Source organism: Nicotiana tabacum, chromosome 3, assembly GCF_000715075.1.
Source record: "Nicotiana tabacum cultivar K326 chromosome 3, ASM71507v2, whole genome shotgun sequence".
Lineage (NCBI taxonomy): Eukaryota > Viridiplantae > Streptophyta > Magnoliopsida > Solanales > Solanaceae > Nicotiana > Nicotiana tabacum.
The window spans coordinates 120,574,222-120,629,491 of NC_134082.1; the positions used below are offsets into that span (position 1 = coordinate 120,574,222).

The 55,270-nt window shown below is 38.5% G+C and overlaps 3 protein-coding genes across 13 annotated transcripts; 2 read left to right on the forward strand and 1 right to left on the reverse strand.

Moving 5' to 3' along the window:
• Positions 1–5,713: 5,713 nt before the first annotated feature.
• Positions 5,714–10,301, forward strand: LOC107764216 (uncharacterized protein At4g37920). Its single transcript, XM_016582768.2, has 6 exons — positions 5,714–6,003; positions 6,093–6,370; positions 6,540–6,705; positions 7,549–7,793; positions 9,571–9,758; positions 9,885–10,301. Exons 1-6 carry the CDS (start codon positions 5,808–5,810, stop codon positions 10,090–10,092), a joined length of 1,281 nt encoding a protein of 426 aa, XP_016438254.1. The 5' UTR covers positions 5,714–5,807; the 3' UTR covers positions 10,093–10,301.
• An 822-nt stretch (positions 10,302–11,123) lies between these two features.
• Positions 11,124–21,605, forward strand: LOC107764218 (glycine-rich domain-containing protein 2). 11 transcript variants are annotated; one of them, XR_012707790.1, is made up of 11 exons: positions 11,124–11,335; positions 11,500–11,675; positions 12,027–12,144; positions 12,241–12,495; positions 13,227–13,682; positions 14,233–14,771; positions 15,240–15,441; positions 15,996–16,151; positions 16,247–17,786; positions 18,043–18,095; positions 20,263–21,605. XR_012707790.1 is itself a non-coding variant. In XM_016582769.2 (9 exons), exons 2-9 carry the CDS (start codon positions 11,518–11,520, stop codon positions 16,400–16,402), a joined length of 2,040 nt encoding a protein of 679 aa, XP_016438255.1. In that variant the 5' UTR covers positions 11,124–11,335; positions 11,500–11,517; the 3' UTR covers positions 16,403–21,605. The 11 variants fall into 11 exon arrangements, 1 of the variants encoding a protein (XP_016438255.1); XR_012707791.1 differs by having other exon boundaries at positions 20,293–21,605; XR_012707792.1 differs by having other exon boundaries at positions 16,247–17,577.
• Positions 21,449–25,030, reverse strand: LOC107764219 (transcription factor GTE7). Its single transcript, XM_016582770.2, has 3 exons — positions 22,332–25,030; positions 22,036–22,237; positions 21,449–21,951 (listed from the first exon to the last, which is right to left on the reverse strand). Exons 1-3 carry the CDS (start codon positions 23,838–23,840, stop codon positions 21,869–21,871), a joined length of 1,794 nt encoding a protein of 597 aa, XP_016438256.1. The 5' UTR covers positions 23,841–25,030; the 3' UTR covers positions 21,449–21,868.
• Positions 25,031–55,270: the final 30,240 nt, after the last annotated feature.

Here is a 55,270-nt window from a genome sequence, read left to right on the forward strand (position 1 = left end):
ACAAAACATCATTCAGTGGACTCAACTCAAGACAATTTGGGGAGTGTGCACAAGAACCAAATTAGGAACCTGATCCCTTGGTACTCCCTTAACAGAAGTACAAGTCAACTATACAGTTGGAACACAACTACAGAAAGTGACTGCTCGCAATTGTACAAAGAGGAACACAACAGAGACCTGGTCCCTTAGGGTTCTCTGACAGAAGTACAAGTCAACTACAGCTGGAAAGCAACTGCAGAAAGTAACTGCCTGCAACAATGTAGTAGATAGTGCAACAGTCACTTTCCACTGAGATTGGACATCACCATTGTGAATTGATATCACTAAGGTAATGTCTTGTGTAGTATAAACCTCATGCAAGGAACAAAATTCAGGTTCAACACTTGTAAATACAAAAAACGAAAATTCTCTCAAGTGCTCAAGAACCTCTCTCAAGAATAAAGCTGCTGCAACCTCAAGGACCTGATCCAAGATTGATGATATCTTAAGTCCTTAGAGTTGTTGAGTCTTTGTTATGTGTTCTTCATTGTAACTCCTATCCGGCTTTCTTAGAAGCGTTGATTAGGAAACCTTTGTAAATCCGTACACTCCCTGAGTTTATGTTGTCGCTAGGTTTAGTCATAAGCAAAAACCTTTGTAACCGTAGTGTGACAAAGTGGCTTGTGGTGGAAACATCATAAGTTAGTCAAAGCCTTTTTAACTAGGATAGTTATAGAGTGGCTTGTGATGAGAGCATCATAAGTTAGTTGAAGTCTTTGCAATAGGGTTATTGTAAAGTGGCTTGTAATAGGGAGATTGCAAGTTAGTGAAGTTAAAAGCCTACAAGTGTAGGTCATGGTTTTTTGATCCCTTGTGTGGGAATTTTCCACGTAAAAATCCTCTGCCTTATTTACATTTAGCTTTACTAGCATTCATAACAGAACCCCATAAAGAACCAGGTACTCTACTATTTGGTGGACTCACACAAACTTAGAACTGTACCAAACTGATATAGGACCAAATCGCTATACAGTTTTGTTCATCAGTATTTTCAGCGGAAACGCATAGAGAACCCGGATCTCTATTCTAGTCTGGTAGACGCACAGTCTTTAACATACCCCATTGTCATTCATTCCAAAATTCAATAAGAATTACCGCTCTCTTTTCCTTGCAATATTATTCCTTTCTTTATTGTTTTATTTCACGTTATCAGCACGAGACTCTACTGTCTCAAGAAGCTCTTTGAGAAGATTAAGGTTACAAAAACATGCATTGTTACAATTGTTTCCTCAAAGCACTGTTCGTAAATCCAATTCCTTCTGTGTGTTTTTTTACTATGCAAGACTATTAAGGAATTCAATGTAATGTATAATTACATTATTTTTAGCTACATAATTCTTCGTATTATAATCAGAGTTTGCTCGAAATTGCATTAAAATGTCATTATTGAATCATTGATTTAACTTTGTTTCTTTTTCCTTTTATCTGAAAATACTAATGTTTATTCGTATATTTCTTTTGTATGTCAAACAATGGGAAGCAAATATGGATATCTCACAAAACAAACTTGGATCAAAGTTTAATTGTAAAAATATTTGTTTAGTTGATTCATGTACGACACATACAATATTTAAAGAGAAGAAATATTTCTCTCATTTAAGTATGTATAAGGCAGAAGTTACTACAATTTCTGGTAGTAGTAATATAATTGAAGGCTCTGGAAGAGCTACTATAACTCTGCCTAAGGGAACAATACTTATCATAGAGTATGGAATGTTCTCCTCCAAGTCCAAGAGGGACTTGTTGAGATTTAAAGATATCTGCCGAAATGGATATTATATTGAGACAATAGATGAGAATAATCTTGAATATCTCATCATTAGCAAGAATGTCTCTGGCCAGAAAAAGGTTATTGAGAAATTCTCATCTTTATCTTGTGACCTATATTGGACAAGAATTAGTGCAATTGAGGCACATTCTATCTTAAACCAAAAGGTTACTGATTTCAACACTTTTGTATTTTGGCATGATCGATTAGGACATCCTGAATCAATTATGATGAGACGAATTATAGAAAACTCAAATGGGCATCCATTAAAGAATTTAAAGATTCTTTTAAATAATGAATTTTCTTGCACTTCTTGTTATCAAGGAAAGTTAATTATTAGACTATCACTAACAAAAGTTGGGATTGACTCCCCTGTATTTTTGGAATGTATAAACGGGGACATTTGTGGACTATTCACCCACCTAGTGGGTCATTTAGATATTTTATGGTCTTAATAGATGCATCTTCTAGATGGTCTCATGTGTGCCTATTATTATCTCGCAACCTCGCGTTTGAAAAATTAATGGCACAAATAATCCGATTACGGGCACAATTTTCCGATTATTCAATTAAGTGTATTTGACTTGATAATGCTGTTGAGTTTTCATACCTAGCATTTAATGATTATTACTTATCAATTGGGATAAAGTGGGACATCTTGTAGCTCATGTTCATACTTAAAATGGCCTTGCAGAGTCTTTAGTTGAACGTCTGCAATTGATAACAAGGCAGCTACTCCTGAAAACGAGGTTTCCCACTTCTGTTTGGGGTCACTCCTGTATGCAGCAATGCTAGTTCGTCTCAAACCGATAAATTATCATAAATATTCCAGGTTACAATTAGTTTTGGGTCATGAACATAATATATCCCATTTAAGAATTTTTTGATGCGTAGTATATGTGCCTGCAACACTGCTATATCGCACTAAAATGGGTCCTTAAAGAAGGTTATGAATATATGTTGGGTTTAAATCGTCCTCCATTATTCGCTACCTCAAAACATTAACGAGGGATTTATTCACTGCACAATTTATAGACTGTTGATTCGATGAAACACTTTTCCTAAAATTAGGGGGAGAAATAGGTGAAACCAAACGGGAAATTTTGTGAAAAAATTCATCATTGTCTCATCTTGATCCACGTGCCTCTATTTGTGAAAAAGAGGTACAAAAGATCATTCACTTGCAGAAAATAGCAAATCAAATGCCAGATGTATTTACGGATTTGAAAAGGATAACAAAATCACATATCACTGCATAGAATGTTCCAATCCGTATTGATATCCTTGTTGGACAATCTTCTAGTATCATAACCAATGAGTCAAAAGTACGCCTAAAACATGGCAAACCATTGGGTTCTAATGATCGAAATCCTAGAAAAAGAAAAATAAATCCTCAAGATGACACTACGAAAGAGCCTCATGAAGAAATCCACGATTTAACCAATTCTGAGATTTATGAGGAAATCAATGAGCCTGAGACTCATGAAAATAAGGAACTATCAATAAACCCAATCGATATTGAGACAAATTTGAATCGTGTGGATATAATAGTGGATTATGTCTTTGTATATAATGTTGCATCTAGCATTATGCAAGATAGTGAGGATCTTGAACCTCAATCAGTTGGAGAATGCCGGCAAAGACGTGATTGGCCAAAATGGCAAGAAGCAATCTAATCAGAGTTAAATTCACTTGCAAAGCGTGAAGTTTTTGGGCCTGTAGTCCAAACGCCTAATGGTGTTAAGTCTGTTGGCTATAAATGAGTCTTTGTACGTAAGAGAAATGAGAAAAATAAGGTACAAAGATATAAGGCACGCCTTGTTGCACAAGAATTTTCACAAAGGCCTGGTGTCGATTATGAAGAGATATATTCACCTGTTATGGATGCAATAACATTTTGTTATCTTATTAGTTTTGTTGTCCATGAAAAACTTGATATGCATTTAATGGATGTGGTTACAACTTACCTTTATAGCACTTGATAATGAGATATACATAAAAATTCCCGAGGGATTTAAAATGCTCGGCGCACATAATTCAAAGTCTCGGAAAATATTTTCAATCAAATTGCAAAGATCTTTGTATGGTCTAAAGCAATCAGGACGAATGTGGTATAACCGTCTTAGTGAGTATTTATTAAAGGAAGGTTATATAAATTATGCCATTTGTCCATGTGTTTTTATAAAGAAAACAACACTGGAATTTGTTGTACTTGCCTTATATATTAATGACATAAAACTTATTGGAACTCCTATAGAACTCCAAAAGGCAATTGATTATTTAAAGAAATAATTTGAGATGAAAGATCTCGGAAGATAAAATTATGTTTCGGTTTGCAAATTGAACATTTGGCAAATGAGATTTTTGTTTATCAATCCGCCTACACAGAAAAGGTATTAAAATAGTTTTATATTGATGGAGCACATCCATCAAGTACTCCGATGATTGTTCGATCACTTGATATGAATAAGGATCCGCTCCGACCTCAAGAAAAGAATGAAGAGTTACTTGGTCCTAAAGTACCATATCTTAATGCAATTGGTACACTAATGTATCTTGCTAATACAACAAGGCCTGGCACAACTTTTTCAGTCAATGTATTAGCAAGATATAGCTATGCTCCTACAAGAAGACTTTGGAATGGAGTCAAACACATATTGCGGTATCTAAAATGGACTACTGATATGGGCTTATTTTATGGCAACAATTACAGTCTCGATCTTGTTGGTTATGCCGATGCTGAGTATTTATCCGACCCACACAAAGCTCGATCTCAAACAAGTTATGTGTTTACATGTGGAGGCACTGCCATATCTTGACGATCGACTAAGCAATCAATCATGGCTACTTCATCTAATCATGCTAAGATAATTGCTATTCATGAAGCAAGTCAAGAATGTGTGAGGTTAAGGTCTATAATACATCTTATTCGAGACAAATGTGAATTGAAATGTGACAAAATACCCACAATTTTGTACGAAGACAATGCAGCATACATAGCCCAATTGAAGAGAGGATTCATAAAAAGAGATAGAACAAAACACATTTCACCGAAGTTATTTTTCACACATTAGCTTCAAAAGAATGGTGATATCAATGTGCAACAGATTCGTTCAAGTGATAATATGGCTGATTTGTTCACCAAATCTCTACTGACATCAACCTTCAAGAAGTTGGTGTACAAGATTGGGATGCGAAGGCTCAAAGATGTGAATTGATGCACTTATCAGGGGAGTTAATACGTGTTGTACTCTTTTTCCCTTACAAGGTTTTGTCCCATCGGGTTTTCCTTGCAAGGTTTTTAACAAAGCAACTAAAAGATATTTTTCTAAACATGTGTACTCTTTTTCCTTCACTGGAATTTTTTTCCACTGAATTTTATTTTAGTTAAGGTTTTAACAAGGCACATTATTTATTGGATAGACATTCAAGGGGTAGTGTTATGAATAGAATTGTACTTAGAGTGAATGCCTATCTTTTAGAGAGTTTGTTACTTTGTGACTAAGTCATTTTTCCCTATAAATAAAGGGGCCTCATACCATTATAATTTATCCCAAAATTCAATAAGAATTACCTCTCTATTTTCCTTGCAATATTATTCCTTTCTTTATTGTTTTATTTCATTTTCTCCTTTATAAGAAATTTCACAAGTAAAACAATGCGGATTAGTAATTTGATACAGTATTTAGTTTCCATTTAAAAACTTACAAATTTCATTTTAAGTAATCATTCCAAAAGTCATAAATATAATTAAGTAATCATTCCAAAAGTTGATTATTTGCATTAACGAAAATACAAATAAAAAAGAAATAAAAAATTAAAAATAAAGGGCCTTAAAAGGCAAAGAAAACACCAAAGGGGTTTTAGATGGGTTTTAGCAAGTGCAAGGTAATACGGCGTCGCAGAAGCATGACTTATCTAGTCTAGAGACAAGAAAGGGAAATCAGAAACCAGGAATTAGCCATTGTTGGAGTTTTGTCTCAGCTCCCAATAGTGAAGCATGACCCATTTTCTCAGCTTGGATACATCAATTTCCGCCACCACAAATCTCTCAATCTTTCACACCCCCTTTTCACCTTCCAATGCAGTAATATTACCCTTAGTTTCTCCCAAATCTCTGGCTTTGCCCTCAGAGAATTCCAAGAAATCAGCATCAAGAACACCAACTAGAACTAGTACTAAAACCCCATTAACCAGTAACTACTTTTTCATCTTTTCTTTTATTGTTATCTTTTTTTTTTTTTCACTTTTCTTGATTTATAATTTTTTTATGATTCCTTTTTAGAGGTATTGGCCAGTGGTGTAGCTGCTACTTCAGTGGAGGGAGAAGCTGAGGTTGAAGTTGCTCAGGGATATACAATTACTCAGTTTTGTGATAAAATGATTGATTTATTCCTAAATGAAAAACCCAAGTCAAAAGAATGGAGAAAGTACTTGGTTTTCAGAGAAGAATGGAAAAATTACAGGGATAGATTTTACAGTAGGTGTCAAACTCGAACTGATGCAGAAGCTGATTCTCAAATGAAGGATAAATTAATTAGCTTGGCTAGAAAAGTTAGGAAGGTATGTTGAATTTCTTCTAATGGATAGTTCATTTGATGGTTGAAAATGAGAAGTCAGTGTTTTACTTTGAATAGGCTTTGGCTTTGGATATTTATGTGGATTTAGTTCGGTAAAGGCTTTAGCTTTGGATACTCTGAAATTGTCCTTGATCAGGAATGTGGCATTGCAGATTGATGATGAACTGGAGAGGCATTCTGAACTTCTCAAAGAGATACAAGATAACCCGAGGGATTTGAATGCAATCGTTACTAAGAGGCGCAAGGACTTCACTGGTGAATTCTTTCGTCATTTGACTCTGCTTTCAGAAGTTTATGATAGCTTGGAGGAGCGGGATGGTAAAGTGTCTTTCACTTAAGGCATTAATTTTATTTTAGATTTCTTGTCTTAGTTATAGGTTGTTGTTGGCAATTCAAGGTAACCAAAATCATTTGGCAGCATGCTGTAATCTGAACTTTTCTGCTGGAAAATGAAATTGGACTATTTTTTTTATGGCATGTGATTTCAAGCTAAAGCAGCCAGGCTTGCAAAGAATTATTTTCAGGGGTGCTTAAGCCCTGAAGCTTAGTGCAGCACTGGCTGTTCATTCACCTAACTGGTGCTTTAGTGCACAGTTGCACACACTAAGTTATTAAGATGTGCCTTTATGCGGACAGGATTTGTTCTAAAGAGGGTAAAGACTAAAGATAAGTATAGCTACCGAAATGAAATATCAATTGTTAAGAAAATATTATGGACGAATATGTCAGTGAATACGAACTGAGATAGGAAGTTAGAAAGTTAGAATAAGATAGACATTCACTGATCTAAATTATAAACCTAAACTTTATTCTTTGCATTAGAGTTATAAATTAAGACAGGTTTTGAATTTGATTAAATCATATTTACTTTATGTAGGTCACTTAATTGCAGATTCTTACTTCGCTTTCTTGGATTCTGCATAACATTAATTTTTTCCCCTCATTTGCGCCTTTCTTCACTAAAGAGCTCGTTTTAATTCACTTTGGGCTTAAAGCCCCAATAGGCACTTGGAGTTGACAAAACTGATCAGCCTGTATAAGTTCTTTTTCCCTTTCCTCTTACGTTGAAGTTTTGTCTGTTCTAGGAGGTATCTTATGAGCATGTCATTTGTTTAGTGGTTATTTCACGTTGTCATATTTTGTGAATTTTTGGTTGAGCAGCAATTGCCAGACTTGGGACTAGATGCTTGTCTGCAGTCAGTGCTTATGATAACACATTGGAGATTGTGGGAACACTAGATACCGCCCAAGCCAAATTTGATGACATCTTGAACTCTCCATCAATTGATGCAGCATGTGAGAAGATTAAAAGCCTTGCCAAGTCTAAAGAACTTGACTCTTCTTTGGTCCTTCTGATAAACGGTGCTTGGGCTTCAGCAAAAGAATCCTCTACCATGAGAAATGAGGTATGGGCTTTTGTAGTCTACTCCATTTTATTCACAAACACAGAGATTTCTTTGTTGATCTATTTTTTTGAAGAGAAATGCTGAATTTCATCATATGTTCAGGAACTTATAATTAGTCCAAACAATGTTCTGGATTAGACATTATTGTGATGTTGATGATGTTCCATAAACTGTTCTTGATTTGCATCATGTCTTAAACTTGTCAAGAAGATGGACTCTTTCATATTGTACGTGTATAAAAGATTTTCGTACTTCATTTTTTCTCACATCCATTAATGTGTCGCACTTGTCAAATTTGGATGTGCACTGTTAAGTTGTAACTAATTTAACTGCCCTAACCATATTACAGTATAGTCGTTCTAAGCAGATTGAGATTGTTTTTCCCGTTATTGTGATGTTGAAATAGCTTTACATCATTGTTTGTGATGTTGGAATCTATGGAGTGGAGTATACCCTTCTGGACTAGGGTGTTCAAACTTAAGTTGGGCCATGTTACGTTTGTCGACTCAACTCGTTTTAACTCCAAATCTGACGAGATCCAAACTATGTTTGATTCATGAATTGTGACAATCCAAAAGTTGAGCAGGACAAGCTAGATTATGATTAGTTTCTTAACCCATTTTGATCCAAGCAAACATTGGGTGTGTTGGTCATGACCTGATTATTAACTCTACCCTTTTTAATGCGCCCTAACTTTAGCCAATCCATCTATTTGACACCCCTATTTTGGATCTTTCAATTAGTAGTTCTCCTTTTCCCTTTTTTCCTTAAAAAACAAAATTAAAATATGACTGCTTTTCTTTTATGGAGACTTGAGGATTGATGGAATGAATGTACGGTTGTAGATGTTCTTTTATGTTGAATAGTAATACTCCTATTCTGATTTATGATTTATGACACACTTCCAATGTACTATATTCTAAAACATTGACACCAATATGATGTACATGTCAAAACTTTGTGCCAGTGAAATTGTCACGTGACATGCTGCGTGGGGATTAGATGGTTTATTAGAACTTGTAGCTCATCTACAAGAAAAACATTAGTAGCATGTCAACAGCAACGACGAATACTACTAAACAGTTTAGAAAGTTTAGAACTTCATCCCTGAAGCTACTCATAATTCCAGGGCCATTTGATGCCATTGGTTCCAATTAAGTAAAATTAACTGTGTTTCAATTGTCTTAAATTAAATTCCGAGTCCTGATGCTTTCTTCTTATTCTTTTTGGAGGGTGTGAAAGGGAGGACTTCAATAAAAAGGACAACCCGGTGCACTAAGCTCTCGCTATGCGTGGGGTCCAGGGAAGGGCCAGACCGCAAGGATCTATTGTACACAGCCTTACCCTGCATTTATGCAAGAGGTTGTTTCCACAACTCGAACCCGTGATCTCCTGGTCACATGACAGCAACTTTACCAGTTGCGCCAAGGCTCCCCTTCAATATAATTATAAAATATGGAAGTCTCTTATTTTGTAATGAGACAGAGATTCAGATGAAAATAGGTTTCAACTAACATCTGTTGGTCGTGTTTGCACAAGTAATTTGCAGAGTCATCTTATCCATTTAGCCTGGAAATGTTAGCAGTAGCCTTATCCTAGATGGTCTTCTGGTTTCCTCTTCTTTATAGGCCATTTCGACTTCAGTAATGTAAACCATATCTGTCCCAAATGTTTATTATGTTCCATGTTTTACTCGAGTTTCCCTCTGATGGCAATCTTTTATTCAATTGAAGTCCCATATAATTTTATTAGAGCTGATGCTGATGTATGGGTGTAGGTAAAGGAGATAATGCACCGTGTATACAAGGCTACACAGAGTAGTCTAAGGAGTATGGCGCCGAAAGAAATAAATCTGCTTAAGTACTTACTGAACATCACAGATCCTGAAGAGCGATTCTCAGCTTTGGCGACAGCTTTCAGTCCTGGTCATGAACATGATGCTAAGGATCCTAATGCTATTTACACGTAAGATCATAGTGCTTTCCTGTCCTGAAGAATTCATGATATTCTTTTAGATAATCTAGGAAGTAGTTGGTACTTGCATGGTTTATGACAGACCTCAAATCTTATTTCCTTTGTTGTGTGGAGCAGAACTCCAAAAGAGCTACACAAGTGGATTAAGATCATGCTTGACGCGTACAACCTGAATAAAGAAGAGACTGAAATTAGGGAAGCAAAGCAGATAAATCAACCTGTTGTTATTCAGAGACTTTTCATTCTGAAGGAGACAATTGAAGCAGAATATTTGGAAAAAGAAGCTACTAAAGAAAAAGATTCAAATACAGAAGTAGTGATATGAGTAACTAGTCCACCAATATATCTGTTGCTTACGACCATTTATTGTTATTGCTAGCTGCTAGTTCCACTGCTTCAAAATTTGTAATAATAGGCAATGTCTTTGGTGATTTATGTATCTTCTTCAGCATGCAGATTTGCATGTGGTGCAATAGTGAAGGCATTATATATAGTTGGTTTTGTAGAAATAGCAAAAAGTTGTTTGCTCCCCTATATGTTACTGATCGCTTGTTGGAATTTTCTCTCTTCTGAAAGACTGAGAGAGAGCTTTATATACTTAAACTTGCCCCAAGTTCTGCGATTTGGTTTCAAAGATATAGAGGATTCATGTTCCTATGATATCGAGATTCTTGCAAGTTGCATGGCCTCAAGGACACAAGGAGAAAAGGTGCTTTTGAGTAGAAATAGAAACAATTTTTAAGTAGTAGAAAAAGAGGTTCTCGCCAAAAGTACTTTTGAGAAAAATACACTTAGAAATACTTTTTAAAAGTTTGGCCAAACATTAATTATTGCTCAAAAGTGCTTTTCATATCAAGTAGCTAAACATAAAATGCTTCTCACCAAAAAATATTTTTTTTGAAAAGTACTTCTCAAAATAAGTTGAGTTTTAGAAGCTTGGCCTAACATGCTAGAAAATTGATTATTCATGAATCAAGGATACAATTTATTGTTAGTAAATCGTCTCGTATTTTTACAGTCATTAAAAAAACTCTAGCGTGAAATGGATGGATTTCATATGTCAAAATATTTGAGGAAAGAAGGTCTAAATTTTCTTTCCTATCTTTGATTATAGTTTAAAATTACAGAGATTTTTTTCCTAAACATGGTTAATATTAGACCCAAAGTATATATTAGCAATAAAAAAAAAAAAGATCCAAAGTATATCCTTATCAAAATAAAATAAAGTAAAAAGTAGTTCCAAAGTATATGGTGGGTAAATTTGACCCTTTTCCGAAATAAAAAAAAAACATGTTATCAGTGGGTAGTTTTGTCATAAGAAAAGCACGGTGGACTTGATGATCAAGTCTCTAACTCGTCGTATGATAGTACTACTCTTATACTCGGCTTCGTCTAATCTATAAATATTGATTGATGTTCAAACTCGAAGCTTTCGTTGAAATTACTCGGCAAAATCTACTTATATTTGGAGTCAGGAAGACTGAAAACCTCAAACTCCTACACTATATAAAAAAGAGTCGCTATCTCCATAGAGTTCTCCTGCGATCATCGTTTCTTTCGTTTTCACTGTAAGTTGAACAAGCAAATTACTAATTGTGCATTTTTCCTTCTGTGCGATTCTCAATTAACTTTCTCCAAAGTGTTGATTTGCCTTGACTTTTCTATACCCAATCTAGTTAAAATATATAGAATATCATTCTGCAATTTACCAATTGTGTTGTCAACCCAATAGCTTGTGGTCGAAGAAGGCATGGAGATGGAGCTGCAGTTGGAGTGGAATGAAGCACAGAAGATTGTGATAAACGTAGACCTTGTGTCTGCAGCCAAACTGCATCTTGAGTTTCTTGCTACCCTTGACAGGAACCGTTGGCTCTATGAGGGCCCTGGTCTGGATATGGCGATTTATAGGTAATCCCCAATTTTGAAATGGTCAGTCTGTTGCAATTGTTCACTAAGCTATGGTATTTTTTATTATAATGATGGTGTCCCGTCAGCTTGCACGCACCTTGACTATTCTGTTGGATACCTGCTACATCCTACCCCACACAAGTTTTCTGTTCACCAATAGTCCGTGCTAGATACTGATTTAGATTTTATGTTCTTTCGCTTCTGGCTCATGTTTTGTATTATAACTATTATGTTTTGTGATCCTTGAAAAGGACTTGACGTCTGTTTCTGTTATCTAGGGAATTTGATTTTGATTCATGTATTTCAGTTTTCTTTATTTGGAAAACTTGCTAATGCAAATCCCCATTTCAGGTACTATTCGTGTTGGTTACCGTTATTGGCAAAACTCTCTGAGTCCCCCTTCTTTGAAGGACCTTTGGTTGTTCCCCTTGATTGTGAATGGGTTTGGCATTGTCACAGGCTCAATCCTGTAATCTTCTGAACAGTTGAAACATTTGTTTTTCAATTATACCTTTGTGACTGATTGCTTTTATTGACACGTAAAATGGTTATTCTGCCTTTCCAGGTTAGATACAAGACTGACTGCGAGCAATTATATGGGAGGCTTCTTGACAACCATAATGTTGTATCTTCTCTGAAAGGAATATCAGAAATGGAAACGGAAGTGATATGGAAACGCTTGTATCCAAATGAACCCTATGACTTGGAGTCAGCAAGAGCTCTTTCAGATAATATCCATGTACAAATTCTAGAATCTGAAAACTGCAGTAACTATGATCTAGTCTCTGCTGTTAAAAGGCAAAGCCCTTTCTTCTATCAGGTGAGCAAGAGGATGCTAAGACTTCATTTTAAGTAAAGCACAGGCCAAACAATTAGCAAAATTCAGTTTTATAAAAATCACAAACTTTAATTTTTGTTGTAGTCTTATTTGAATTTAAAGCTTGAGTCCTTGACAATCAATGCTACGTGGCAAACTTCAGAAACAGAATGATATAAGACAATTCCGCAAGGGATAAATAAGGAAAAACCTGAAATGGGAGGTAGAGGGATCATTTCTCCTGCCTGCCTGTTCATCCTTGTCATATATAAAGGAGATAGAGAAGTGAAGTAGCAAAGTTCAACTATCTAGGACAATTGAGGAAAACCTGAAATGTGAGGTAGAGGGATCGTTTCTACTGCCTGCCTGCTCATCCTTGTCATATATAAAGGAGGTAGAGAGTTGAAGTAGCAAACTTCAACTATCTAGGACAATTCTGAAACAGATAAATAAGGAAAAACCTGAAATGTGAGATAGAGGGATCATTTCTCCTGCCTGCCTGCTCATCCTTGTCATATATAAAGGAGGTAGAGAAGCGAAGTAGCAAACTTCAACTATATCTTACAAATTATTGTGGATGGTGATGTGGCTATTTGGTCTTTATATCTTTTGCATTATCAGAACTGGCATATAAGTTAGCACGTTTTCTTATAACTTTTTATTAATACCACATTGTTCAGACATGCTAGTATAGTAAGTATCATTTGCTGTCTTATATCATGTCTTTCTCCCAGGTGTCTAGACCCCACATGAACAACGAACTCTATCTTGAAGGAGCTGTGGCTCGATACAAGGGTTTCTTACACTTAATCCGGAGAAACAGAGAAAGATCAATCAGGAGCTTCTCTGTTCCAACTTATGACATTGACCTTATCTGGCACACTCACCAGTTACATCCTATTTCTTATTGTAAAGACCTTGTTGATATTATGGGTAAGGTGTTAGATCATGACGATACTGATTCAGACAGAACAAAAGGGATGAAGCTGGATACTGGGTTTTCTGGAACTACAAAGCTATGGGAGGAAATGTATGGTTTAAGATACTGGAGGGCAGGTGCAATGTATAGAGGAAATGCACCATCTCCTCTTAGAATTTGTCCTTATCCCTCCAATCCTGCGAGCAAGAAGGCAGACACATTCCGTATGGATCAGAAGATAATTCATCTTCCAGAGACGAAAGTTTTGGAAGTAATTTTCCCAATCTTTTCTAGTGTTTCTAAAGTTTGTTCTGCTTTTGCTTTTATTTTGGGATTGTTGATATAATTTTATATATAAATTCAAAAATTCATTACCAGCTTATGTCTTAAAAAATACTGCAAAGAGGGGATCTGGAGTAGGTGATGACCATATAAAATAGATTTGTTTTCTTCAATCAGTGTGCAGAGAGAGTTAGAGATCATAGGAGAACCACTACTTCTAAGCCACTTTAATCGGGCATAGATTATTTGCTTAAAACTTTAACCTTTTTTAGGAAATTTAAGCCTGCTGTCCTCTATCGTATTTTGTTAGCTTGGATTTGAGTCAATGCATTTTTGTGTAACCTAGACTGCTTGATCGCCAACAATAGAACAGAAGCCACCTTTTCTTCTGTTCAATCTTCGACACCTTCAATAGAACTATTGCCGTTTCTTAGGTTCTTCATCATCCATGCCTTATCTAGTTATCATCTGTTAATCTGATTTTAGCTTTGGACTATGTGATGTTCAAAAGTTGTAACTTCTAGCAACTTCTTTTGCAGGTCATGTTGGAGATTATAGGCATAAGAAACTTACCTGAAGCTCACAAGGGAGGCTTCTTTGTTTCTTTTAGCAAGACACATCCTGATAGGATCTTCAATGCAAAAAAGAAACTTACTATTTTCTCTGAAAGTGGGGAAAAGCAGGTTGCTTACTTCCAATGTGAACCTAGTGGCCATCTTCTATTAGAACTCATCTCCCAATCATCTCATGGTTTGCCGATTTCAAAATCTGTTGAAGTTCTGGGTTCTACTGCCTTCTCTTTAGAAGATTTGGTTTGCCCAGCTTCGAAACTCACAATGGAAAAATGGTTGGAAGTTGTGCCAAGCACTAAAATAAAAGTACTGGAACCAATCTGTATACGAGTAGCTGTATCAGTTACAACACCTACTGCAGCACCATATGTTTTTCACATGGTTCGCTCCCGAGCATTCTCCAAAATTTCTTGTTTTTTTCCACTACCTGGAAGGAATCAGTATGCAAAGAATTGGACGTATGTCATTGATGATGATGGTGATGAGGTCATTAGCCTGCAAATGAGGTATGTAGTTTTTGGTATTCTTTGTTGTTAGTGCTGTTCTAGTTTTTGGCTTTCTCATAAATATGTCTATTTTACATTACTTTTCCCTCTGATTCAAGATTAACATTTTAATCGATCGTAATATCTTGTGTGGTCATATAGTTAACACATCGGTAACCTTTAACATCACCATCAAAATATTGAGAAAGTTATTGTTCCTTTAAAACAAACTTGGAGTAAATCCTTTTCGTGTTTTTAATTAAGCCTAACTGTTTGATTTGGTGGAAGGGTACCATATGATATTTGAATGTGCGTAGAAGGATGTGCTTGTTTTGACTTAAGTGAGAGTTCTAACCACTTCTACAATTCCAGTGAACACTTTAAATTAAAACAGTTAAAAAACTATTGTCACCTTTACTTCTTGCTTTTTGAAACTGTCAGCTGTATTGAACTTGAGCTATTCTCATGAAATTCATGTTTTGACTGCAGGAACTCCAAGAAATCAAAGAGAATGAGCAACTCTACATTGCAAAAGGAGGTGATTGGGATCAGCAAGTCTGGTGAGACGCATTCTCTTGCGGAGTTAGTCGGGAAAGAGTGGTTGCTGTTAGATTCCTACTGGTCCCTCCAGCTTCAAACTTGCAGTGGTGATGAAGGTTACCTTTTGGAGTTGGTTGGTGGTTCCAGGATTGTGAGTGTTCATCCACTACACCTTACAATTTTTTTCCTTAAAACAGGATAGATTGATAAACATGTTCATTAAATGCCTATGATTGTCACTCGTCACTCTTTCATTTCACTGATCGATGGAGTGATTGATATTTTCCATCAGATTTTTGGAATACTGCTTGCGCATAAGCACTATGTGTTGTTTATTATACATTCATTCGAAACATTTCTCATTGACTTTCATGGGAATAAGTTTTGCTGCATCTGAGTTCTTCTGTGTAGAATTGCTTCTTTGACATATAGAAGTGGGTCAGTGGTTCTTAACATAAAGAAAGAGAAGAGATGCAATTAAGGTTTAGAGAGAAAGAAGTGGATCCAGTAGGCAGCTGGAAGTTGGCGAAGAGGGGAGGCAGGTGTTCAATGGTTTTCTGCTATGTAGGACTAACAAAAAGAGAGGATAGGAAGATGAATAATGCCTGGCTTCTCATTGTTTCTTTTGATTGTAATTTTGAGGATTTCACAAGTTTATGTTGTCTTTGCTCTCCGTGAATTACAGTTTCCATATTCATTTCACAGGTAAAATTCTTCCCTGGGCAGAGATTGGATTATGAGCACAAGCATTGTGCAAAGCGAAGAAATCAAGATGATTTTATGACAGCAATTGAATTCTCTTCAGAGCACCCATATGGAAGGGCATTGGCATTGCTCGACTTAAAATGCGGTGTTATCAATGTAAAGTCATTATATTTATTTACAATATATTACTTGTTTCAATTTCAAAACATGGGGTTACATCTGCCTGAATGCACGTTGTATTTGAAAATCAGGTGAAAGAGGAGTGGTTACTTTTGCCTGGCACGATAACTGCTTTTATTCTAGGTGATATTTTGAGAAAGGAAGGGTATAGTAGCTTGCTGAGCAGTGGCAACAATTTGAAAGATAAGAATACTTCAACTGAAGAAGCTAATGCATGCAATGAATAAGGCAACAAAAGTAATCTGCAACTATTGATGCTGAGAAGACAATGCATGTGGATGTAGAGACTGCACAAGTAAACAAGTAGATAAGGAGGAGCAACCAGCTGAGCCGGTGGCACTGACAGCGGCTGTGGACCTGTGATAGTGTCATAAATAGTGTGGTTCTCGCAATGGTGGTGGTGGTGGGGGTTGTGGGGGGGGGGGGGGGATTGTACGAGTAGGTTAACGAATAGTGGTTGTGATGGCTGTGGAAGCAGGGATGTGGCAGTAAGTGGCTGTGCTGATTGTTTTATGTCTGGAGCAAGGTCTGGCCCAAAGTACTAGTTGAGCTAATTTGGTCATGATTGGTTTGATGCTTGTATGTTTGTGGAAGTAGAATCACTCCCAATGTGTACATTTAAGTGCTTCTGGTTCTTGATGTTAGAGTGTCTTAATCATGATTCTGGCTGTTTGGAAATGTGTTTATATAGTCATATGCTCTTCTGTATAAAGCTGAATAAGTTTCTGTGTTCTTAGTTATTTACTTGCTCTAGTGAGAGTGTTACAGTCAAATATATGAAAGCCAGGTAGTAACAATAATCATTTGAGGAAGACTAACTAAATTGACAGATTCTCATGGCATTAGGAGAAAAGCATACCGATGACCTCTTGACCGCACATCACGACTTAATGATGCATAATTTATTTTAACGGTTTGACTCTTATTCTTTACCCAAGTATAATTTTACTTTGAGAAGCTCGATATATATCAAAGGTCAAAAAGATTCATAACGTGGCAAAGTGGAATCATTGTCATTCAGCACAACGTGGTCCTACACACTTTACAAAGTGGGAATTGGGATGTTGTAAGCATTTGCTAACTTTGTCACACAGCCGATTGGTATAGTAAAACTTGCTATTCATTTCCTGATGTATATTAAAAATAGCAAAATTTTATCCACTCATTTTAGCTGGAATTATGTATATGTATACATTGTTAAAAATTGAAAACATTATATGGGTGGTTCTCTATGTTCGAACCATTGACCTAAATCCTAAATCTACATGTCTATGAAAGAGAGTAAAAACGCAGACAAAGGATAAAGCATAAGGCATCCAAGGAGTTAGTTCAGACAACTGTATTTGACCATTCCAAATGAGTATTTTCCGCAAAGAAAAATATGTTTCATGAGTTAGTTGAGGTATCATTTCCCAATTTCCAAAATATTCTGTCATCTCTTCTATTCCAAATTATATGCTTCTCCTTAATTTTGCCGTCAGCACAAAGAACAAGAGGCAAGAGAGAACAAAAAAAAACCACTCAAAAATTTATCTAAGAATGGCCCTTACCTAAAAGTTGATACGACTTTAATACTGATCACACAAAGTGGTGCTCCCTCAAAAGAATCAGGTCTCAAGTCTGAACATGTTCCTGCTCTGTTCCTATGGCTTTTGAATTCCTTGGAATTGAAAAACCTGTCTCTTTTTTGTTCTAAATTTATATGGATTTGCTAATTTACTAAATGAAAATCATAGTGAGTTGATCTCCAAAAAGAAAAAACAACTTGTGTGTGAGCTGGGTATAGCTTTTATTAACCAATTAAAGTTCTGTTAGTCATTTGAATTCAGATTGTGTAAAGTAAATCCAACTCTGAGTTCTTCTGAAGGTTGATTTTCGTATGGATTTTTCTCTCCAGAAACTTGCTGCGTCAAATTGAAGGTATGTTTTCCTGCATCTACTCCTTTTGAGGATTTACCTTGCGATCTGCATTTTTTTCCTTTTGTGCTTTATTGGTGTTAAGAGTATGAATTTAGTCCTTTGATTCAGTCACGATCTATCGTGACGTGATCTACTGTGATGTGATGTTCATCAATGCACTGTGATCCACTCTGCAGGAGTTTCTCATGACTCTACTTTTCTATAACTTAAGGCCCATAAGCTTCTAGTATTATCTTACATAATATTACTACTTGATCCCTCCTCCCCAAAAAGATGGGGGTATTTGCTCAGAGAAGGGTTAACTTCAGTGAATCAGGACATGGAATTCTTCATTTTTTAAAAATAAAATTTATGCAATTAGGATTTAAATAAAAATAATATGAGTTACAATTTATAGTTAAAATTGTTATAGAAGGGGAAAAAATGTCAAACAAATTGAGATAAGGAGTATTTATCATCAGCTTGGAGTTAGAGGTGTTATAGATGAAAGAAGTGTTTCCATCTGATTTAGCAATGACAGCATATATATCTAAACACGTTCAGAAATTCTCAACATTCTAGATTTTGAAGGATTGAAGTATCACAGGTTTCATAGAAGGAGATAACTAGTTAGATTGTTTTATGGTCAGCACCCGTGAAAATAAGTGGAAGATCTGATGGATTGAAAAGGATCCCACTCCCTTCTTGGGTACATGGTTTGCGAAAGAGGTACTTGTGATGCTACTGAAGTGTCTTGTTACCATCCAATAAGTGTCACAACTCACAACCTTTCTGTAGATCGGCTATGTAAACAATTTCCACAATGTTGTGACATGTGTGATTTGTCTCTCCTCATTCAAATAAATCAGAGATTCTTAGTTGTAGTTGAGGGAATAGAAACCTTTATATTTGTGCATCCAGAATCTAACCTTTCCCAGTTAATTCTATAAGCCAGTTCTTTTGGGATTGAGTAATTCCACAGCTTTAACATTGTCTTTCTGAAAGCTAAGAGGGAATCAGTTTTAGATGGAGCTTGTATGAGTAAATCTTCTGTGAGCCTTATCTGTGGGTCGTCATAGTGGTCTTTATTGTAGATGTTGGAGTAGATGATTAAAAGACGGAAGGATCGTGGAGTTTTTTTTCCAGAAATTCTGTAGCCTAATCTGCCAAAAGCTGGTTTTTGTTTATATAGAAGAAAACATCCTTCCTGAATTTGATCTTTTTGTCCTTCAGCTTAGAGAATATGAAATCATGAAATCTCTCTAAGCTATTTTATGATTCTGTTCCCAAGAGAAGACATTATTGATTGACAAATTCAACTATGACTCTTTTTCTCGGGAATCAGCTATTAGTGTAGAAGATTTTTGAGGCAAACATGTAACAGGTTTTGTTTCATGTCTTTTGTAACAAAGCTATCACAATTCTCTGGCAAATGGATGTGGATTTTGAGAGGTTTCATAAGAACCGGAATTAAAAAAAACTGACTCTTTTGCCATTACATATTCACAAGATAACTTGGGAGATCTATTTGAACGCTAGACATATATTAATCCTTGTTCCATCCCCGACTTTTGAGCAGGTCAACATTTTGCCATCTATACATGGTAATATTCATTAAGCGTATATATACTTGACTCTACATAACCATAACTGCAGTCAGTCTAAATCTTACTTCCACGGACACTGATTAAGTGATTATTCTTTCCACTAGCATCATTTACTTTAATGTACAATTAGATATTTCAGAAGAAATTTCTGGGTTCAACTTATGAATCTCCCCTTATGTTGACTATAACAAAGTCGCAACCTTAGTAGAATCGAATAGTAAGCACGCAAAGTGTTTTTTCACAATGGCCATAAACAATTGCTTCTGAGGATGGCAAAAAAACACTTAGCTGATCAGATTTACTATATTTTCAACAACCTGGATTGGCAGAATGATCTGCGTCATTTCCCGACTTTGTTTTTATTAATATTATAACTCCTAGTTTGTTGGTAGCAGACTTGTTTGATAGCTAGACCACTATCTCCCGTCTAACTCACCTTCAGCAACTCAAATTTTTTATATTTCTTATTTCTGATCAAAGGATTGGCATCTTTTACTGTAAATCCTAGCTATTTTAGCACGATATTGGAAATCTTATTGCTATTACTCAAACAAGCATGAAACTTCTGGGGGTTTCAACAGATGAACGGCTAACTAGATCTGATTTGTCAGATCAACATCAAAGGCATTTGCAGTGGCAGCATCTGTTGTAACTTTCGGGTTTGGTAAGGGGAGCAGTTCATAGAGCTTATAGATGCTTATTTGACTGTACTGATACTGCAGACTCTTCCATTGTTCTTTCTTGCTGCAAGCCTTGGCTAGATAACATCATTGTGATTCACGATATACAGAACTTTAGTGTTAGTAATGTTTTATCAGGATATTCAGATCTCTAGTTTTAGTAATGTTTTATCTGGATATTCAGAACTCTACTTGTTGCCAACAATGTTATCCATTTTGTCACTTACTCATTCAGAAGGAAATAACTGTTGAGACTCTTCATAAAATACACTCTCCATAAGACAAGCAGCTAATCTTCTCGACTCTCAAATTGGTTCTTTACAAAATGTGATCGTCATTGTAGGAGAAAATAGTTGATGGATAATTAGATAACAGTTAATGCCCTTGTTTTTAGGCATATTCTAATGCTTTTGTTAGGTACTTGATGCTATCAGTTGCTACCAACTAGCTGTTGCAAGATCTCTAGTGTATAATAATCTTTGTTGAGATAGGCAGCCACTCAATCGACGCCTAATCTTCCATAAGGGCATCAGACATTTGTATTTACAGTGTTGCCTATGGGGATGACATCTCTTTCTGTAAATCCTAGCAGTTTTAGCGCTTCCCCTCTTTCTGAACGATTAAATATCACTATGAAAGAGTCAAGAGTTGCAAATTTCTGATGCAAGAATATCGCAACAGGATCCTTTTGCATAGGCATAGCAAGCTTCATATTATCTGTTTCCCTTGAGAAGAACTTATTGAATCTTCGTTAGTGATGTTTTACCAGCGTGCCTCGTAATTTTGAGTTTTAATTTATCAGTTGGATCTTGTGGCCTTTGAATCAGTTCCTGGAGCTGTCACCTCATCCTCTAATATTGTCAATTACTTGGTTCATGAGGTGAAAAGCATTTGCCTTCTCTTTGATTGATTCATTTGAGGTCGCTATCCGCTTTAATGAAATATTTGATTGATTTGGCTGTTTCAAATTTGTGCTAATTTTTTTTCCATGTGGCCCAATTAAGGTAGAAATGGTATTCCTTTCAGCAGAGATAGGATAGGGAACAATCTCAAAGCAAAAGCTGTAGAGAAATAACAAGCTTTCAAATAGAAGAGCCAAACGAGAGATTTCTTCATCTTTGGGTCAATAGAGACTACAACTTTTTTTCGCAAACTCAGTCATGTCTTCACTGTACAAGTTACTCCTATCCTCCCTAACCACTGAAAATCAGCAGGTGGTTTTCTGTATACAAGCAAAAAATAAACCCGAATATTTGTTGTCAGTCCCCATTTGTAACATCCTACCACTACTCTGTAGTTAACTAAAACCTCTCAATTCCTAATCTTGAGCTAGTCATACTTCCAAAAAGCCAAACCCAGCCAAACTATGATCATCTTCTGAGCTGCTGCAAAAACAGATGTACAAAAACCAGCCAAAGTAAAAACCTAATACAAAACACCATATTCACTATTCAATTGACCTAAAACCCTGCAGCACCGAGATTTCTTTCTCAAACCCATAAATGGCTTATATCTCTTTTGTTTCAACATAAGGTGACTGTACACTATCCTCATCAGACTCACTCTCAGACGAACTTCCTGAATCTGAATCTGCAAATTACCATGGCAAGAGTAAATAATACATCAAACTAATTTACCAAAATGAATGAAAAAGAAAGAATATCAGAATTTTACCACTGGAAGAAGAATCACTGCCAGAACTTGAGCTACTAGCACTGCTTGACCCACTACTTGCACATGGGGCATCCTTCTCGATCTGCACAGGAGGAAAGTTTTCAACTGGTATTTCCTCACCGATATCAACATCCTCTTCCCCAATGTCCCCCTTCTTGTTTTTCAGCATTGCATGCTCTGGTGTTGGTGCCTTCTCAGGCGACTTAAATCACAGAACCAACAGGGTGATCAGAAAATGAGGCATCATAATATAGATTAGTTAACAAATGTATTAAAACTCCAAATGCTATGCTTACCTTGTTGAGCTGTGTGGCAACAACATCTTCAGTGATTTCTTGTCTCTGCATTGCGCTCAGAGCCTTCTTATGGTAACTTACAAATCTATCCAGTTCCCATAGCGTTTCATTGTCAAGGACCTCGAAGTCAAGCTCAATCTCGTCATCTTCCTGTGCCACATTAGGGTTCCTCCTCTTCACAATTTGCACCACATGACCCATCTTCTCTGGTGGAAGATTCTGCAAGTTAACCCCTAACTTTGCCTTCTCCTCAAAGGTCATCTGTCTTTTGTTTGGATCCTTGGCCTTAGGTTTGGGCAATTTAGCTGGGCGAGGCATAATGACAGGCTGCACTGCAGGGGGTACAAAAAATGGTGCAGGTGGTGTTCTCAAATTCTGTTCTTGAAATTGGTGTTGATTCAACAATGTGGAATGCAAGCACTCAGGGTCTGATCTTTTTGTAACCGGCAATGGTTCACATAACACATTTGGTGGCAGAATTAGTGCAGGCTGGGACAGATTCTTCTGGCGATTTACCTGCATAATAGTTGCAACCTTCTGATGCTCAGCTTCATACTTTTTGTAAGCTGGTTTAAACATCTCTTCAAAATCAACTAGGAACCTTTCAGCCATAGCATGGACATCCTGGCCTTTAGGGTTATAAGTCATGGCATTGTTGAAAGTCAGTCTCACATCAGCCGCAAAATCTTGTGGGGTTCTGTACTCATTCCTGTCCAGCCTTAATTTCACAGTTCCGAGATCCATAGGGTGCTTTATGATATCAAAATAATCATTAAGTCCCAGGCTCTTAACATCCACTGGTGTATTAAACACCCAGCCATTCTTATGCTTCATTAATTTCGTCAATATCTGCCGGCACTTCCTCATCATAGTTACAAAAAACTTATCCCCTTCGACCACTGGTTGCCGCTTAGGTTCTTTCCCCGATGCTAACGCCGCTAAAGCTCGCTTTTGTCCAGAGAGCTTCTTACTTTTGCTCTTTCCACCAGGTTTCTGATGATGCGGGAGCAATGCCGGTTGGTTCTGCTGAAGCTCTGGCGCTGCCGTCGGCTGTACGACTTCTCTGGACGTCCTGGAGACGAAATCATGGGATTCAATCCTGTTCAGAACGCCCCGGACCCGATTTAGATCAGAGATTAGCCGCTTCTTGAGGTCCTTCAACTCTCTTCTCGAATAAGAAGCCAAATTGAAAGTCACGTACCCTCTGTGAAACGAGTCGTTAAGATCATGAACAGCATTTGGTTTCCAACTGAACGGCGGCACATTAGTGTTAGCCGTTTCCACCGCCAGCGACGGAACAGTCCTAGGCGATGGCTCATTGCTTTGCCGGAGGTGAGGTAAGGCTGAAACATTTTGGACTTGTCTTCTAAGGTTAAAATTGGGGTTAGGGTTAGGGTTAGGGTTGAACCGGCTGTTGAGCTGAGAATGAGCAGTGGAATTACTTGTATATTTCCTCATATAAACATCCCAGTGCGCTTCATTTCTGCTGGGTAAAACGGCCGATGCCATAGAAGTTTACAGGTTTCATATAAGGATTTTCGAAACTCCGACGACTAATCCCCGGCGAGGAAGTGGCGGGAGCCCATCATTTCACCGGGAAATTCAATTGCCGCCGGCCGGAAGATTAAAAGTGAGAAACTATAGGAATTATTCCCCCCCCCCCCCCCCCCCCACACACACACACACAGCGGAATGAAGTGGAGAAGAAGCAAAGAAAAGGCGAGGGTTTCGAAGACCCTCTCTTTAACCTGAACGAGTAAAAATGTTAAGGCCACGATCTCCTCTTAAAGGCAACAAAATCTGCCCCCTTTCTGTTTAGGGCAGTTTTTGCGCCCTCGATTCTCAATCAGACGGTTGAGAATTTTATATATATGCTGCCCGGCGTACTAACCTTGCCATCTGTCACGGACGGCTTAGATTTACGTTACGTACACGTGGAGAGAGATAAAGGCTATTGAGGGAACTGTGTTTTCCTTCTGGTGGGAAAAGTAAATTTTGGTTCGGGAATTTGGTTTCAATATTTCTGAAGATTGGCAAAAAATGGAGCCTTACAAGTCGGACGTGATGACGTATTATTGTGGGACCTATTGGACCATCGAAAATATCTATTGGGATGTGCGGTGATGTAGCGGAATTTTCTACCTGCCTCGACTAGAATCAGAGGATTATCTTTTCTTTCTTTCGTTGCCAGGTCACCACCGTTATTGATGCTAAAAGTTTAGTTCACATGTGCATTTTCATGATTATATACTCCTTTTGTGAAAGGAAGAAGAAGGAAAGACTATTAGATGGTTGCTCGGCTGACTATATTGGCAAATATGAGCATAGAACTTTCCTAGAAAATTAGTTGTTTACAAAAGTGTGCTCCATATATTTTAGCTTTAAGAGATGCTAAGGATAATTTTATCTTTAATTATGTAATATATGCATTAATAAAAAGATATAGATGCCATTAAAATAAGGCTAAATACATAAGTTACCCCCTGAATTATGAACCAAATCCCCTAGACACACTTTTTGCGGGCGAAAATTATTTTACACACTTAATCTTTTCAAAGTTTAGCGAATACACACCACTTTTATTTTGACCACTTTTTTTTAAGGTGCATATCACGCACCAATAAGATTGCAACACGTGTAATTATTTTTCTTAAAAATTAAAAATGCTTAAAAGTACAATTCTACCCCCTAATTACCAAAAAAATCCAATTTCTCCATCTTCATCATCTCTCTGGACCATGGGTGACTCCGCCACCAACACCACCAAGACCTTTAAAAACACTAATTTATCCTAGCAATTCATCTCTGTACCAAATACAAGTTGATCTCCATTAGCCAAAACTGCAATGAAGACCCCTTGAACCACCACAAAAAGCTATGAACAAAAACTCATAAAAATACGGAGAAAATAACCCAGAAATTGACACAACTCATAAGGGGTATAACAGGACTATATGATAGAGCAATAAACAAACACACAACAACAATTTTTGTAAAAAATAGAAACGTTATCACAAAGATGTGAAAATCACAATTCAAAATTCAAGAATTTTAGCTAATTGCCAAAACCACAAACAAAATCAACAAAATCATTATTCAACTTCTGCCACCCCCTGATTACGATTCCATTTTAACTAATAAAATCATTGTTAACGTCTGATTTAAGAAAAATTTAGTGAGGAGTAGGTGGTAACAGTGGAATCACTGGTGTAGAATGTGGCTATGGAGTAGCTATTGGGAAAAATGAAAAGGAAAGGGATTTGAGTGAAAGACTAGGGGAGGTAAAAGAAGAGAAAATTAAGTAAGGAAGAGTAAGACATGAAAGTTGTGGCAGAGGCCGACTGGGAAGGATAGTTTTTCGGTGAGGGACATGATGACAGGGTTTCTTTCTCTTTTCTTTTTATTTATTAAAAAATAAGAAATAAAAAGAAAAATAGAATAACATCTTGACATGTCAGCTTACATAAGGAATTGGACAGAATATACATAGGTTTTACGCGCTCAATCTTTTTTATTTAACACGCGCGGGCCATTTGGCAAAAGTGGTGTGTCTTAGACACACTTTGAAAAGGTTGGGCGTGTAAAGTAATTTTTGTTCGCAAAAAGTGTGTAATAGAGATTTGGTCTATAGATCCAAGGGTAAACTATGTATTTTGCCTTAAAATAATAGGTAATTCTTGCGTGATATTCTTTGTATTATCATTCGTAACAATCTATAATTATTCAGAACATAATTTATTTTGATTATGCTAGCGACTGAGATTTAGAACTACACCCAAATTTAGAGTTAAGCTATGATCTCTACTAGAACTGTAACTAGATTAATCTAAGTCATGGACTCATGAGATAACCCTCGAGATGTTTTACTTCTTTCTTATTTTTTTAATGCCATTAAAAATAATAAAACATATATTAACACAAATATATTCCAACAACGTTCCTTTATTTTAAATTGGGCAGCAAGATTATGCATGTATACGTACATATGCCTTGAAAGCAAGTTTTCTTTTTGTATTTTATTTTCGTAATTCAGCAGATGTTATTCAGGTTCATATCTTAGACACATGTTTAGGGTTGTTTGACAGGTAGGATTTAGACACCCATCGCGGCCCATTGGTTTGAGTCATGACAAAAGTGGTATCCAAGCAGTTCTGTCCTAAGGTTGTCTACAGACCGTGTCTAGTAGAGTCTTGTTTACGGGTGTGTTGTGCACCACACTTATAGACAGGAGGCTACAGGACATATAGGATGTTATCCTCTCTTTTTATCTCAGATCGTGCGATACAAGAATTCATGTTCCTAACAATATGCTATATTTTCAGCGATGCCTCCAAAGAGTACGGCCACCCAAAAGGGAAAGTCCGTGGCTGGTGAGACTACTAGTCGAGCGCCACGAGTTACCAGGTCTCGGGGAGAGTCTCATGGTGAGGTTCCATCTCAGACTTCACATACCCTTCCCTTTCCAAAAGAGCTCCGAGGGGCACCAACTCCAGCGCCCACCCTTGTACATGCAGCACCTCAGCCGGATGCACCTAGTTAGGAGATGAGAGATGTTATTCAGTTATTGACCCGATTAGTAGCCGCGCAGGCTCAGTGTCAGGAAGTAGGTATTGGTCACGCAGATAGGTTCGTGAGTGCGAGGGTTCGTGACTTTATTAATTTAGACCCTATGGTATTCACTGGAGCGGATCCAAATGAGGACCCTCAGATATTTATTGATAGAGTGCAGAAGACGTTACGGGTAATGAAGGCCATTGTGACTGAGTCAGTTGAGCTAGCTTCCTACAGATTCCGAGATGTTGTAGTTGTTGATACCCAATTTTTCTATATATATTTTTAATATATATAAATACTTTCAAAATAGCATATATGCATATATAAGCATGCATAAGCATTTTTATAATTTTTTCTATACTTTTAAAGGCTTCAAATTGATTTATTTCCTCCCTTTTTACTCATAAAATCTCCAATAATTATCCTTCAAATTATTTTGGGGTGATTTAGCCATCTAAATTCTGTATTTATGCCAAAATATTGTTAAAATATTTTTAATGCATTTTTTTTATAATTGCATTTGCATTTTTAAGCTAATTTGCATATATTTGCAATACTAGCCTTATTAATGCATAATTACATTTATATGCATAAAATGATCTTCTATATTTTTAAAATGTTAAATAGCTATTTTAAATCATTTTAGTACATGAAATTATTATTTTTTAGAAATTATTGGTTATTTATTATAAATTATATAGGGTTAAATTGGCTATTTAAAACTTAACCAAATTGTATTTCAATTTCAGCCTCAATTCAACCCAATACCCCAACCCAATTTCAGATCAAATTACCCGACCCAGGCCCTAAATACACCTACCCGACCCAAGACCCCATCAGATCATGGCCGTTGATCTAAACGATCAACGACCCTCGTTAAAACTTACCTTTTTTTTAATTCCAAATGACCCCCAACCCTAATCATTTTCTATGCACCCGCCGCCCTAAAATCCTTTCTGCTCTTAAAATACTCTCAACTTAACCCTAAAACCTTGTCTAACTGATTCTTTGTGTTTAAACTTCTATTTATTACATATTTTGACTAATTCTATGAGTCCACTATATCTTAACTCGTCTATGCTGAAAGACCTAATTTTTAGGGTTCTTCATTTGGTTCTGTGTATTAGCATGACTGACCGGTTCTCGCTTTGAGTTTCTGTGATTTCTCATGACTATCTTGCCTTGATATGTTTCTACTGAGTTTCTTAGCCTAAACTTACACTGATTCTATGTGCTTGTGTTCATCTTGACTGTTCAAGACTTGCCTCTTTCTTATTGAATCAGTATTGTTTAACTTTCATGTTTGCTAGAGTTGTATGTCAACTCTTGACTATCCATGTCTTACCTTATTTATATGCTAAACACTAACTCTTTTCATGACTTTTTCTTTGATTGATTCTGAATTCCCTGTTTCTTGGTTTAATTTGAAATCTTTCCTTTAAACCTTCGATTCTTGCCTTCCTACTCAATATGATTGATTTGCTTGCCTAAACTAACTTTCACTTACCTTGTCTGCGTGGTTACTTGATTCTTAACAACTATCTCCTTAATTAGAATTTTTTGAACCTAGCTCTAATTGTTTACTTTGTGCCTACTATGTTTGAATTATTTCCTTGTCTGTTATAATCCAGGTACACATTGATTTCTTTCCTTTTTTGCTACCTGTTCTTACCGTTTGAACTGATTCCCTTAATTAAGGAAGTACTTGTATTGATTTTGCTCTAATTGGTTCTGAGTTCCATAATTACTATACAATTGCGATTCTTGCCTTATTTTACCTAGTTTCGAACTAATATATATATATATGCTCTCTCATTAACAGTCAGGACACACGAACACATTAGTTCAAACTCTCTCACACTCAAAACTTTTCTGCTCTCTTTCTTTGGTTACTTGCTATTATTCTGAGTTAGCCAGCTGCAAGCCAAGGCTAATTATTGTGCTCTTCTATTCTTCACTTTGTGTTTATTATCTCTTTACTGGTATGTTCTGATTTCAATTCAAGTCCCAAAATCAATATGTTGCTTTTACTGCTTCAGTTTATCATGTTTCTAATTTGTTTCTATCTATGGTTCCGTTGTTCAACATGTAATTGATATATTTACATTACTGCTTCATCTAGAGTGCTAGTCTAACCCTCTTAGGGCATTTTAAAACATGTTCTACTCCCCTGGTAGTCTGTCTCGATGTAACTCTACCCTGTTTTGAATGCTTGTCTACTTGTTTTCCAGTTTTGATATGCATTTACTTTGCAAATTGATTTGTCACTTTAAATGGTTGATTCTATGATCGTTTCTGAAATTGATACTGTGTTGGTACCACTATCTATTCCCTAATCTCTTAAACCCCCACAAGAACTACTATGCTCCTGTATACTATGTGCTCTATGTGTCCCCGAATCCCATTACCCCTATTTGTGGTTGCTGAACCTGCCTTGGTTCTATGTTCTTTGATTATGTATGGACCTGTTTTGGGTGCTGTGTTTGAACTATTGCTTATTACTCTACTCTCTTTTCGAAACTGTCTTATTGAATAACTCCCTCTGTTGTTTTTACAAAACTATTTCAAACAAGTCTCTTTTCAAACTGTTTTCCTGCTTAAATCTTTCCAAAACTATGTCAAACACTCTCACATCTACTCTTAGGTTTTAAGTTCTACCCCTCTAATATGTGACTGCTTAGGGATCCCTATGAGATCCCTCTGAACTTTGATGTATTAGAGCTGGCCCTTCCATACTGCACTACTCAACTATGATTATGAAATCTGGGTGTGAGCACTGCCCGGGATCCCTTGAGGTCCTTAGGTAACTTTGACACACCCGACCTATGTGAAAGGCTGTGAGGCAATTTGGCATTGGAAATTCTGGAAATCAGGGCCTATTTGTAGGCTCCCTATAGTGTAACTTCTTATTTTTCTTATCTACTTATGTAATTCATTCGATATTGGCCTGTAATAATTTGTTGTAAACGAATATTGGGGTTGGCTAGTAAAACGAGGAAGGTAGTCATATATGTTATCAATATCAATGGGTAGAAAACATGCTTTAGGTTTATATTTTTCTGTATGTCCATTAGAATTCATGTTTGGGACCAATACATGCAAAGCATATCATGCATTAGATACCATGCTCCTAGGTTTCATGTATACTATTTTCAGCATCTCATTTTGACATCCTTATTATCACTTAGAAATCCTATTTCTAGGATAAATGACAACATTAAAATAAATTGTTACTTATGCATATTTTGAAATCATGTTGTAACTTGCTGTGCATTTAGAAATCCTGCTTTAGGAATTCTGCATATATACCATTCTGAACATTATATGTGCATATTAGATACCATGTTCAGGATCTCGTTCATACTCGCTCAGGCACACCTAGTTAAACTACTGATGCATGAAAAAGGGTATAAAACAGTCTCACAACTAATTATCCTATTTAAGTAAAACTGGTAATAATTATGTACCTTGTAAAAACTCAGAACATCATGCTTTAAGTAAAATATCCCCTACCCTGTTTTAATAGTTCTGGTAATAATTGTGCATTATCCCACGCCTAGGCAAGCCTTAGGTAATCAACCTCTATAAAACTAGAAACTGTTCTTTGTGTTTACTGCTTAATGGTTAACGGGCTTAAAATCAGTAGACAAACTGATTAGGGCCCCTGCTTCCGAGTTATAAAATAAAATTGCTTATCTTCTGTGTCTTGATATTCACTTAGACATCATGTCTTAGGATCCTGTTTAATAATACTGCCCTTGTTTGTGTTTGAGTCGTTCTGTTTACATGCATTATCCGTGGAGGTAAACCTGAGCCTCTAATTGCTTCTTTCTTGCCTTTATTTGCTAAAACCCTATTTGTTCTTGCCCGTCGCCTAGTATATTTTCCTTTTAAACCTTAGGGGGTCTGTCTAGAACTGCCTATAGGTAGAGGTCCTAATTTCCTCCATGACCATTAAGAAGGGACGGGTAGCAACATGCATAGAGATCGTTAAACAACACTCGCTTAAATAGCCGCTAAGAGGTGGGAATAGGTAGATATGGATATGATGACTACGCGCTAATGTCACGTGTAGCCCCTCATTGAGGAGTGTTTACCGGACATTACGTGGGGTGATCCTGTAGGCTAACCAGCCTAGGACCCCTCCTTTCCCAAATTCCTTTTGCTTAAAACTTCATTTTTTATGTACACAACTTGTTCAAATCCTTTGTCTTATTATCTAAGTCATACAATGTCCAACATGCTTTATTTGCAATTATTTGTTTCAACTACTTATTTGTTAAAGGACTAATTCATAAGTATAAGTTCGGCCGGGACCCACCTTTGTGGACCGAGAGGGGTTCCTAACACCTTCCTATCAAGGTTATTTCTAGCCCTTACCCTAAATCTCTGGTAATGCAAACCAATCCAAGAGTTAACCGCTCTGGGTGCCCTAACGCACCATAATCCGTTAGGTGGCGGCTCTTCAAATACTCAATTCCCAAAAGGAAATGAGTTATTACCCCATGTAATGTCGAAACCCGGACTTCTCTCCGCGGAGGGAAAAAAAGGGGCGCGACAGCGTGGAGACTCTGCTGGGGATACCTTTAGGTTCTTACCATAACGAACTTATCTTTGATGAATTAGTCCAGACATGCTTTATCCCGTTCCTTTTCCCCTTATTTGAATTTAATTGCTTATTTCCTTTTAAGCCTTTATGATCCTTTATTCCTGAAACTGACTTGTCTCTTTGTTTTCCTTTTCCGTAACTGTATTTCAATTATTTAAATACTGTATTTATTTTTCCTATGTGCAAATACCTGACTACATGCTATTAATTGCTGCATAAATCATGCTCTATATCATATTCCACTCGTGCGTACCAAATCCTATAACAACACTTAATGAGTGGTTGCGCTCTTCCTATTTATTACACTTAAATTCGAAAAGGCTTATTTGCAGTAAAACCAGTCGATTAGCGGTGCAATCGACGGTTCAGTTCCTTTTCCCCTCAGGTTGTCCACTTGAGGGTACCAGTCTAAAAACCCATAGTAACCTTACTCTGATCAAAATTGTGCATGCATCATGGTCAAACCTAGTCGAATCAGTTATTTTGTTCACATAATGATCCTTTGAGATAAGACTTATCCAAAGTCCACCGGGGTTTCCATAATCCCAACGGACACAACCACGTTCTGTGCATTAATTTGGAGAACTAAATGCCAATATGCTAATCATGAATGTATAAATAGTCGAGTCTGGTGGGGGGAAAAGGCCTAACCCTTTTGTTTTGCAGAAAATGAGGCACGAGGTCCCCATATTCGGTATGGTTAGCAACATTCCACCATTGCTGCTAGATTGGTGGGAGGGACTTTCCTCAAGTGACAAGAAACATGTAAGGAAGTACCTGGGTGACTTGCCTTCCCTGCTAGACATTGAGCCAAACAACAAGTTGATCGAGGCTGCCACTTTGTTCTGGGACAGTGAGAGGTCTGTGTTCCGTTTTGGCGACATAGAAATGACATCACTTCTAGAAGAAATTAGAGGGCTTGCGGGATTGACTTGGGATAGTCACGAGTTATTGGTGCCGGAAAACCGTACCGGTAAAGGGTTCTTAAAGATGATGGGATTGAAGAAGAATGCTGACCTGGTATGCCTGAAGGAATCTTACATACCCTTCGAATATCTGTATGAGAGGTATGACCATAGCAAGTCCTACTGTACTTACCATGATGATATCTCTCTCACTTCTTTGGGTCAAATCCACCGCAGAGTATTCGTGTTCATTGTATGCTTCTTGGGCCTGATAGTGTTCCCAATGAAAAGGGAAAGAATCCATACTAGGTTGGCCATGGTCGCCAAGACTTTGATGGAAGGTATCAATGGAAAGACATACACTATAGTCCCCATGATCATAGCCGACATCTATAGGGCTCTGGAGCGCTGCCAAAGAGGGGTCAAGCATTTCGAGGGTTGTAACTTGTTGCTGCAATTGTGGTTGTTAGAACATTTTCAAAAGGGTCATTACCGCCAAGAATTTCTGCGAAGGGCTTGGAACGACCATATTGCCTTCCATCACCCCAAACGGATGACGTACATTCCAGACAGATTTGCTCAGCTAGAAAGTGCCAAAGAATGGGTAGAGTTCTTCGACAATCTGACCGATGAACAAGTGCAATGGATGTTTGAATGGTTCCTGACAAATGAATTCATCATCAAATCCAGAGACGCTCCACACTTGTTGTTGATTGGGTTGAGAGGGATATACCCTTATGTCCCTATCCGAGTTATGAGGCAAGCAGGTAGGAAATAGGTTGTACCCAGGGTTGATAAGATGAGCCATTTCAGGGCGGACTTTTAGACGAGGACGTCCCTTACAAGTGCCAAGCCCAGCACATGTGGCACTGCAAAATCACTATGGAAAAGAATACCGTCGAGCCAAACAGGTATCATGCAGGGTATGAGCCTCTCTACCTAGCATGGTTGGAGGATAATCTGAAAAGGATGGTGATGCCAGGAACTGGTCGAGGGAATAGGATCATAGACGAGGAAACTGAGGCTCAAGTAAAATACAATAGGCTGCGTAAGAGGGTCCACGACTTTGAGAATGAGCATCGGGAAATACATAAAAGGAATGTGAGGTTGATTGAAGAATGGAAAGAGATATCAGTCACTTCCAACAGGAAACTGGAGTATCTGGAGCGAGGAATAGTGGAACTGGAAGGTAAAGTCATAAAGAGGATCGAGGATTGCCAGAACACTGAAGGAGCTGAAGGAGGGCATCTGGCCAAGGAAAAGTTGTTGCTGGGTCTGCGCGAGCTGGGGGACCTATATGATGGAGTTAGGAAGATCGAATATGGGGAAGGTCCTTCTGGGACCAAATAGGCTAGATTTATTTACTTTCCTAAATGTAATAAGTCCAAGTGCCAGTAGTGACTTATTTTTATTGTTTTAGTGACGTTTTGGGATTCGTCTATTTTTATATTATGAAATGAATCATTTATTGGCATTTAAAGTTCTCCAAATTTATTTGTCACTAGGCTTACCCCGGGCACAACGAGGTTCCCAAAGTAGGACATGAATTTACATTTCCACAATATGTGTTTAAATACTGCAAACATTTCAGGATCCTTACTGACCTGTTACCTTTTTTGTTTTTTCTTTATTTTGATTATTCCCATCTCCTTAGGTTGGTTTACTCATACTAGCCTCATCAGCGTATCATACCCTATCTAGAGGCCCTCCTCCTCCTTCTCCAAGCAATGCAAAAGGCAGAGGAAAAGTAAAAATGGACGACTTAAGTGATATCCGAAAGGAGAATGTTGCGAACGCAGAAACCTCAGATGGGCGTAGTACTCCGGCCCCAAATGATCTAATCCTGAGATTAGAACAAAAGATATTGGAATTGCAAGGAGAACTTGAGCAGGTTCGTAACTTGGCAAACTTGTCACTCACCCTAAATGTCCCCGACATCCACCAACAAAACACAAAGAACCCAGCACCTCCCTAGAAACAAAACCAACATCCACAAAATCCTACCGCACCAAATCAATATGCAACCCCAAAATCTCAATCCATTGCCAATATCGACTCCACCACAACATCACCATCAACCAATTCAGTACCCACCAACCACCACTTACCACACTCCCCAAAACATACCACAACCCATTCTCGATCCCCAAAACTCCACCAATGACCATCACTACACTCAAGTCCCTGGCACCCATCAAAGCAACCATATATACGTAGAAACTGTACCCCACTCTACCCAACCAATCTCCTATACACCAAAATCCTCCAAAAAGGACCTGCTCATTAAAAATATGGCTGAAGAGCTCAAGAAATTAACAAGCTGAGTTCAGGGTGTTGAAGGCGACAGAGGAATAGAAGTTTTGAACTATGAAGACCTATGCATACAACCAGATGTGGAACTGCTAGAAAGGTACAAACCTCCCAAGTTCGAGATGTTCGATGGCACAGGTGATCCCAGGGTTCATCTAAGGACCTATTGTGACAAGCTTGTCAGGGTTGGGAAAGATGAAAAGATCCGGATGAAGCTCTTTATGAGGAGTCTTATTGGGGATGCTTTGTCCTGGTATATCAGCCAAGATCCCAATAAATGGTCCAATTGGGTAGGTATGGTATTAGATTTTATGGACCGGTTCAGGTTCAATACAGAGAACGCACCGGATGTTTTCTACATCCAGAATCTTAAGAAGAGACATACTGAGACTTTCTGTGAGTATGCTACTCGTTGGAGGTCGGAAGCGGCTATGGTCAGACCATCTTTGGACGAAAAACAAATGAACAAATTCTTTGTCAGAGCATAGGATCCACAATATTATGAAAGGTTGATGGTTATCTAAAACCACAAATTCTCTGATATCATCAAACTTGGAGAAAGAATCAAAGAAGAAATCAAGAGCGGGATGGTAACAAATTTTGAGGCACTACATGCCAAAAATAAGGCGTTACAATCAGGTGGCATATCGAAGAAGAGAGATGTTGGGGCAATAATGGTGGCCCAGGGTCTGAAATCTCCACTTATCTATCAAAACCCTCCACTCACATATCAAACACCTCCACCCACATATAAAATACCTCCGCCCACATACCAAGCATCACCGCCTACATATCAACCCTCATCTCCCAAATACTCTCAAACAACCACTGTCCATCACACCTATAACTCCCAACCATCCCACTTCCAATCACTACCAACTCACCAAAATTATCCAAGACCAAGACCCAACTTCGACCGCAAGCCGCCCAGACAATACACCGCCATTGCTGAGCCCATCGACCAGTTGTATGAAAAGTTGAAAGTCGCATGTTACGTCACTCCTGTTCCTGCTGTGGCATTAGAAAACCTATCCCAATGGGTCAATCCGAACAAGACTTGTGTGTACCATTCCGGTATGAAGGGGCACACCACTATTGAGTGCCAAACATTAAAGGATAAGATCTAGATGCTAATTGACAACAAGGTTATATAGGCAAATGAAGCCACACCTAATGTCCACGACAACCCCCTCCCTGATCATAGAGGTGGTGGAGTACATGTGATAGACACGAATGAGGAATGGGACCCCAAGGGGTCGATTGGGCTTATTCGAGAAGGTGATGACTTTAAAGTTGCAGCCACACTTACCACTATCGTGGTATAGACTCAGTCACCAATCGAGTTTAAGGTAACTGCATCAGTTCCATTCGAGGTAGATGTGGCTCCGCCTGCGGCCACCCTCGCTCCATTTGAAGTAGAAGTGGTCACACCTTTTACTGTGACTTTATCAACCACACCTCCATTCAACTCAAAAGCGATACTTTGGGATTATGTTACCGAGGCTCGGGGAAAAGGGAAGGCCAAGGTAGAAGAATTTGATGCTGCACAAGGGATGACTAGGACTGGAAGAGTCTATACACCTGAACACTTGGGAGGATCAAGCAAGGATGATACTACCAGGCAACCCATCATTGAGATAGGGCCAAATGACCTATGGAGGAAAGTATAAGCAAAGGAGTATTCTGTCATTGATCATCTGAACAAAACCCCAGCTCAGATATCTATCCTGTCACTGTTGCAAAATTAAGAGGCACATAAGAACGCTTTAATAAAAATGCTGAGTGAGGCTTATGTACCCAATAACATCATTGGCAGAGAAATGGCTAATATGATAGGGCAAGTCCTGGAAAGTCATAAGATCATTTTCCATGAAGATGAGCTACCGCCTGAAGGGTTGAATCACAATCGAGCATTGCATATTACAATGAAATTTGAAGACAAATTCATTGCCAGGGTCTTGGTTGATGGAGGTTCGAGCTTAAATATTTGTCCATTGGACACTCTAAAAAGGTTTGACAAGGGTTTCCATGAGATACGGGTAGGAAGAATGAATGTGAAGGCTTTCGATGGGTCCTAGAGAGCCATGATCGAGGAAATCAACCTTTGTTTATAGATGGGCCAACTTGGTTTGACGTCGAATTTTAGGTACTCGACATACCAGCCTCATATAACATTTTGTTGGGCCGACCATGGATCCATGCCGATGGGGTCGTGCCTTCCACACTACATCAAGCCATGAAATTCAAATGGAATTGTCAGGAGGTGATCATTCACAGAGATGGGAGTAACCCCATTTACACTAGTCAAACCATCCCGGCCATTGGATATAGAAGAAGGACAAGAGGGGAAACCTATCATCACATTGAACGGGTCAATGCCATCGAGAAGGATAAGTGGTGGAGTAACAAAATAGAAAGCATACTAGCATGGTCTGGATATGAACCCGACAAAGGGTTGGTAAAGAACCTCCAAGGTATCACTAAACAGATACAGTTGAAAAATCATGGTACCACCTTTGGGCTCGGATACCAGTACACATGGCAAGAGTATAGAAATTGGTCGCCTTCATGGCATGGACCGTACTACCCTCTCAAGCAACCAGTGCCATATTTGGAACAAGCTTTTCACCAAGCTGATACGATATGGGGAACTGCAGAAGAGGAAGCACTAGCTGGGTTGAAGAATTTGTTCTTGGAGGATGAGGACATGGGCTGCAGTGCCATAATTGAGGAGGAGGAGGAAAAAGGCCTCACTATTCAGACCGTAAGAAAGGGAGCCATTCTCAGGAACTGGACCACCACACCATCCCGAGCCCGCTGAATCCCTGGGTAACTTGGCAGAATTTACTTCTATAGCCATTCTAGGCATGTAAGATTTCCCGCAATTTTGTTTTAAGATTCACTTGTTTTAAAATAAATGCTCGATTCATCGAGCCGTACTTTGTTTGGATGATTTTTCAGTTTTAATCAAATGCATTTGCTCTTTATTATTCACTACTATCTTTACACTTTTTCTTTCTACAATGTTATTATTACTTTTCCTGATGAACCAGTGAATGTGACATGTAATGAGGCAATGCAACATGAGAATAGTGATTCAGATAAAGAAGATGAGATACCCGAGGAAATTGTCAGGGAGGTTGAAAATTTTGAGAATAAGCCTAAGTCCAATCTGGACGAGACCAAGGTAGTAAATTTGGGAGACGCCGAGGCCGTCAAGGAGACTTGCATCAACATTCACTTGTCACCAACAGATAAGGAAGAGTACATTCGCTTTCTAAAAGAGTATGAGGATATTTTTGCATGGTCATATGATGACATGACCAACTTGAGCACATCTATAGTGGCTCACAAGTTGCCTACTAATCCCATGTGTCCGCTAGTCAAATAGAAACTCTGAAAGTTTAAACCAGACATAAGCCTGAAAATCAAGGAAGAAGTTACGAAGCAGATCAAAGCCAAAGTTCTCAGGGTGGTTGAGTACCCAACCTGGTTAACTAACATCATGCTAGTTCCGAAGAAGGATGGGAAGGTTAGAGTATGTGTTGACTATCGGGATTTAAACAAAGCAAGTCCCAAGGACGACTTCCCACTGCCAAATATACACATCCTGATCGATAATTGCACCAAGCATGAACTCCAATCCTTTGTAGATTGCTTCACGGGTTATTACCAGATTTGGATGGATGAAAAAGATGCAGAAAAGACAGCTTTCATCACACCATGGGGTGTGTACTATTACAAGATGATGCCATTCGGTCTAAAGAATGCTGGGGCCACTTACATGAGAGCCATGACAACTATCTTCCATGACATGATCCATAAAGAAATAGAGGTGTATGTGGACGACGTCATTATCAAATCCAAAAGGGCCGCAGATCACATAGCGGACCTGAGAAAGTTCTTTGACAGGCTAAGGAGGTACAATTTGAAACTAAATCCCGCAAAGTGTGCCTTCGGAGTTCCTGCAGGAAGTTATTGGGATTCATCGTTAGCCATTGAGGGATCGAGTTAGATCTGTCCAAAGTCAAGGCTATTCAGGAGTTACCGCCACCTAGGAGCAAAAAGGACGTGATGAGCTTCCTAGGATATCTCAACTATATCAGCCGCTTCATAGCACAGTCCACAGTCATATGTGAACCCATCTTCAAGATACTGAGGAAAGATGCAAGTTGGACAGAGGATTGTCAGAAAGCTTTTGACAAATCAAGGAGTATATGTCTTTCATACCACCAGTTCTGGTCCCATCAAAACCAGGACGACCTTTGCTACTCTACCTATCTGTGTTGGATGGAGCTTTCGGATGTGCTTTGGGAAAACATGACGAGACAGGGAGAAAGGAGCAAGCCATATATTACTTGAGCAAGAAGTTCACACCTTACAAAGCACGGTACTCTCTGCTGGAACGCACTTGTTGTGCTTTGACCTAGACAGAAATTGAGGCATTACTTCTGTGCCTATACTACATACCCTCATATCCAGGATGGACCCTCTGAAGTACATATTCGAGAAACCCATGCTGACTGGAAAGTTGGCCAAGTGGCAGATACTGTTAACTGAGTTCGATATCGTCTATGTAACCCAAAAGGTGGTTAAGGACAAGCATTGGCAGATCACCTTGCTAAAAACCCGGTGGGAGGAGAATACGAACCTTTGAAAACATATTTTCCTGATGAAGAAGTGTCATTCGTAGGGGGAGACATTACCAAAGCATATGACGGTTGGAGGATGTTCTTTGACGAAGCTGCAAATTTCAAAGGAGTAGGATTGGAGCAGTTTTGGTATCAGAAATGGGTCAGCATTATCCGGTATCTGCTAAACTCAGATTTCCCTGCACCAACAACATAGCAGAGTATGAAGCCTGCATACTAGGGCTCAACATGGTAGTCGACATGAACATTCAGGAGCTATTGGTGATCGGCGATTCAGATTTGCTTGTGCACCAGGTACAAGGAGAGTGCACCAGGTACAAGGAGAGTGGATCTACACCATGTGTAGGAATTGAGAAAGAGGTTCACAAAGATGGAATTCCGATATGTGCCTAGAATTCAGAATGAGTTTGACGATGCATTGGCCACCTTGTCATCTATGATACAACATCCAGATAAGAATTATATTGATCCCATTCCGGTGGGGATCCATAATCAACCGGCATATTGTGCTCATATTGAAGAAGAAACGGATGGAAAGCCTTGGTTCCATGACATCAAGGAGTATTTGTCAAAGGGAGAATATCTGGAGCATGCAAACCACACTCAGAAATGCACACTCCGGAGATTGTCCAATCACTTCTTCCACAACGGAGGAAACTTGTACAGGAGAACTCCTGATTTGGGTTTGCTAAGATGTGTCGATGCAAAAGAAGCTTCAAAACTGCTTGAGGACATACATACTGGGACCTGTGGCCTGCACATGAATGGTTTTGTCTTGGCTAAGAAGATACTTAGGGCCGGTTACTTTTGGATGACCATGGAAACAGATTGCATCTAGTATGTCCGTAAATGCTTTCAATGCCAGTTGCATGCCGATATGATAAAAGTGCCGCCAAACAAGTTCAATGCTTCAAGCTCACCTTGGCCATTCACCGCTTAGGGAATGGATTTTATTGGTCTGATTGAGCCCACTGCTTCAAACAGATACAGGTTTATTCTGGTAGCCATTGATTACTTCACAAAATGGGTAGAGGCTGCGTCCTACAAGGCTATAACCAAGAAAGTCATTTGTCAAGGATTGAATTGTTTGCCGATTCGGTGTTCTCGAATCCATTGTCGCTGATAATGCTGCCAATCTCAACTGTGATTTGATGAAAGTTGTGTGAAACTTTCAAAATCAAGCACAAGAATTCTACAGCCTACATACCTCAGATGAATGGAGCCGTAGAAGCCGCCAACAAAAACATCAAGAAGATACTAAGGAAGATGGTAGAGAACCACAAACAGTGGCATGAGAAGCTACCTTTTGCTTTATTAGGATACCGCACTATGGTTCGTACATCAACCGGGGTGACTCCCTACATGTTGGTTTATGGTACTGAGGCTGCCATCCTAGCTGGAGTAGAGATTCCTTATTTGAGAGTCATATAAGAAGCTGAACTCTGCGATGCAAAGTGGACAATAAGTCACTATGAACAATTGGCCCTCATCGATGGAAAGAGGATGAATGTAGTGTGTCACGTCCAACTTTATCAGAACAGAATGTCCAGAGCTTTCAATAAAAGGATCAAACCGAGGCGATTTGCACCAGGTCAGTTGGTACTAAAGAAGATCTTCCCACATCAAGATGAAGCCAAAGGGAAATCCTCTCCCAACTGGCAAAGTCCGTACATGGTTCACAGGGTGCTGACAGGGGGAGCACTCATACTTGCAGAAATGGATGGAGAAATCTAACCAAAACCAATCAATTCAGACGCAGTCAAGAGATACTATGCTTAGATTATTTACATTTCCTCATCTGATGTAATTGAACTACGCTTGACCTGATTCCCGTTTAAGAGGGGATACGTAGGCAGCCTTATGGGTTCGGTCATATCAGAATAAAATTTTCATTTCCCCCAAATATTAGAAGCTGGGGCAGAATTTTGAGGAGGACCCTCAAAATTCCGGAGCAAGTCCAGCCAACGCCATCGCATGTCAGACGGTCAGGAATCGGTTAAAAAACTGGGGCGGAATTTTGAGAAGGATTATCAAAATTCCGGACAAGGTTCAGCAAGGCATATCATCTGCCAACGGTCAAAAATCATCTACCAAACTGGGGCAGAATTTTGAGGAGGACCCTCAAAATTCCATAAGAGAGTTGCAATGCCTTTGAGACGTGTTACGACCACTAGTTCATCAAAAATTACTTAATATATCAATACGTTTCTAAAAACCCTCTATTTTTATCAATAATTGTATATTTCGAAAACTCTATTTCCATAACAGTCAGGTGTTACCTAGGGGAACTCGAAAGGGGCTTCTAGGATGGAGCAAAGCAAGGCCAGCGGACAGAAGCACGAACCAACCTCCCCCTAGAAAACTTACAACTTTTCTTTGAACGCAAGAACATTTGACGTAACGGTAGAGCTCGCAAACATGTATACACAAAGCAAATTCACTATCCATCCGGCCATCAGATACTGAATATATCTCCAGCTAAGACATGCACTACTCTTATTTTCTACTCGCTCTTTGCATAGGACTAATCCCTGTCCCCCATATTTGCATGAGGCTAATCCCTGCCTCCACATTTGCATGAGGCTAATCCTTGCCTCCATAATTGCATGAGGCTAATCCTTGCCTCCATACTTGCATGAGGCTAATCCTTGCCTCCATACCTGCATGAGGCTAATCCCTGCCTCCCTACTTGCATGAGGCTAATCCTTGCCTCCATACCTACATGAGGCTAATCCTTGCCTCCCTACTTGCATGAAGCTAATCCCTGCCTCCCTACTTGTATGAGGCTAATCCCTGCCTCCATACTTGCATGAGGCTAATCCTTGCCTCCATACTTGCATGATGCTAATCCTTGCCTCCATACTTGCATGAAGCTAATCCTTGCCTCCATACTTGCATGAGGCTAATCCTTGCCTCCATACCTGCATGAGGCTAATCCTTGCCTCCATAGTTGCATGAGGATAATCTCTTCTTCCATAGTTGCATGAGGCTAATCCTTGCCTCCATACTTGCATGAGGCTAATCCTTGCCTACATATATGCATGAGGCTAATCCTTGCCTCCATACCTGCATGAGGCTAATACTTGCCTCCATACTAGCATGAGGCTAATCCTTGCCTCCATACTTGTATGAGGCTAATTCCTGCCTCCATACCTGCATGAGGCTAATCCCTGCCTCCCTATTTGTATGAGGCTAATCCTTGCCTCCATACTTGCATGAGGCTAATCCTTGCCTTCATACCTACATGTGGATAATCCCTGCCTCCCTATTTCCATGAGGCTAATCCCTACCTCCCTATTTGCATGAGGTTAATCCGTGCCTCCGTATTTGCATGAGGCTAATCCTTGCCTCCGTATTTGCATGAGGCTAATCCATGCCTCCATATTTGTATGAGGCTAATCCCTTGCATCCCTATTTGCATGAGGCTAATCCATGCCTCCATATCTGCATGAGGCTAATCCCTGCCTCCACATTCGCATGGGACTAAGCACTGTCCTTTTTCACATAAATTTTGCTCTATTTCTAGCACTATCTATTTGCTTTCCGATCGGGCTAAGCTCTGCCCTCCATTTCACAAGACTAAGCCTTGTCTTGTTAACATCATTAATGCATATCATGGGCTGAAATATCATCAATCTATCCGAAGGCGTCAGAGTCTAAAGGCATCATCCTCATAGCCGGAAGACACCATGCCATGGCCTGAGGATCTCTTAAATTTGCATATCATTATTCAAAGGCGTCATGGTTCGGAGGCACCATATACATGGCCCGAGAACAATATTTCTTGGCCTGCGAATCTCTCACTAAAAAATTCATGGCCCAGGACGTCATCTTTAACTGTCCAAAGACAACCTTCATGGTCCAAAAGGAATCTGCATCATGTTTAAATTTTCGTAAATACATGTTTGTAGCATCTTTTATCTGCCGGTAACCAGTAAGCAACCGCTATCCTAGCAGGAGCGATCTTGCTTCAGTTCCTTCAACTGTCCCGAACCTTAACCGCTCACCATAGCCGCTTCCACATCGCGTGTCCGTTCTTGCAATAATTTTATTGGCATATTCCGTCGATGAATCCAGAACTACACATGGCCTAATTTCTATAAAACCAGGGATATGTAGGCAACTCAAAGACCGGAGTCCAGCCTTTGTCTTTCAAAATATTTTGCGCGATCAAAATTGGCCATTATTTCTTTACCCGAAAACTCTTTCATCCTTCCCGGGTAAAGAGAGACAGCTGTTGATACCCAATTTTTCCCTATATATTTTTAATATATATATATATATATATATATATATATATATATATATATATATATATCAATACTTTCAAAATAGCACATATGCATATATAAGCATGCATAAGCATTTTTATAATTTTTTCTATAATTTTAAAGGCTTCAAATTGATTTATTTCCTCCATTTTTACTCATAAAATCTCCAACAACTATCCTTCAAATTATTTTGTGGTAATTTAGCCATCTAAATTCTGTATTTATGCCAAAATATTGTTAAAATATTTTTAGTGCATATTTTGTAATTGCATTTGCATTTTAAAGCTAATTTGCATATATTTGCAATACTAGCCTTATTAATGCATAATTACATTTATATGCATAAAATGATCTTCTATATTTTAAAATGTTAAATAGCTATTTTAAATCATTTTAGTACATGAAATTATTTTTTTAGAAATTATTTGTTATTTATTATAAATTATATATGGTTAAATTGGCTATTTAAAACTTAGCCAAATTGTATTTCAATTTCAGCCTCAATTCAACCCAATACCCTAGCCTAATTTTGGATCAAATTACTCGACCTAGGCCCTAAATACACCTACCCAACCCAAGATCTCATCAGATCATGGCTGTTGATCTCGGCTCCCGTTAAAACTTACCTTTTTTAATTCCAAACGACCCCCAACCCTAACCCTAATCATTTTCTATGCACCCGTTGCCCTAAAATCCTATCTTCTCTCAAAACACTCTCAACCTAACCCTAATCTTCAAATGCCGACCTCCCATCTCCGGTGACCTCTTATCGTCTCTTACACCTCTAATGGCTTCTCTCATGCCATTCTTGCCTTCTCTAAGGTCCTCAAGGGCCCAGGGCCATGCCGACTTGCGTCTAGGGTTCATCTCCTGCCTGTTCCTGGCTATTCCAGTGTGATTTTAAGTGAAATCAATCTATATTTACTACGATCCTTGGGATTCTAGACAGGTTTCTTCATCTCTATATGGGTTTCTTTCGAAACCCTAATTTCTTTTTTACACCTCCTAGATCTGTACAGATCTAGGACGATTTGAGTTTGTTTCTTGAATGTTTAACACTGTCCTTGAGGTTCTTTACAAGAATCATGTGATTTCAAGTGTTTTTCGTCTTCTTCTAAAACCAGGGTTTTCGGAACTTCTTTTTAAAACCTTGTCTAACTGATTCTTTGTGTTTAAACTTCTATTTCTTACATATTTTGACTAATTCTATGAGTCCACTATATCTTAACTCGTCTATGCTGAAAGCCCTAATTTTTAGGGTTCTTCGTTTGGTTTTGTGTAATTAGCATGACTGACCGGTTCTCGCTTTTAGTTTTTGTGATTTCTCATGACTATCTTGCCTTGATATGTTTCTACTGAGTTTCTTAGCCTAAACTTATATTGATTCTATATGCTTGTGTTCATCTTGACTGTTCAAGACTTGCATCTTTCTCATTGAATCAGTATTGTTTAACTTTCATGTTTGCTAGAGTTGTATGTCGACTCTTGACTATCCATGTCTTACCTTATTTATATGCTAAACGCTAACTCTTTTCATGACTTTTTCTTTGATTGATTCTGAATTCCTTATTTCTTGGTTTGATTTGAAAACTTTCCTTTAAACCTTCGATTCTTGTCTTCCTACTCAATGTGATTGATTTGCTTGCCTAAACTAACTTTCACTTACCTTGTCTGCATGGTTACTTGATTCTTACCAACTATCTCCTTAATTAGAATTTTTTGAACCTAGCCCTAATTGTTTACTCTGTGCCTACTATGTTTGAATTATTTCCTTGTCTGTTATGCTCCAGTTACACATTGATTTCTTCCTTATTTGCTACCTGTTCTTACCGTTTGAACTGATTCCCTTAATTAAGGGAGTACTTGTATTGATTTTGATCTAATTGGTTCTGAGTTCCATAATTACTATACAATTGTGATTCTTGCCTTATTTTACCTTGTTTCGAACTAATGTATATATATGCTCTCTCATTAATAGTCAGGACACACGAACACATTAGTTCAAACTCTCTCACACTCAAAACTTGTCTGCTCTCTTTCTTTGGTCACTTACTATTATTCTGAGTTAGCCAGCTGCAAGCCAAGGCTAATTATTGTGCTCTTCTATTCTTCAATTTGTGTTTACTATCTCTTTACTGGTATGTTCTGATTTCAATTCAAGTCCCAAAACCAATATGTTTCTTTTACTGCTTCAGTTTATCATGTTTCTAATTTGTTTCTATCTATGGTTCTGTTGTTCAACATGTAATTGACATGTTTACATTACTGCTTCATCTAGAGTGCTAGTCTAACCCTCTTAAGGCATTTCAAGACATGTTCTACTCACCTGGTAGTCTGTCTCGATGTGACTCTACCCTGTTTTGAATGCTTGTCTACTTATTATCCAGTTTTGATATGCATTTACTTTGCAACTTTGCCCTATCTATTCCCTAATCCTTTAAACCCCCACAAGAACTACTATGCTCCTGTATACTATGTGCTCTATGTGTCCCCGAATCCCATTATCCCTATTTGTGGTTGCTGAGCCTGCCTTGGTTCTATGTTCTTTGATTATGTATGGACCTGTTTTGGGTGCTGTGTTTGGACTGTTGCTTATTACTCTACTCTCTTTTCGAAACTGTCTTATTGAATAACTCCCTCTGTTGTTTTTAGAAAACTATTTCAAACAAGTCTCTTTTCAAACTGTTTTCTTGCTTAACTTTCCAAAACTATGTCAAACACTCTCACATCTACTCTTAGGTTTTAAGTTCTGCCCCTCTAATGTGTGACTGCTTAGGGAACCCTATGAGATCCCTCTGAACTTTGATGTATTAGAGCTGGCCCTTCTACACTGTACTACTCAACTTTGATTATGAAATCTGGGTATGAACACTGTCCGGGATCCCTTGAGGTCCTTAGGGAACTTTGACACACCCGGCTTATGTGAAAGGCTGTGAGGCAATTTGGCATTGGAAATTCTGGAAATCAGGGCCTATTTGTAGGCTCACTATAGTGTAACTTCTTATTTTTCTTATCTACTTATGTAATTCATTTGATATTGGCCTGTAATAATTTTTTATAAACGAATATTGGGGTTGGTTAGTGAAAAGGGGAGGGTAGTCATATATGTTATCATTATCAATGGGTAGAAAACATGCTTTAAGTTTATATTTTTCTGTATGTGCATTAGAATTCATGTTTAGGACTAATACATGCAAAACATATCATGCATTAGATACCATGCTCCTATGTTTCATGCATACTGTTTTCAGCATCTCATTTTGACATTCTTATTATCACTTAGAAATCCTGTTTCTAGGATAAACGACAACATTAAAATAAACTGTTACTTATGCATATTTTGAAATCATGTTGTAACCTGCTGTGCATTTAGAAATCCTGTTTTAGGAATTCTGCATATAGACAATTCTGAACCTTATATGTGCATATTAGATACCATGTTTAGGATCTCGTTCATACTCGCTCAGTCACACCTAGTTAAACTACTGATGCATGAAAAAGGGTGTAGAACAGTCTCACGACTAATTATCCTGTTTAAGTAAAACTGGTAATAATTCTGTACCTTGTAAAAACTTAGAACATCATGCTTTAAGTAAAATATCCCCTACCCTGTTTTAACAGTTCTGGTAATAATTTTGCATTATCCCACACCTAGGCAAGCCTTAGGTAATCAACTTCTATAAAACTAGAAATTGTTCTTTGTGTTTACTGCTTAATGGTTAACAGGCTTAAAATCAGTAGGCAAACTGATTAGGGCCCCTGCTTCTAAGTTGTAAAATAAAACTGCATATCTTCTGTGTCTTGATATTCACTTAGACATCATGTCTTATGATCCTCTTTAATAATACTGCCCTTGTTTATGTTTGAGTCATGCTGTATACATGCATTATCTGTGGAGGTAAACCTGAGCCTCTAATTGCTTCTTTCTTGCCTTTATTTGCTAAAATCCTATTTGTTCTTTCCTGTCGCCTAGTATTTTCTCCTTTTAAACCTTAGGGGGTCTGTCTAGAACTGCCTATAGGTAGAGGTCCTAATTTCCTCCAGGACCATTAAGAAGGGACGAGTAATAACATGCATAGAGATCGCTAAACAACACTCGCTTAAATAGACACTAAGGGATGGGAATGGGTAGATATGGATATGATGACTACGCGCTAATGTCACGTGTAGCCCCTCATTGAGGAGTTTTTATCGGACATTGCGTGGGGTGATCCTGTAGGCTAACCAACCTAGGACCCCTCTTTTCCCAAATTCCTTTTGCTTAAAACTTCATTTTTTATGTACACAACTTGTTTAAATCCTTTGTCTTATTATCTGAGTCATACAATGTCCAACATGCTTTATTTGCAATTATTTATTTCAACTACTTATTTGTTAAAGGACTAATTCATAAGTATAAGTTCGGCCGGGACCCACTGTTGTGGACCGAGAGGGGTGCCTAACACCTTCTCCTCAAGGTAATTTCGATCCCTTACCCTAAATCTCTGGTAATGCAAACCAATCCAAGAGTTAACCGCTCTGGGTGCCCTAACACACCATAATCAGTTAGGTGGCGACTCTTCAAATACCCAATTCCCAAAAGGAAATGAGTTATTACCCCATGTGATGTCGAAAACCAGACTTCTCTCAGCGGAGGGAAAAAAGGGGGCACAACAGCAGTTAATTGGTACGAGTCTTGGGAATTGTCCATAGGTGAGGATGCCCCTCCAGTGGTATGGCAGGAGTTTACAGAAGCTTTTCTTCGTCATTATCTGCCACCAGAGCTTAGACGAGCCAGAGTTGATAGGTTCTTGACCCTTTGGCAGGGTAACATGAGTGTTCGGGAGTACAATCTTCAGTTTGATTCATTGGCTAGGTATGCTCCCACTATTGTATCTAAGATGGAGGATCGGGTTCACCGATTCGTGATGGGATTAGAGCCTTACTTGCTTAACGATTGTATATCGGTCTCACTTCATCCAGACATGGATATTTCTCGTATTTAGGCATATGCTCAGGGTGTAGAGGAGCGTATACAGAAATAGAGGGCCGATCGTGAGCATGATAGGGCCTTGAATAAGAAAGCGAGGTCTTCGGGTCCTTTTAGCGAGTTTCGAGATGGTCAGAGGCAACAGTACTCGAGGTATCTATCTTAGCCCTCGGCTAGCGCGCCCCCTCAGTTTGGTGGTAAGAATTTGATTGTTCTACATATTCAGGGTCTGACCAGAATTTCAAGGCCTCAAGTTCTCAGTATAGGGTTGAGTCAAATCAGATGAGGCCACCCGTGCCACGATGTACTCAATGTGGTAAGCAACATACTGGAGATGCCGTATGGGATTATGTATTTGTTATACTTGTGGTTATCTGGGCCACGTTATGAGGGATTGTTCGATGAGAGGTAATGAAAGCATAGCTTAGCCAGCGGGATCTGTAACTGGTTCATCATCATCAGTATGCCCCCATGGGCAAGGTCCCCAAGAACCAATGAGTCGTGGTAGAGGCATATGCCGAGCATCTAGCTCGAGCAGCCCTCAGAACCGCATTTATGCGTTGGCAGGATGACAGGACCAGGATTCATCGCCTGATGTTGTTACAGGTATATTATCAGTCTCCTCATATGATGTATATGCACTGATTGACCTAGGTTTCACCTTATCATACGTTACTCCGCTAGTTGCTAGTAAGTTTAGAATAAAACCTGAATTGGTTAAACCTTTTGATGTATCTACACCTGTTGGGGACTCGGTGATAGCTAAGCAAGCATATAGGGGTTATATAATAGTAGTTCATGGTCGACCTATCGTAGCAGACTTAATCGAGTTAGATATGGTAGAATTTGATGTTATAACGGGTATGGATTGGTTGGCTTCTTGTCGTGCCAACATTGATTGTAGATTAAAGATAGTCCGATTTCAATTTCTAGGGGAGCCTGTTTTGGAGTGGAAAAGTAACGCGACATTGCCGAGAGGTAGATTTATTTCCTCTCTCAAGGCAAGAAAGATGATTAATAAGGGCTGTATTTATCACTTAGTTTAGGTTCAGGATATAGAAGTAGAGTCACCAACCATTCAGTCCATCCCTGTGGTGAATGAGTTTCCCGATGTTTTCCCCGATGAGCTTCCAGGTCTCCCGCCAGAGCAAGAAATTGAGTTTTCTATTGACCTACTACAAGATACTCACCAATTATCTATTCCTCCCTATAGAATGGCCCCCACAGAGCTGAAAGAGTTGAAAGAACAATTAAAGGACTTACTTGAAAAAGGCTTTATCAGACCTAGTACATCACCGTGGGGAGCACCTGTTTTGTTTGTGAGAAAGAAAGTTGGTTCCTTACGAATGTGTATTGATTATAGGCAAGTGAATAAGGTGACGATCAAGAATAAGTACCCGCTTTCGAGAATTGATGATTTATTCGATCAGTTGCAAGGTGCCAAGTGTTTTTCAAAGATAGACTTGAGGTTCGGGTACCATTAGGTAAGGTTTAAGGATGAAGATATTCCGAAGACAACATTCAGGACTAGATATGTGCACTTTGAGTTTCGGGTTATGTCGATCGGTATGACCAATGCCCCAACAATATTCATGGATTTGATGAACCATGTGTTCAAGATTTTCTTAGATCTGTTCGTAATTATATTTATTGATGATATATTGGTATATTCTCGTTCAGAGGATGAGCATGCTATTCATCTGCGTACTGTGCTCAGAGTTCTACAAGAAGGGAAGTTGTATGCAAAAAATTTTAAATGTGAATTTTGGTTGAACTCTGTAACTTTCCTTGGGCATATCATTTCGGGTGAAGGCATCCGGGTGGATACACAAAAGATTGAGGCAGTAAAGACTTGGACTAGGCCCACAACACCGACGGAGGTTTGTAGCTTTCTTGGTTTTGCAGGTTATTACAGGAGATTTGTAGAGGGATTTTCTTCCCTTTCATCACCTTTGACAAAGTTGACTCAGAAGGGAGCAAAGTTTCAATGGACTGATGTTTGCAAACGGAGTTTCCAGGCATTAAAGGACAGATTAATGTCAGCACCGATTCTAACGCTTCCAGAAGGTACCGATGGTTATGTGATCTATTGTGACACTTCAGGCGTTGGCTTAGGTTGTGTGCTGATACAACATGGTAAGGTTGTGGCTTATGCTTCTAGACAACTAAGAAAGCACGAGAAGAACTACTCGACCCATGATTTAGAGTTAGCTGCGGTGATTCATGCACTAAAGATGTGGAGGCACTACTTGTATGACATTCATGTTGATATCTATACGGATCATAAGAGCCTCCAGTACATCTTCAAGCAAAAGGAATTGAATCTTCGTCAAAAAAGATGGTTGGAGCTACTTAAAGACTATGACGCTGATATTTTATACCATCAGGGGAAGGCAAACGTAGTAGCCGACGTCCTTAGCTGTAGATCTATGGGTAGCCTATCGTATTTATAGCCATAAAAGAGGGGAATAGCCCATGAGGTTCATCAGCTAGCTAGTCTTGGAGTTCGGTTACTAGACTCAAGTGACATTGGAATTACTCTTCAGGATACGATAACATCCCCTTTAGTAACTGAAGTAAAGGAATGCCAGTATAAGAAACCTGTGTTAGTTCATTATAGGGATACCACCCTTCAGAAGGAGAAGACGCCATTTGAAATTACAGAAGATGGGGTCCTCAGATATCGAGGACGATTATGTGTGCCTAATGTTGCAGGGCTGCTCGACAGGTTATGGGAGAAACTAACTATTCTCATTATTCTATCCATCTGGGAGAGACAAAGATGTATCACGACATCAGGGAAGTATATTGGTGGGATGGAATGAAAAAGGATATAGCAGAATTTGTTGCTCAGTGTCCTAATTGTCAACAGGTTAAGATTGAGCATCAAAAACCCCGTGGATTATTGCAGGCTATGGAGATTCCGACTTGGAAATAGGAAGTAATCACTATGGACTTCATCATAGGCTTACCTTGTACCCAGCGTAAGTTCGATTCGATATGGGTGATTGTTGATAGGCTTACAAAATCAACCCATTTTCCTCAGAGGATTATGCAAGACTTTTTATTAAGAAAATAGTATGACTGCATAGTGTCCCTGTATCTATTATCTCGGATAGAGGAGCTCAATTTACAGCTAACTTCTGGAGGTCCTTCCAAAAAGGATTGGGGACTCAAGTAAGTCTTAGTACATCATTTCATCCCTAGAGAGATGGACATGCTGAGTGTACTATTCAGATACTAGAGGATATGTTACGAGCTTGTGTAATAGACTTCAAAGGTAGTTGGGATGATCATCTGCCACTTATTGAGTTCGCATATAATAAAAGATACCATTCCAGTATTCAGATGGCTCCATACGAAGCTCTTTACGGACGAAAGTGTAGGTCGCCTATAGGGTGGTTTGATGTTGGAGAATCTGGATTACATGGGCCAGACCTGGTTCGACAAGCCATAGAAAAAGTAAAGTTGATTTGGGATCGACTATTGACATCTCAGAGTCGTCAGAAGTCATATTCTAACGTGCAGAAACGAGACTTAGAGTTCGAGGTTGATGACTGGGTATTCTTAAAGGTGTCACTTGTAGACATGTGATTTTTGACCCTCCCCAAGACTTTTCACATTTTAGCGTAAAATATTTAGTTTAGGCCTAATATCGATATTTTAATTAGTTTTGACTCTTTTACTTTGTTTTATCAAAAAAATAAAAATACAAAATATTTCTTCTTTTTATTTGCTTTTAGTTTATATACCTTTCGTAAAACCAAAAATACAGAAAATAGTACCTTTTTTTTTATCTTAATATGATATTTGAAAATACCAAAAAAATAGGTTTGTTTTAACAATTAGTCTTATCTTAATAGTTATTTTACTTAAGAAGGATTAATTGGTAAATGAGGTCGTATTTTTAGTTTTGTTCATCGAGAAAGAATAAATTTGGGCTCAAACAACCTATTTTTAGGCCTAATTTTCGGACCTAGATCATAATAACCCAAGCCCAATACCCCTAAAATCCTAGACATAGACTATAAAAATTCCTAGACCTAACACCTAAGGGGGACGGAGACACATACAATCAACCATTTTTTTAGATTTGGGACACACACCCATCGTCTTCCTCACTAAAAAACCCTAGAGGACCCTTAAACACAACGCAGCCGCATCTCCAGCCATCTATACATCAAAAACCAAATCGTCCCTCACCATTCCGGCCTTCAGTCATCAACTAGAACACCTTCTTCATCACCTAGACCAGCCGACGACTCCCCCGCTCTAACGTAAGGCGATGATCTTCAGTCCAAAATGCCGGTGACCACCCTCTTCTCTCATCTTTGTCACTCTCTCAACAATGTAACACACAAACACAATGAGAAAAGTGAGGAAGTTGTGCAACAACATTACAACAGAAATAACGCAGCCAGCGTCTCCTTTTTCTGCCATCCAAAATAGTTATGAGGGCTACTCTTTTCCCTCCATGAATGCCACCTGAAACCTCCACCAAACAACCTCGAGTCTATCCCGAAACACAGTTGAAATCTACCGCAACAGCCCCCAAAACGACACCACAAATTCGAGTTCGAGCCGACGAGCTTTCCGGTATCGATTCGAGTTTCCATTCGCAGTCATTGCATTTTCAGTACGAAGCAGTGAAACAATCACTGTCAGATTCTATTTTGAGGTTCATTTCGTTTCCCTTTACATGGTTGTTTGAATTTTTTTAAATGAGTTTCATGCTTACCTTTGTTTGATAGGCTTTAATCGTTTTGTTCATTAGTATTGCTAGTTTGATTTGTTTGTTTTATTTTGTTTGAAATCAGTTTAAAGTCTCTAAGAATGTTGATTGCTATTTTATGAATTCCTTATTGTATAGTGAAGTTTAGGAAAAGCAATGATAAATGGTCGTGGGGTTTGGGAATTAAAAGTGAAAACTGCTTTATTAACTTGACCATTAGGAGCATGATTAGGCCGTCAACACCCGGGTAGGTGAACCTTTAGGCGCGTTTTGAATTTATTATCGTAATTATGGACACGTTCGTGTGACATGATTACGGTTTCTAAAATGAATATTTGTAGTTTGCTCTAAGCACGACTAATCTACCATCATAATTGCGTACACGTTCGCGTGATATAATTACGGTTTTTAAAAACAAATCGGAGTATGCGTATGCGCAACTTCAACCGAATTTCTTAATAATAATAAGGCGTTATTAATTGTGGACACGTTCGCGTGATATGGTTTTTGAAGCGCCAAAAAAATGAGTACACGTATGCATGACTCGCTTTAAGATAATTCCTTAAGTATGAATAAATCAAGATTAAAAGCGGTTAAGGGGGGGATGCACATATGTTCTAAAATGAGTAATTGAGCAATTTTAATAAGCCAAGTATGATCATAGCGACCGTGCTAGAACCACGGAAATCGGGAATGCCTAACACCTTCTCCCGGGTTAACATAGTTCCTTATCTAGATTTCTGTGTTCGCAGACCGTAAATAGAGTCAAATTTCCTCGATTCGGGATTTAAACCGGTGACTTGGGACACCATAAATTATCCCAAGTGGAGACTCTGATTTTTAAATAAATAATCCCGTTTTGATTGTCACTTAAATTGGAAAAAACTCTCTTATATACCCTTCTGAGGGTAGTAAAAAGGAGGTGTGACAGCTCTAGCGACTCTGCCGGGGAAAAGAACCCAGAATCTCTGTTTCAGGGTTCAAGAATTCGAGCTAATTAATATGATCTATGCTTGGCTTTATTGTTTGTTGATATTACTATATTTGTGGGCCTAATGTGTTAATTGCCGCTTATTTACCGCTTTGATATTGTTTGAATTGTATTAAAATGCCTTCTTATGCCACCCCTCTGAGTCTTCTGAAAATGGTGCACTCGTTCGCGTGACCCGCTTTTTCTATAGAAGTTATACCAAATAGAACGAGATTGGGCCAACAATAAGTCCGGATAGACTTTCGTGCTCTCGGTATGTTGCCCCCTCTTCGGCTCGAGTTGTCCGCTCAGGTAAGACAGGTCAAGAACACAACCCTAGGTTTAAACTTAGAATAACATAACATCATGCCGGATCCTTAGTAGGAACATTTGTCTGCATCACGTGCATTTGACTTAGGGGACTCAACACAGGGGTTGGGTCCGTCTAGGACAGGTGTACCCAAAAAATAACAAACCATCTTGATGTATCCTATGTGCTACATGTTTCAATTCTTCAAGGGTAAAAGGGTCATTTGGTGGACCAATGATAGTTGAGGGCAAATGAAAAAAGAAAAAAAAAAGAAAAAAGAGAGGGTGAAGTGTGAAGATAAAGCAAGTAGGGCCCAATTATATTTTTTGTCACATGTTTGTTAAGGAAACAAAACATGAAAAATTCAAAAAATGATTTTGCACTTTTACATCATTTTCCGAAAATCAAAAATAAAAAAAAAGGAAAAAAAAAATCCAAAAAGAGTTTACATGTTTCATCATTTTTCAAAAAAAAAAAGAGACAAAAACATATATTTGTTGTTTTTTTAATTCTCGCTCGTATCCAATATGCCCCAACTACGCATACCTGATTCTCGTCTCTCGGGGCGTGATACGTAGGCAACCCACATAGGGTCCGGTCTTCCTAGTGAGTCTTAGGTTCTTGGCTTCGCGGGGTCTTAGCCAAATCTTGCATTTT

Bases quoted from the DNA above. Each gene is read 5' to 3' on its own strand.
- LOC107764216 (XM_016582768.2), top strand. From the start codon at position 5,808: ATGACCCATTTTCTCAGCTTGGATACATCAATTTCCGCCACCACAAAT. The intron at 6,706-7,548 runs GTAAAGTGTCTT...TTGGTTGAGCAG, and splicing joins TAGCTTGGAGGAGCGGGATG to CAATTGCCAGACTTGGGACT. The intron at 9,759-9,884 runs GTAAGATCATAG...TGTGTGGAGCAG, and splicing joins GATCCTAATGCTATTTACAC to AACTCCAAAAGAGCTACACA.
- LOC107764218 (XM_016582769.2), top strand. From the start codon at position 11,518: ATGGAGATGGAGCTGCAGTTGGAGTGGAATGAAGCACAGAAGATTGTG. The intron at 12,496-13,226 runs GTGAGCAAGAGG...TCTTTCTCCCAG, and splicing joins AAAGCCCTTTCTTCTATCAG to GTGTCTAGACCCCACATGAA. The intron at 14,772-15,239 runs GTATGTAGTTTT...TTTTGACTGCAG, and splicing joins GTCATTAGCCTGCAAATGAG to GAACTCCAAGAAATCAAAGA.
- LOC107764219 (XM_016582770.2), bottom strand. From the start codon at position 23,840: ATGGCATCGGCCGTTTTACCCAGCAGAAATGAAGCGCACTGGGATGTT. The intron at 22,238-22,331 runs GTAAGCATAGCA...CTGTGATTTAAG, and splicing joins TTGCCACACAGCTCAACAAG to TCGCCTGAGAAGGCACCAAC. The intron at 21,952-22,035 runs GTAAAATTCTGA...GGTAATTTGCAG, and splicing joins CAGTGATTCTTCTTCCAGTG to ATTCAGATTCAGGAAGTTCG.